The 66,771-nt window shown below is 30.2% G+C and overlaps 1 protein-coding gene and 1 non-coding gene across 6 annotated transcripts; one reads left to right on the top strand and one right to left on the bottom strand.

Moving 5' to 3' along the window:
• The first annotated feature begins 8,396 nt into the window (after positions 1-8,396).
• On the top strand, positions 8,397-44,657 carry LOC107439432 (proton-coupled zinc antiporter SLC30A2). 5 transcript variants are annotated; one of them, XM_087163960.1, is made up of 11 exons: positions 8,397-8,633; positions 8,890-9,026; positions 31,301-31,365; positions 33,033-33,186; positions 33,267-33,378; positions 35,283-35,429; positions 37,768-37,921; positions 40,995-41,184; positions 41,776-41,881; positions 41,957-42,091; positions 44,287-44,657. In XM_087163960.1, the coding sequence occupies exons 3-11, from the start codon at positions 31,337-31,339 to the stop codon at positions 44,430-44,432; spliced, it is 1,173 nt and encodes a 390-aa protein (XP_087020086.1). In that variant the 5' UTR covers positions 8,397-8,633; positions 8,890-9,026; positions 31,301-31,336; the 3' UTR covers positions 44,433-44,657. The 5 variants fall into 5 exon arrangements, with proteins under 5 accessions (XP_087020086.1, XP_087020085.1, XP_087020087.1 ...); XM_087163959.1 differs by lacking the exons at positions 8,397-8,633; positions 8,890-9,026 and adding an exon at positions 16,990-17,033; XM_087163961.1 differs by lacking the exons at positions 8,397-8,633; positions 8,890-9,026 and adding an exon at positions 18,885-19,091.
• Positions 44,658-53,615: 8,958 nt separating this feature from the next.
• On the bottom strand, positions 53,616-53,688 carry TRNAT-UGU (transfer RNA threonine (anticodon UGU)). The gene has a single exon. It is a non-coding gene; the product is annotated as a tRNA-Thr (tRNA).
• Positions 53,689-66,771: the final 13,083 nt, after the last annotated feature.

Below are 66,771 nucleotides of genomic sequence, written 5' to 3'. Positions count from 1 at the left end.
TTCAGTTTGCATTCCAGCAGTTACCAGAAAGAACCACCTTAAAGTTAAAACTTCAAGATGGATGGGGAAAGGGCAGTAAACGACATCAAGAGCCGAGATAAATTTTGATGAGGATGATGATAGCATAGAGTGATGGTGGCAAATTTATTTATTGAGCATAGTAACTAAAGATTTCCTCAACGAAATTCTAGCTTTCGTCCGAAATAATTTTCTAACGAAAATGGCAAGCGAAGTGAATGAAATTTCCTTTTCTTCGAATATTATAATGTCTAAAATAGATGTTCAAATATTTTATAAAAACAGACGACAATTTCATAAGAAATCTAATTTTTTTTAAACCTTCTAAAAAAAAGGATATTATGAATCATTGTTATTTTATGGAACCCTTTTTGTTCTTAGTGATTGTTTGGTCGTCATCAGCGATTGCCTATGCTTCTCGCGGTAAAATTATTATTAAAAAATGGGCTCCTTACGTTTGGCACTAAATGAGTTTAAAAATCAAATTACGAAATAATTTTTTAAATCTACCAGTACATAAATATTATAATTTAAATGAGGAATTTTTAATATTTATACTCATTAAGCGTTCCATACCTCTGTAGCCAGGTAAGGAATGTTGTTTGAATAAAATAGACTAATACAGGCCTGAAAGCGAGGCCGATAAGAGAAAATACTGGTAGGGCAACTATTTCATATTAGATAATATTTGGGAAGAGTTAATCTGTTCTTAACAGTAAACAATTCACTGTAATTAATCTTTTTCGGTGAAGAAACAACTCAATATAAAAACTGTATCCGTTAAAAACAATCGGTAGTTATAGATTTTTATTATTCCTGGAAAAAAAATTAAAAAATAAATTTATTTGTTACCAGTTTTTACTCTTTTCCGTCTTGATAAATATAGGCTTTCAGCCCTGGACTGATATATAAAGATATTGAAGATAAGAGGGATTGGCAAAATTACTTTTCGTTTTTCTGTCTTTGCTCCTCTAACTTCAAGGTAACAAAAGCAGTGATCGGAATAAATCGATACATGTTAGTCTATATACGTATTATTACAAATAATTCGATTAATCAATTATGATAATTGATTTTTTGTAGAAATAAAAAACTAAAATGAGTTGCATAACAGCCCATAGAGGGCTAAGGCCCACTGTGCCCATCTCGGTTTTTTTTCCTTTGGGTTCTGGGGTGCAGGAGCGATAATTCCGGTTGGGTGGTCAACCAAACGCGGAAACCTCAGTGTTTTGTTGAAATTAATGGATGATATTAACTCTTCATAAATTAATGGATATAATCAATTTATTGTTTTCACATCAATCATGTTAATGATTGCGATTAATTATGTGTGATTAATAAATTAATCAACATAACTAATCGCCACTAATTCATTGTGATAAAAAATAATCAAATATCATTTAGTTTTAACAATCAGTATTTCATCTTGAAATACTTTTAATATTTATTCTTGGAATTAAGGAAACAGAAGAAAAATTGTAATCTGAATTATAAAATTAAGTCAAACCACAGAATTTTTTGAGCTTAAAAGGGGAATCATTAGAGTTAAAAACTAAACTCTAACTTTTGGTAGAGTTATTAATATTTTAAAACGATCTCTGAAAACATTAATTTAACTTGCTGTAGTTCTTTGGATTAGATTTAAGCATAAGTAAATTTTTAGTAATGTTGCCAAACGAAAAATATAACTCTTTTAATTATAATTGTATCATAACTATTTTATATTATTTATATTACTTTAATATCATACAACTAAGTATGAAATGAATGGTTTTAAAACAAAAGTCTGTTTAATATTTTTACTGTAATTCAAGCGAAACATTGCTGAATTTCTGTATTTCCTGAATTTGACGTTTATGTTTAATCCTCGCCTGTGGCGAATATTATTTTTGTTCACCAAGGTAACAATCAACATCAATAAAGTGGAAATCAAAAGATGGCGCCACTAAATATTTCTCTTTTTCCCGTCACAAACGAGGAAAATATTTTTTATTTTTAAATTTATTGATCTTAACGGAAATGTTTCGCAAGTTTCAAAAGGTCTTTACATAAATATTATAGAAATAAATAATATAAAATATTATGAAGATGAACAATATTAAGTTACATCTCAATATTTAATTCTTTTTATTCTTAACATTAATTTATAAAATTCTCAACGTTTACCAAGGTGTAGCGTGTTTTTTTAGCTATACCAACATTATATATATATATATATAATAATGTTGGTTGGGTTGGGAATTATTGAAAGTGAGAAAGTTTCATGCTTTTATTAGGTATGCCAAAATTTTTTGAATCTATTGTATTTTTGGATACCTTTATTAAAAAAAATTTATTAATTATTTCGCTTGAGAATATATTATTTTCTTTATTAAAATACGTTTTTAATGGTGTAGCTGTTTCCTTTTATTTGTATAAGTTATACGCCAATGGTGCTTTGTAATTTACTTTATCAAATTTTTTACCCTTATGCAGTTTTCGAATACCTAATTCTTCCTTAACTATTCAAAAATTAAATGTATTTATAACAGTAACGAACGAATAAATAATCACTACATAAACCACTACTGAAAGCATTTAAAAGCAAAAATTCATAAACATTTCAGAGAAAAACTGAAAAATACGTATGCAAAATTTTTTAATGCTATGCTTTAGGAACATCGAATAAAAAATCACTACCTTGAGGCATATTTTAAATATTAAATATAGTAAAATGGCTTAAAAATCAATAATTTCGATTTTATTCTTTATGTTTTTCGGATGTAACATGCTCTCAACAGTGACGCTCCCGGGAGGAAAGTCCATGGTGTGCAAAACCTATCTTTAAACATTAAAGAAAAATAATAATAAATAAGAAGAATAGAACTTATTCTCAACAAATTTAATTATTTGTAGATTTTGCAGGTGAATTCTCCTTATTATGGTTATTCACGATTAACAAAATGGTTTAAGACGACGAATTTGCAACAATTAAGGTGTTTTTGAGGTTTATTTGAGGTTGTTTGGTGGTGTTAAGGTTGATTTGAGGTTTATTGAAGTTGACAACAAAAACACTCTCAAGAAATTAACCTCACAAGGTGTATAATCAAGGTGTATGTAGTTGTTTTCTTCAGACTTAAGGTTGTTTTGAGGTTGATTCAGCAACCTGCAACTTCGTAACATCCTACTGATGTAGATTGCTTTTAAGGTGTGAAGATTATTCTTTTTTTACACTTCAAGTTGCTTTGAGGTGTTTTTAAATGCACTTCATATCAATCTGGTGAGGGAGGCTGTCTGGAATGTGTAAAGGTCATTAAATTTTTACACCTTAAGTTTTTTTTGTGTGGTTAATTTAAATCTATTTCATAGGAACATGCTGTTTCGAAAGTATACGGGTAATTTTTGTGAACCTTAAGTTGTTTTGAAGCTGATTTAAATGCACTTCTTATCAACCTGCTGAAGGAAGTTTTTTTCAAGGAGTACAGGTTATTATTTTTTTAATCCTCAAGTTGAACCTAAGACTCTCATCAAACCAAAGCTCCACAGCTCCAAACGGTTTTACTTACTTTATTAGAATATTTTTTGGCAAATTCACTTCAAATAAACAAAATGTAGTCAAACACATTCGAATTAACAAAGTGGCCAATTTAGTAAATGATCCGGTTATGAAATGTGTCGGTAAATTGATATTTTTTTAAATAAAAATTACATAAAATAAAAATAAAAAATTGTTGAAATTTTTTTTAAAGTAATTAGTCGAGAAAGGTACTGTAGAATTTCGACTACCGAACTTAAACGCATCGTGAATGTTTCTATGTTTAAATATCTATTGAATTAACCGAATCCTTTTTCAATCTTTTAGTTTTTTTAATTTTTTTGTAATAGTAAATACATTTTATAACAACAATAATTTAAAAAATTTTAGTTCTAAAACTGTTTTAGTAGAGAAGAAATCTTTTAATAAAAATATCAGTTTTCAAGCTAAGAAGCAAGGGTTCACGTATATTAAGCGACAAAATATAAAGATTATTTCATTGATTATTATAATTATTATTTAATTCTATTTTTTTGGAAATATAAAGGATAATTTTAATTTTTTAAGATTATGCTGCAGTTAATGCGCTGTTTTATTTTTTAGTTAGAAACAAAAACAATTGATGACAATGAATTGAGCCCTAACGTCAAAAAAAAAAAAAAGAAAAAAAAAATCAGTATTCCTTTAGATTTTTTTCTTTGATTAAAATGAAATTAAAATAAGACAGAGCAATGTTTTGATTACGAACCTAAATTCCGTAGTGATGTTTTATTAAAAAAAATTGTATCTGTTTTCATAAAATTAACAAGACATAACACATTAAACTGAAGATTCCACATGACCATTTCCCCCCGTTTTTGTCTTGCATATACTCTTTAGGAATAGTGACGTTAGCCCCCTTCACCCCTTGTTTGTTGAATGGGTTCCAAAGCAACCAATTTCTGATAAGAGATCCTTCTTGGAAATTCTATTCAATTTCAATCAAGTGCTTTTTTTGCTTCACTTTTTTCTTTCCATCTTCGGTAAAGCTTTTCATAGAGAACTTCAACTATAAAGAAAATTAGTTCAATAATAATAATAATAAAAACTTAGATTCATATTCTTCAAGCAAACAATATTTTGAAATAAGAAAGCATTAAATATGGGGTCTAACGTGGAGCTTCGGGCAATCGCCCGCATGTTCCGCCGGCCCTTCTGTAGAAATAATTTTCAGGAGGAGGGTTTGTTGACAAAAATACCTGAAAACTGAAAGATCCCACAGATTTTGAAGTTGCTCTTCCTCATCGTAATCATCTTAGGAAGATAGTCCAGCGGTCTTGATATGATGGAATGCTACCAGTAACAAGAATGGGTTACCATTGATTCAGAGAAACCGAGTTTCTGAAAATCCGAAAAAAATGACAACTCCAGTAATAGCCATGAGTCTACATGTCATAGAGAATGACGAATCTACACTATGGATGGAACTTTATGCAGAATGGCGTGTTGTGAACGAATAAAATCCCCCAAAAGAATCTTATTTTTGATCAATTGGACAGGTATTAGGATACCTGCAAGCGACGTAGTCTGAGTATCTCGATCTTGATTGGTTGTTGAAACATTTACATTTGTTTACGTCAGCAACTGTTTTTTTCTTCGTGTAAGCCAAACCCACCAAGTATCAATTCTCTTAAGTGACACATTCTATATTCTTTCATTAAGATTTTTCTCAAAGATTTCAATTCTTTCACCATTTCTTACTTAACACAAAGACACAGGGACGAAGCGATGGAGAACATAAGAAAACTAGTTATGCATCGAAGTTGCCAGGTACACAAACCAAAAATATATAACGATTACAATAAATTACATAAACAGATTATATGCCTTAGTTAAGAAAAGTTGTGGACGAGAAAGAATTATATTTTAACAAATTCGATGCGCGATACGGTGTTGTACTTAATTGACATAACACGAATTAACAAACTAACTTAAATGAAAAAACTTGACATGACTTTAATATGCCATTTTGTTAATAAGCGATCAGCTGGCACTGAGGCCTTAGCTCACGTGTCTGTGTATCAGCGATTGTCTTCTTTTCAAGTTATACGTACCCAATTTATATAAAGTAATTTCATAAATGTTTTGAATGTGCTTTAGTAATCGTTTATTAACTGATTAGTATTCGTTTAATATTACAAAATAATAATTGCCGTGAAGAATAATGCATAATCTTAGTAGTCCGATGTGATGAACATAAACTGAACTGTAGGGAGTGAATTAAGATGTGATAACGTCCCTACAACTAAACTGCGCAGTAGGTGCCATTGAGAGAGATGTCACAGCAATCGAACTACTAAAAAATCGAATTTCAAGTTTGTGGTAATCAGTGCCGTGGCCTTCTCTCCTTTAGGAAGAGTTAATTGAAATCATTAATGGGAAAACATTACTGGTAGGAGCGTTTGTTGGCGAAAAATCGCCTTTTTCATCGCCAAAACAAGAAGTGAAATTTTGGAAATTTTCTCGGCTTTAAATAAGGACTTCTATAACTTTTTGCTGTGGGGACCCCATAATATTTTCGAAAACTTTGCGGGACCCAATAAGCATTGCAGAAATCCCCTTAAACTTTAATTTTTAGGCATAGAACTATGTGGAAATTTTAAGTAAGTAAAGAACTGGAAAATATGATACAGTTGTAAAAATACGTCGAAATGTTTTCGTTTTTTCTTTGTCTGTATTTTCTTATATTTATCTGTTTTTAAATACATTGAATAAAATTATTTGGTACTTATTATGAGAAGTTTAAGAAATATCAAAATTGCTAAAATTTTTGGCGATCCCTGCTGCTGGTCCTAAATGGGATCAGGATCTACAGTTTAAAATACTTTGATTTAAATGAAACTTTTTTTTAATTGGAATCGTCATTGGTATCGGAATCGTCAAAAAAAATTAAAAAAAAACTTTCGAAGTATTTTATAAAGAATAGATTTTTTTGAGAATGAAGTATTTCTTTTACTTTGAGAGATCATTCTAATGTAATTGGGGGTTGTATACAAGTATCAGAAATTCTGGTCACTCTAGGAGGAGATTTTTGAAGAATAATGATAAAGAAAGGCGAAAAAAAACTAGTTGCGAACTACTTGCTGAAAAGTACTTGTTTTCATAAAACTAATTTGAATTGATCGTTAACCTTACAATAGTGAGGTAATTATAATAAGCAGAAGCAGCAAAAACTACAGAAATACATCACACTAGGAAAAGGAATGATTATTCCTGGACTACAATAAGGAATCCAGCCCATAACACTTTTAAAAGTTTAACAGCGTAGTGAAATATAATATCTCTGAAATTTTTGCTATCTTGATGTGGTTAAATGGTAAAGTGGTTAAGGCACTTAGATGTCACTGTGAAGTATTGCGGTTCTGTATTCGGTGACGGCCTTGAATTCATCCAGCTCAGTAGATGGGATACCAGCTTCCCTGACGTGCACAATGCTGCCTCTGTGCACAATGCTGTCGGCATTGCCAACATAAATTGTTATAAATCTGTGAGCCTTGACAAAAAATAATAAAAATAATGTATAATAATAATATCGATGTAAGTAAAGAATAATTATAAAACATACTTGTATAATCCCAGTAACAAAGTCAAGCATCACTAGCTACGCTCAGAAAACGGATGGGCTGTAATTGTAGTTCATTTACGTCGCACTAGAGCTGCACAATGGGCTACTGGCGACGGTCTGGGAAACATCCCTGAGGATGATCCGAAGACATACCATCACAGTTTTGATCCTCTGCAGAGGGGGTTGCTACCCCGCTTCGGTAGCTCGACGACCTGAACGCGAAGTCGAGCACTTTACGGCAGAACAGTTTAACGAGGACCCATGCCGCACACCCTCGGTCCCTACGCAGATTGATCCAAGTGGTCGCCCACCCACACACTGACCGTAGCCAGTGAAGCTTGACTTCGGTGATCTGCTGGGAACCGTGTCCTAACGATCAATTCACTGCGGGACAGAAAACGGGTGGGAGACCAGCCTGTGATCCAGGAATAATCATTCCTTTTCCTTGTGTGATGTATTTCTGTAGTTGTTGATCAGCCTGTGTAGGGGTCAAGAGTGCGCGGTATCGGTCCTTGTTAAACTGTTGTACTGTAAAGTACTTACTTCGCTCGCAGATCATCGGGCTACCAGAGCAGAGGTGCCTTTCCCTCAGCGGAGGATAAGAATTGTGATGTATCATCTTCCTGCCTCTGGATCACCCTCAGGGATGTTTCCCAAACCGTCGCCAATAGCCCATTGTGAGAGCTGTGTAGGGTTCAGGGGATAAAGAGCTCGCCTTCTAATTCAGTGAACCGGGTTCGATTCCCAGCAATGGCTGGTCTATTCGAATTCAGCATCTGGCTCGAACCAACCACAGTGCTGACGTAAAATATCCTCAGTGGTAGGCCGATCATGGGTCAGTCGGGCTAACCGTGGGAGGTTTCCGTGGTTTTCCATATATCTCAAATGTGGGTTAGTTTCATCAAAAAGTCCTCCACGAAGGCAAATTTTCCCCAATACTTAATCTAGGAGTTCCCTTGTTTTCTGAATTGGGTTCAAAATTATAAGGCTAAGGAGTAGAACATTGGTAATCGTAAACCCAAAATTGGGTCGGCTATTCAACGACGGTTACAAAACAAACTAGCTCATTGTGCAAACCTAGTGCGACGTAAATAAAGTATCTTACTAGAACCAATGACAAAAATACCATTAACATCGTTTGGTTGTTCTCGTCGCTTTGATCTATCAGCACTAGTGGCTGTGGTTTGAAGCTCTTCCTTTATGATGATCAAATACACTCTACGCTAACACGATTTAGATCGGAGGTCAAATAGTGGTATTATACACATCTTAGCCCTTGAAATATGCATTACACCCTCTAGCCACCAAAAAGTATTTAGATAAAAACAAAAAATTGTAAATTCTCAGTCAAAAGCAAACATTAATTTTTCCTTTTTTTTAATGTATAATATCCGCTTAGTTAGTTTAGAGGAACGTTGAAGTCTGAAAAAAAAAAAAACACTATTTGCCTTTTAAAATATAACTCCTTTGTTTCACACTTAGACGTTCTATCTTTAGGTAATCAAAATACTCTAATACTTTATTTTCTCAAAATCACTAATCTCAGTCACGAATTATCTCGTAGGTAATACTCTTTTGATTTTACCGATAGTTTGTTTTCTGTCGGTATGATTTTGCATCTTTATCAGTAGTGTGACTGCTCTCGAAAATTTCTTCATCGAGTGTTAAATATTGGCAGTTTTTGGAAGAGAAGAATCTACTTCATTGTGTAGATAAGATTTTAGATATTTAGTAGATTTCTTTTGTGTTTCAGTTGGCGATTACGACCTTTGCAAATGACCGAGTGGAAAATGTGCCGTGCGCAAACTTTGGTTTTGCTATGCCTAATTTGCACTGATTTCAAATTATCGGCAACTTATCTGTTTGGAGATTGATTTATGACAGTCAGAGGTAATATATATATCTATGTTAATTAGATTTTATGATTAATAACTATAAATATTAGCTTTTGTTTCCTATGTACGAGGTTTATATTTTGTTTCATACGAGGTATATAAGAGAAATTAAGGCTTATATTTTCAATCGCACACACTATATTCTTAGAAATGTGTTTTTATGCTAGATAATATTACTGTAATTCATATTTTTGTTGTTGGTCAAAATTAAAAACTAAACAATTAACTTAGTTTAAAAATATTGGTTTTTGCGTCATATGAGGTGTATAAGAAAAATTAGGGTTAGTATTTTCAACCGCACACACTATATTCTTAGAAATGTATTTTTATGGCAGATAATATTGATGTAATTCATATTCTTGTTGTTGGTCAAAAATAATAACTATACAATTAGCTTTGTAAGATTTTTGGAATGCTATAGTAATCAAATAAAAAAAATCGGTACCTGATATACTTCTAAATCCCATGTTATCAACTTTGTTGCGTTTAAAGTGTCTGCATGTTTAGAATTCTTGCTCGAATTATTTAACTTGATTTTTAAGAAACTAAATTTTATGCTCTATTTAATTAATAATGCTTCAGTTTAATACGATATAATATATGCCGTAATAATCCCATAATAATTCAGCAATTTATGTGTTTTATTAGAAATATAACTGTAATTCAGTTACTGAAATAGTTATGAAAAATTATTTCAAACTTATTAAACAAAGTATTTAATGCGTTCTTCTATATTGGAAATATTGATGCAATTCCTCCTTCTATTGTTAATTTTATTAAATTAATAATCTTTTGATGTAGTAACATTTGATGAGGGTTACAAGAATATATTAACAATTCAGTTGCTGATAGCATTCATAAAAACATGTAAAATAACGAAAGATAATTCTGTAGCTGATATAACTTTAATCACACGTTTCATGTTTATCATTTCTGTTGTGTGTAGTAGGTCTGCATGTTTAGATGCTTTTGTTTTTAAATTATTATTTAGAATAATTTGTATTTGTCTAGATAATTTATTTTAAGTGCAAGTTTGCCTTGTTTTATTTCAAATTTTAATTTGAAAAAAAAAAGTACTGTTATGTGTAATATTGAATCGTTTACGATTGATTGATTTTTTCATAAAAAATACTAATCGTTTTGAATTATAAAACGTTTTTAAAAAACGAACAGGAAACAAAAATCAGAAAACTTGTTTTCGAATAAATTTTCTCCTAAGCTAGTCAATGCACGTTAAACACTAACATTAAAAAAAAGCAAAGCAATCCATCAAAAATCAGTTGTGGGCAAAGTGTTTATGCAGCTAAAGGCTGTATAATTTCAAAACAATTCAGTACAGATTTAGAATAAGATTTGGATTAAAGATTGGGATTAAATATTAGGATAATGGACAGGTGAAGTTTCTTCGAAAATATTGTTTTAAAATGATAGAAACTCTGGGATTTATTGTTTACCTGTTCTTAATCCTTAAACAGAACTGCTGCTATTGATGCAGCAACAGGTGGAAATAGACTGATATGAAAATAATGCTGTTTCTAGATTTTCAAAACAGACAAAAAACATTGGAGTAGTTTTTTTTCTGTAACAAGACTTGTAGTTTAAAGTTTAAAAAAAAGTTCTGACGCAAAGTAACATTGTGAAACCTAATATTTATACGCAAGAAAAGTTGAGAACTTAGAAATTCGTTAGAAGAAAAAAAAAATATACTTTGCTGATTTTTGTTATATTAAAAATATAATTTCATTCATGCTATAAAAAGCGATTTACTTCCATATTAAAATTTTTTTTTAAATTTCTTGTTTGTAACTTTTAAAATCTCAAAAACAATTTTAATAGCATCTACTTAATTAGTTCATAACCACTCGTGATTTTCAGAGTAATTTTTACAATGATTACATGATTCGCAATTCCGTTGGACTGCAGGCTCATGTTTATATTTTTTAATGATTCCAAAAAGAATAGCTAGCAAAGCAATTTACGGATGCCATATGTAATTTCAAATTCTTAGATAATTTTTTATTGATTACTATTTGTGTGCTTTGGAGCTATAGAACTAATACACATGAATATGTTTCGTTCGAATCTTTATCAAGAACAAATTTGATTCTTCAATGAAACTTGGAACTGTCTATAAAAATCTCGTTTTTTCTCTTCTATTGCTGTAGAGTGGACTGATCATAATATGGATACCACATAAGAGAAAAATATGAGCAACCGTAAGCGGAACCTCCACTCTATCCACAACTATAAAGACAATTTCGCAGCTCGGAATTGCCGATAGGATTGCTTAATTGCCCAAACGGTTGCTCGTAATAGGATTACCATTTTTGTTACTTATCTTAACTTTTGGTTAATATTATTTTTTCATGTGATGCTAGTATCTCATATTTTCTCAACGATGCTTGTAAACGAAGGAAAATTAAATCACAGACGTTCTAGAATCGATACAAGTTTAATTTTATGTATTAACTTAATTTTTTTTATCGTGTCCATGAACAATTAAATGGCCTTGTGTGCCTTCAAAACTGCATCCGTAAGCTCCAATACATCATTACTGTAGAGGATCTCACGAAGTTCTGAAGTCAGTGGCACCATACCCAGTTGTAAAACATGGGGTAAGAGCTAGGCACTCGAGAATGTGATCCGGGGTTAACTTAATTTAATGTAATGTATTAACTCGAAATTTCCTCCGATCATCCTCTTTACGAACGAATTCAAATAATCTTCTGTCGGCCCGAAGTCATTGGTTCGGGATTTCTCATAGTCATCCACTGAACCAACAGTTATTTCACATCCCTGTCAATTATGGTAATTACACCTAATAACTACAAAACATTAATATGAAACATTGTTTAAGTTTTCCTCTATATATCTGATAAAGAGCATTTGGTCGAAATTTGAGAAAAAAAAAACTTCAATTACTCCTCCGTTGTTCCCCGTTGAAATTTGACGCTTGAAATTTTAATAAGAACGTAAATTAAGCTTAAAAATTTCAATGCTGAAAATTTAAAACATGAATAATATTTTTCACCTTCAGAAAATGCGTCTTTTAAAAAATCAACATTTTTATGTTTTCCCGATCATATCAATTATTTAAATAAAAAATAATACATGCGTAAAACATTTTGACTGTTACAAATTATGAATTTAGTGTTATTTTATGCCAAATTTAAAATTCAATTTAATTAATACATGCCCCCAAAAGGGTTTACCATGAAGTAAGTAGAGGTTCCACATTTACGAGGTGTTCTTAGGATCTTTTTTTAAAATTTAACGTGATTTATTACACACACTTTATATACGAGTGAAAGTGGTATTATTGTAATATCTCCGCGATTTGAAGAAAAAAGTGTCTGTGTATGCCTCTATAGAGGGTGCAGAGAATGCGTGCGATATCGTTTGCATCATTTTTTTAAATTTTATTTCCATTGAGCTGCACAATCGGTCTTGCCGATGAGCAGACCTAGTGCGTTCTCCAGAGGTGGTATCCACTTTTTCAGGACCACCACAATGGGTGAGATACCGTTGGTCGTGTTAATTTGGACATATAGTTTCTGCCACACTAGATGGCAGCACCGAGACTCTATTTGGATGCTAAAGTGCACTAGGAATCTAATTTTGCCGGAAATGCCAAGAGCCAATAAGGCACTCCAGGGGTCTTTTACATGCCGCATAATCGTACAACATGGCCGCTGAGGATTTTCTGCATCCCGAAAATCCGGTGTTTGGGCCGGGGATCGAACCTGCAGACTTGGGCTCAGAAGGCCAACGACAAACCAACTGCGCCCTCCAGCCACCTCGTTTGCATCATAGTTGCCTCCAAATGGTGTCAACGCGCGATCGTCTAATTTTTTTAACAGCTGAAAATGTTAGTGAAATCCATCGTCGAATATGTATGGCACGGAATGTATGTCTCGCACATCGGTATTTCGATAGTGTAGATACTTTCGTAGTGGAAACAGTATTGACGACATGTCACGACCTGTTCAAGCGCATTTGGTTATCATCGAGGAAGCAGTTGCAGATGTGGACAGTCTTGTGAGAAATAATCATCGATTCCCCACTCGAGAAATATCAGAGAAATTATCTATGATCAAAGGAAGTGTATACACAATGCTGTATGAATTGTTTGCGAGAAATGGATGCCGAAACATTTGAGAGTTGAGGGGAAGATTCATCGAATGTGTTTTTCCACGCAACATCTTATTTGGTGTCACAAAATGGGGAACCAATTCCTTTAAAGGATCATTAACGCTGATGAAACAGGATGCTATCCCTTTGATCCAGCTTCCAAAAGTATGAGCATGGAATAACGGCACTCGTAATTCTCACGGCAGAAGAAAGATCGCTCGTCAACTTAAAAGCTGATAGGCATATTAACGTGCTTCTACCACATCAATGATGGCCCACTACTCTTGGAATGGCTACCTACAGACACAACTGCTGCCACGTACAGTGCCACATTGCATGAATTGAGAAAGAATATCAAGAACACAGGGTTATCCTCTTGCATGATAATGGTCATTCTTATATGGCCAAATCCCAATTCCAAATTGTAGACAATTCCACTGAGAGGTTCTCGAACATCCCCCACTTAGTCCGAACCTTTCACCATGTGACTACCACATCTTTGATCCACTCAAGAAAGCTCTGAAAGGAGGACGATTTGCAGACGATAATGATGTCAAAACTGCCGTTGATAGTTGGTTCCACAATCAACCACGGAACTTCTTCATCCAGGTTTTTCCTCATCTCGTGGAGCGTTGAGACACTGTGACTATGTTTTGACAGATTTCGAAAGGGGATGGAATGATTTTTCATTTTATTCATCAATGAGAAAAGAAATTACTTTTTCATGTAATCTCTATTTTTTTAAGTGGTATTTTCTGCAGAAACTGAGACGATTTTCAGACTTTGCTGCCGTGTTGAAGGGTTTCTGTCACCGAGGGTCTACTGGAAAATTCTGTTTTGAGAACACGCCCTATTTTGAAGCCATGGCAAAAGCTCCTTTAGAAAAAAATAGCGATAAGTAATATGCTATTAGTGCATTCTTTCAGATGGAGCGTAAATGCAATATTTTGTAGAGAACAGCCAAAAGCAATTAAATCGAGTGTTAAGAATGCAATTTTTATACCAGAAAAGTGGTTAGACATTTGTTCCTAAATAAAGTAGATATTTTTTTATTATCTAAATCATTTGATGGCAAATATACAGCAATAGTTTCATAATTATCTTTAAAAAAACAATCCCACTGTGGGAATGTGACTTTTTGTAAAAATAAGGAAATGTTACTCAATTGGTTCTCCTTAAAGTCAAATAAATTCTATTATTAGTATAAATTTCCTTACTATAAATTTCTTAATAAATTTCTTAATAAATTTCTCAATAAATTTCTCAATTTCTTTTGCAATTTTTGTTAATCTAAATGTAATTGATAATGATAGAAATTGTCCACTTTAACCACAATTGTCAACTATTTTTATTCTCAAATTTTGCCAATACTTAAAAGCTTTTTTACCCTACTAGCAGGCTTTAAATATTTGTGCAAATTGATCATTTATAATGGTGATCAGAATCATTGTAACTCAAAATCTTTTCCACAAAAAATAAAATAGTAAAATTTTTTACAACTTTAAATAAAAAAAAATCTCCCTTTTAAACACTTTAAATTACACTTTAAATTACAAATGCAAAAATCAACACCTTGAATTTCATGTTTAAAAATAGAGATATTTCGGGGAGAACAAATAAAATTACCGTGTTTTTATTCTCTTATAAGGACTTTGGATGAATATTTTTTAAATGTCGATGGAAAGCTATTTTTTACCTATGATTCGTGCTGCCATCTGCTGATAACTTCAGAAAATACAAAATTTCTATTTTGTATTTTCTGTATGAGCTCCTTTTTATTATAAGTTCTGCGTCAGTTCATTTATTCATTTCTCATCGAATTATTAACACGTCATTTAAAAATTCGGTTATTTTTATAAGCAAAGAAGTTCAAAATTGTGGTAATTTTTTGCAATAGGTAAAATTGTGAGAACTCCGCCATCCACCTTTCCACCACTAAAAAAGTTTTTTCCTAAAAATAATTATTGGAGATTAGTGTCGTAGATTATTGTATCGTAGATCAATATTGACACAATCACAGTAAAGATTAGTATCACAGTAATCACTGATCAGTATCACAGTAAAGATCATAGTAGGATCGTAGTAAAGAATATAGTATAATTTTGGAAATCCCACCCAGATTATCGTAAAATTTTGAGATGAGATTATCGTAGGATCGCAGTAAAGATTATCGCAAAAATTTTGAAAATCCCACAATCTTCCTTTCCACAAAAAGAAAAACGATTTTAAGAATAATTATGGTAGATTAGTATATCGTTGATTATCGTATAGTAAATTACAGTAAACATCGTACCGTCAAAAAGTGAAGCCAACACTGGGGAGTTACTTTCTGTTATAAGTTATGTATTCTTTCACTTAATCTTTTCTCATAGAGCTTATTTATAGTGATAAACACAGAATTTAAAAATTTGGTTATTTATAAGCCCAGAATTTAAATTTATGGTTATTCTTCACATTGGGTAAAATTTTGAAAAACCCATCCACCTTTCTTCAAAAAAAGTCTTAAAAATAATTATCGTAGATTAATATATCGTAGATTGCAGTAAAGATTATCATGGAATCGTAAAATTTTGAAAATACAGCCCCGATTATCGTTAAACTTTGAAAATCCCGACATCTACTTTTCCATAAAATAAATTGATCTTTAAAATAATCATAGATTAGTATATCATGCATTATTGTAATGTAGATCGCTGGAAAGATTATCGCATTAAAAATGATAGTAAAAGTTTGAAAATCTATCGTAAAATTTTGAAAATCCCGCCATCCACCTTTTCAAAGTAAATAAATAAAAATTTGGTCCTAAAATAACTATCATAGACTAGTATCGTAGATTACTATCTCGTAGATTACAGTATCCTCGATCACCGTAAAGATTATCGTAAGGTCAAAAAGTGAGGCTTAATAATTATAAGCACAGAATTTAAAATTTCGGTTATTTATAAGCACAGAATTCAAATTTATGGCCATTCTTTTCATTAAGTAAAATTATTTTAAAATTCATCCACTTTTTCAAAAAATTTTTTTTTGACTAAGATTAATTTTATTTTATAACCGTCGTTGAACAGCCGATCCAATTTTTTTTTGGTTTACGACTTCCATTGTTCAACTCCGTAGCCTTGTAATTTTGAACCTTTTTCCAGAACACAATTGAACTCCTGGATCAAGTATTTGGAGAAATTTGCCTTGGAAGAGGATTTTTTGAGGAAACCAATCAGCATTTGCGTTACATGGAGAGGAAAACCACAAAAACTTCCCACGGTTCGGCAAGTTTTTTTTAACTCCAATCTATCTATTACTGAGGATACTTTACGTTAGCAGTGTGGTCTGTGCGAGCCGGGCGCGGAATTTGAATCGACCAGCCACCGATGGGATTCGAATCCGGGTCACTTCATTCGAATGCGAGTGCTCCATCCCCTGAGTCACCACAGATCGTCTAAGATTCATTTTCGATAATCAGCTTAATTAATTTTATTTTAGAATTCAATCGCAATCCTAAAAATATATGAACATGACATTAGTTAGAAAAAAATTGCCCTACAAGGGGTTTTCTGACATTTAGAATATACAAAATTGTTTCGTTTTATGCGCATTTTTTTAAGGTTTTGAAAGAAAAAATAATATTTTAGTCCACTAAGCGTAGCTGTTCCTTTTAAGCAAGCGTTACAACAGATACAAGAATTATTATACACAAAAAGATGTGAAAATTCAGCTTCTTCAAAATACGTATGATGGGCAAAAATTGCGCAAGTCAACAAATTGCAAACTGCGTTTTAGTAGGGAAATGAGATGTCAGAATTTATGAATGGTTCTTTTTTGTCATTTCCTTTCGTACGGAAGACGTCTTGGATTGTATATCTGAAACATGGAGGTGTGTAATTATTATTGTTTTATTCTTGATGAAATTATGAGATTGTTAATAAATATTATTTTCTCTATGCGTAATAAATATTATATTATATTACGCAAAACTGCAAGTAATTTTTATTTTGCTCTAAACTTCAAAATTGCAAAATTTTACTTCAAATTTTAAAATTAAACTTGAAATTATCTGATGAAAGATTTTTAAACTTTTTTTTATTAATTTTTAGAGAGTTTAAATGAATATATTATAAATATGGTATATATGCTTAAACATTTTGACTTTGTTATAATAATCACAAAATCTTCTATTTAAATTTTTTTTTAATCCTTTACGCAGATGGGTCACCGGTGTCTCTTTTATGTAAGGTTTTTTAATATATATTTATATTAAAAAAATTACATAAATATATTTAAAGATATTTAAATATATTTATATAATATATTAGTAATATATTTAAATTACATAAAAAAATTGCAAAAATATATTTAAGTAATTTTAATTATAATGAAACAGCCTAATAGTTACAATATAAATTTTTTAGATTATTGAAATTATGTTTGAACTGAAATATAAATTCCAAGAAAGTAGTTTTAATTTGTTTTTTCATTCAAATTTTAAAAAAATTATGTACAATTTATTTTTTAAATTAAAAAAATTTCAAGGTTTAATAACTGTTTCTCTTTGATATAAGCTACTGCAAATAAGTGCAAATTTGAAACAAATATTGCTTGGCAGTGAGCCGTGTTTGGAAGATTTTACTTTTAATGCTGGAAAATACACCGGTGTTTCATGCTATATTTCCTAACCATAAATATTAAAATGCTAAATATTATATTTTTCATTTATTTTGACCTAAATTATTACAAAATAATGAAGAAAATATAGATAATATATTTAATAAAACTTCTGCGTCAAAATGTAATGGTGCAAGACGTTTGTTAAAATATGTAAGAAAAATACAATGAGTTTTATCAATATTACAAAATTGTACTGTAATTTCTTTTGTTCATAATTTTGCAGACTGTTATTCGTTAATTTGCCGTTAATATTTCGTTAGTTGTTAGACCATTTTGATGTTAGCAGTGCTGGTATTTACATTATATTGTAGATTAACATTTTAAAATACTTTATCAATAGAAGTTTTAACTATTACATTAGTTTCATTTCTAAATGTTAGTTTCTAATACATTCTCAAATTTGGCCACAATTTATTTTATTGACATGTTTATGAAATATTAATCTTAGTTTAATATTTCATAAACACCGATGAGGTTAAGTGGAAAATTACTTTGCTTTGGAAAGTTACGTAAAACTATTTTTTGAAAACCCTGAAATCCTGGTACCAAACTAACATTGATATTTGTGAACCAATTATTAGTTAGAATCTTAAATACTAATTCTCCGTACTTAGTTTAAAATTACAATTTTTCAAAAATATTAATAAATATATTTAGTAGATCAAATATTTATATCTCGTAAAATTCATAAGCAGAAATTCGTGTTTATTTTTTAATTTCATCGTTTTGATACTTATATACTTTATGCTAAATTTTTTTTAGCAAACAGAAACTAGGCACAACAGGTATGAAAGATCTTATAGTTAAAGAATATTACGTATATTTTTGTATTACAATTGTTTTAAAAAGTGCTTTTTAGAAATTCACCTTACTATCTTTTTATTCCGAAGTAAGTAATATTTTAAAATTTCTGTTGGAATTAAGCATATCGTTAAGATCTTTAATCGTCAGATATATTTGAAGAAAAACATCAATATTCATGGAAATTGAACTCTTTGGTTATCAATAAGTGTGAGAAAAATACTATTCTTGACGCCTATAGATCATCTGGGTCTCAGATGTTAGAAAAGAAGATAAAGTTTGATTTTGCGTCATTAGATTTTCTCGTTTCAATTTCTTTTCTCGCTTGTGTTCGATACGAACGCATCAACCAACTCATATTTCATTTTTTTCGTCGAAAAACATTCAGGCCTAAATAAGCAACGATTATGATTCTATAGAATAAACCTTTGCTGGATTCTATAAGTTTAAAATACTACACTGCACTGTAAGTTTTACTTCATTAATTTAGTAATTTTTAAAAAAAAATTGCTTTGATTAAGGCTATTACCACTTTGTTTTCTATGTCTAATATTTATTGTCATATGTCTAATATTTATTGTCATATGTCATTGTAATATTTATGTTTCATATTTATTGTCTATTGCATTTCTCTAAGCATAAAAATGTACACACCGTAATGGATATTTGTTTAACAGAACTGAAAATTTAAAAAATAAACTAATTAGAATTTATATATTTTTCGTCTCAATGCTGCTTATAAGATTGTATCTTATTAAGGAAATACATGAAAAGTTTTGAAGTTGTTGCTTTTTACTTGATTTAAAAACCTCATTCGCTTGAAAATAATATAAACTAAAAATTACGGTCAACATGTTTCGAGCCCTCAAAAATAGGCGCCCGTTTTCAAGATTTACCAGACATGAATGAGGAGAAACAATAGTGATATGAAATATAAAACGAACGGTTGGCTACGACAAATTAAAAATATAGGTGATAAACAAAATTGGTTATTTATTGTTTCCCAATTACAAAGTAAAATATTTCCTGTTGTTGATAGTATTTTTATAGACTCAGATATTATTAGACCGTAATTAATTTCTACAGGAATAATCATTGAAGGATTTTTTAGCAAATTTTACTTTTTAAGTGGTAATAGTTATACATTTTAATTTATTCGAAATTTAATTAGCGTGAGATTTTAGTTTGTTGCTCGAATATATTCTATTCAGTCATCAAATAAACAGATCGTCATATTTAAGTGTAGAAACAAACTCAATATACGGAAAGTCAGTCGATTAATATACTGTCGTGACATAGTATTATATCTAAGTTTCCTATTGTATTTTTCTTTCCATTAAAAATCATATTCCAATCTTTTATCTTTGTTAAACTAATGCTTAAATTGTTTTGTTTAAATTTTATTATATATAAGAGCTTAAACTATTGCAAATAAAAAACTGTTTTGATTTTGGTCATCAATAATAAAGTTTAAATTTTCTGGTGTTTTAGAAGAGTATACGTGTCACGAAAAAACTTTTAAAACTTAGCTTACAAAGAAAATCGATAAAAATATTTATCATGTAATATTTTAACCTACTAGTGTGATGTGCCCCCTGCTTGCTAACGCTCGCCAACCCCCGAGAATTGCTACGCAATCTTATATGGTTTGCTTCGCAAACCAAGCTCACTTCGCTTGCTATTAACTTAGGTACATTGCAAATGCACAAAATTCTAAGAATTCAAAACAATCATTCAAATCCATATAACAACTTTTTTTTAAAAAAAAATTAACATCTTTTTAGTAAATACTAAGTCATTAAAATAAATTTGAATTCAAATAAATGACATGTAATTCGTTAAACCTATTAGAAATCTGCTATATAATTCGTAATATAAATCAAAAATCGTCAAATAAATTCGTAATATATAAATTCGTGAAAAAAAGCGCTTTAAAGCAAAATACTAAAATAGAGATCTATCGACAAAGACTACTCACTTCTGCCTAGCTTAATAGTATGAGATTGCCGCAGCTGATGCTGTCTGGTTCTTTCAGTTTCCGTTTTTAAAAGCGCCCTATGTTGAGCCACCTCAGCTAGATTTGGCATGTGATATTTTTAGCGGCAATCATTGGTCGATTCGCTGTGTAAGAGAAATAGTAACGTAAACAAAACAAAGCAAACGTTGCCACCGGCGGAAAAGAAATACAGCCAAAATTTGGGAGCCACGTAAGAGAATTATATATATTAGATTATGATAACAAATATTACTGTTATAGTATAACTGTTATTAATTATCTGAACAAATCTTGAGTAAAAACGAAACTTTTTTTCAGAAAAGCTGCTAATTAATTTTATGTTTTGATAATTTGATAAGTATGATTTTTTTTAAAAAATTGAACTATATCCCTTAAATCTCACCGAATAGGATTCATTCAACAAAATAATATGGCCTGCACGATCAAATGTTTAATTAACACTTTAATTTAACACGCCAACACGATCAATTATTTTTTTAATTGATATAATGTCTCGGTGATAGTTGAAAATCCGTTTTGCATTAAAAGAAATAAAAACCAATGTAAAATGAATTATGAAAATTGCCTTTAATATTTTCTCAAAAGTATTTGACTTTAAAGAGAAAAAAATAATTAACTCATTTTTGAAATAATAAATTATAGATAGCAGGTAAAACATTTATCTTTCACTTTCTCTTTTCAAATCTGGACGTGATAAGTATTTGATAATTAGAGTATTTAATTGATTAGAAAAAAAACTAACCCTCAGTAAGTTTTGGAACAAAGTTGTTACAAAGTCGTAGATGATATCGATATTTCTAAAATTATAGAATATATTTCATCGGTCACGTTGTCGTTTCTATATTTTTGATACATCAAAAACCCTTGGCTGTCTGAGTTTCGAACGATGAAATGAGTTAATTGTGGAATATATTTATGATAAGTTGTAAATCAAGAACGTTTATTTACCTTCATATGAATGCAATTTTCACAACCCTGAGATAATCATTCACCACCTATTTTCTTAAATCCTTTAGAATGACTGCATTGTTTGTATATAGATGCGAGATTATTCCTGTTGCACCCGTTTTAGTTCAGAACACCGTTTGACAAACTTACCCAAATTACCCATAATTTAGCAGATTTTGATTGTGTCCATTGAACTCCATATTCAACTAAAATTTTGTTTAGTAAACAGTTTTTTTAGGTTATTAGATAAGGAAAACGTGGCACATGCAAGAGAAATATTTAAAAAAAAATTTCAATTTTCGAAACCATCAATGGGTTAATATTTCATTATTGCTTAAAATTCAAAGTCATGTTTTATATTATGAAGCAAGAATAAATAACAAGGTACCCCAAAATTCAAGGAAGAAGCAATTTTTCTAGAAAAACCTTACGATTATTATTGCATTACTACTTAAAACACAAAGACAAGCTTTTTTTTATAATGATCATGCAAGAAGGAAATACAAGAGGCTCCAAAATTCACGCATGAGGTAATTTTCCTAGAATTTTTCTTTTAATTTTTTAAATTTAATCATAAAGTAAAGAGTTAAGCATGGGAGTGTATATCGGATTATAAGGGAATGCTATGCATTCTTCATTCGAAATTTTCAATGACCGCATCGCATAAACTTGGCTAAATTTTGTTAGTATGGCAATCAATTTATCCTTTAAAGCCTGGATGATCATGCAAATTCTGATCATGGATGATCGGACTAACTTCAAATAAATCCAACAAGGGTTGCGATAGCCTGGTTGGTAGGACACTGGAACCATGTCCAAGAGGTCGTGGGTTCGATTCCCTCCTGCCGAAGACTCTCCGTGTAGTGAATGGCGTCTGATACACATTAAATCTGCCGATTCACGAAGTCCTCCATGTTTTCATAACAAATCATACATCTGGGGGTACTGATCCAGAAGTTTCCTTGTCTTCTAGGTTGGTTCAAAATTACAAGGCTACGGAGCTGAACATTAGTAGTCGTAAACCCAAAATTGAGTCGGCTGCTCAACGACGGTTATAAAATAAAAAGTAAGTCCAACAGCGTTAAATCCATACTCAGAGAGCAACCGATATTCCGAATCGACCAAAGCGAAAAATTGAAAAAGAACCAAGAAATTATACAACAATGCTCAAAATATTGTTCAATAATAAAAAAATACGTCGTTCGTTCGAGCGTTCCTCTTTAACGACCCTGAATTATCAGGTGTCACTTTTTGCTAGCATAATTTCGTGAAGCATCGCAAAATTTAAGTCACGTGTTAATTTTGGAAGACCCTTTAACACGTTGAATGCCATGGGGATCACCGGTGACCGGCGAAGCTAACACATTATTCGAGTAAATTCTTTATTTTTTTATATTACTGTCGTTACTAAAATGGTTTGAAGAAATTAATGCAATATAGAACACACAAAAATAGTTTTATTTATATACACAGAGATGCCAACTTGATCCGGACAGCGAATATATATTTTCAAGTGGTAGTTTATTAATTGTGATTCTCGGTTTAATAAATTCAATTTAGTAGATTTTTATGCACTACTATTTATAAACAAATCGTAGGCTTATATAATTCACCACTTTTTACGAAGAAGTCATGCTAAACCTTTTAAAAAATTAGCAAAATCTGTCTAATATCTGCAAATTTAGTTTGTAGCTATTTACCGTTGTGGGCAGACAGGGCAAGCCATGTAAAATTAGCGTGGCATTCAACGTGTTAATAGTGAAATGGTTAAACAAACAACGTCAATTTTTTAGGAGGTAAAATACATTTAAAATTTGTATGTTTCATAATTTTGGTCATCTGTAACAGTTCATAAAAAATTTCACATGATACGATACGTATCTAGCAATCGTGTTCTTGCATCATAATTTATGTACGTGTATATTATGTATTTTGATTCATCTAATAAGCGATAAGATGACAGTAACAATGAAATTAACATCCTTAAATAATCAAGCTTGAAAAATGTGCAAAAAAAAACATATTCCGGTCACAACTTTGACCTTCTCTCATTAAAAATGACATTTACAGGTGCGGCCCGCTTTTATTTGTACGTTCCATATTACATCTCGACTTCTATTATTTCTCAATAAGTATTTAAACATTACTTAAGTTACGAAATAAAGTGATTTTTTGACCAAGTAAAAATGATAACGCGAAGAGATAATATCACTGTCAAATAAAAACTTAAGTGTTTGAGCTAGGGTAAATAGCAAACTTATCTCTCAAAACAATGATTAGAGACATTTTGATGAATTGTTTAAGAGTGAACATCGAAATAAAAATATAAATAAATATTATTTTGTTTACTTAAGAAGGTGGGGGAGTTTTCGAAGGTAAGTTATGCTCTTTTAGGATATTATATACTATGATGTGCTTCGCATTCAAAACTTTTACTGACGCTTAGGTTTTAACTATTCGATAGACTAACAATGCTTACGTTATTAGTATTTTCAGTATGTGCTTTGTATGCAAAGATTTTATTGGAGTTTAAGCTATCTAACTATCTTTACTAGTTTAAACTGTCTTTAGTGCTACATGAGAAAAGAATTGTGCTATCTCAAGGTATTAGTAATTTCAGTATAATACTTTACCGTCAAAACTTTTACCGATGCTTAGGTTATTTAACTACTCGAGAGAATAGCAATGTTTTTTCAAGGTATTACTAATTTTAATATATGCTTTGTATGCAAAGATTTTATTGGTACTTAGGGGAAGGTAGGGCAAGATGGGACCGCCAAGCAAGACGGGACATCGCCTTTTTTTTCCATGCGCATCACGATAGCAAGATCTAAAGTGCGTTTTCGGAAAGAAAAAATTGTTGTTCTCAATATGCACAAGTTTTTTCGTCAGTTCACAAGGTGTTGTCATTGTTTTGTTTTTCTTATATCGTGTTAAAATATTTTTCCAGGTTTGTATGCTGATATTATTTGTTTAATACATTGCAACAAATTTTTCAAATTTGTGACCATGTAGTGTTATTACTGTATAAACATAATGAGTAGTGTAAATTAAAATTTATTTATTTAAACAAATTTGCAGATGTCTTTTTTAAAAAAATGTACTATCCGGGCAAGATGGGACAGCCAAAGTAGAATAAAAGTGTAACATGAAAATTAAACTCTCAGGATTTGGCAAAAAGCATAAAAAATAAGGTAATATTATCAAAAAGAAATATGAACAAGCAAATATTACTTAACAAATTATTTAAAAAAAATTATAAAAATAATTTATAATTAATTATTTGACAGACAATATTCAGATTGCTTAGAATGGGCTCATGAAGCTTGCAGTGCTTATTCCGGTTTTGGCCGCTTCTTATGCAGTAACTGTGATGTTTAAGAACGTTTTTTTTTGTCGATTATTCTTTTATTCTGACATTAATTTCAGTGATTTTTGAAATATAATTATGTGTCCCATATTGCCCGGGTAGCCCGGGCAAGATGGGACAATCTTCTATTTTTGTTTAGGTTAAGTTATTATTATTGAACTTTATTATTTATTTATTTTCTGTATGAGATATGTAAGAGCAATGTTCCCACTATATGTTTACAATATAAAAGATATAAAATTGTTCTAGTTTACTATTTTTTGAGCCTAGTTTCCTTAAGCGGTCCATCTTGCCCTACCTTCCCCTAAGCTATTTTAGTACTACAGTACAAATAATTGTATTATTGCAAGGTAATAGCATTTTTAGCATATTTTAAATTTAAAACTTATACAGATGTTTATGCCAAACTGCATGAGGAAATGTCATGAGAATCATGAACCTGTGAAAATAATTATTTCTCAAGGAATAAATGTTTACTGGTACAATGATATGTATTCAAAACTTTTACAAACGCTTAGGTAACTATTTACAACTATATTACACAAGAAAGTATTAGTGCCTTTTCTCTATTTTCTAATTAATGTAAAACGTACAGATGAAAGTTTTTTTTCTATTTTATTTTTGAACGATCAAAAAATAATGATTTTGTTTGAGTACAATTTGCTTCAAAATAATAAATCTCTATTAAGCTGGTGGTTGATTTACGATGTCAACTTTTTCCTTAGTAATTGGGCGTTATGAACAATTAATTTTTTTGTGTTTAGTCGAGACTGAAATAATATTTGAAAGCTCAAATTTACTAGTCGAATTTGCATTTCCAGCTTTATAAAAAATTAAAGAAAAAAAATGAAATTGATTAAAGCAAGTTGATCACATTCTAAAAATTTGCTTGTTTTAAATTATATAAAAAAAAAAATAACTATGATATTTTGAACATTGAGATGCTCGAACTAAAAATTATTTTTACTTTGCTTTATTTAAATTTTTTTTTTTGTAAATTATTCAACACATTTTTAATTCCGTGGTTTTCGAAAAAAGAAACACATTCTAATTTGTTAAGTAATTAAAACAAGTATAAGAAATAAAACCACTTTCATTGAGATTAAGCGATAACAAGCTCATTTACATTTTGAACTTCATATATCAGAATGTTCCAGACTGGTGATAACGAGGGGGTTAATGATAAAGAAATGATTACCCATTAAAAAAGTGCAACGATAATAAAATTACGGCAGAATTTTTATCAATATTTATTTCTTTATCATGATTATTATTTCTTGAATTTGTATAACAAACTTGTGGTGCTACTCATAAAAATTTTAATTTCGTTGCAACACTAATTTTTTATGAAAAAATGTTTTATATCTTTTATGTAAAATCTTTAATGTTTTCTTGTAGTAATGATTGATTTTAGGCACATTCCATTTGCAAAGTCCTAACTTAATAGTCAATGACTTTTTTCACCGGAAATAACAAATTGGTTCTCCTGCTCTTCGAAATGATTCGTTGATTTCTCCGATATATATTTTCTAAAACAAGACATTTTTATTTGTTATGTACATATAACTCTTTAAGTACATATTGTTACCTGTTTCACACCACCCTGTATTTAAAATTACTGGGTTTTCTCATCGGTTTCTTGTTAAACAAGAAAATTGTTTTAAGAGTAACATAAATTTTTTTTAATCAAACGAAAATTCAAAATACTTTATTTAATTACAAATGTTGCCGATCGGCCTGTGTAGGGGGCAGGGAACTGTCCTTGCATCAGAAAGGTTCTGGGTTCCAATCCCGGGCAAGGCATGGATGTTTATTTCTCTCTGTGTGTTCTATGTCCTTTCTCCTTTGTGTGCGTGAATGTGACCCGCCCTATAAACGGGTTTGTGGTTGGGTGAATGGTGTGACAGAAGTCGAATTTCTGGCCATAGATGGCGCCACTGAAAAACAAGAACAATCGCACCCCTTCTGCCTAAAACAGGCACTTGACAAAAAAAAATTACAAATTTTTAGACGAAGAATTTGATATTAATTTTTAGACCACGTGGATGATTATTGGGTTATATCCTACTCCGAAAAAAAAAACACTTAATGCAGCTTAAAGCTTGTTCGTTTTGCATTATTGCATCATTATTGATCAAAGGACCTTTAGTTTTATTACAACAGGTGTGCTATTTATCCGGCGTATAAAATGATGGGAGTAAGAATATTTCATTTCTTTTCATTCAGAAGTAATGAACTATTAATAACTATCTCTATTTATCAATAGTTGTGACAATTTCACTCATAAGTATCTATGTTAAAAGTCAGAAAAAAGTGGTAATCAAGGATAGTTTACTCCTTTTGAATAGAAAGAAATAAAATAATTTTTCCACCGGTATATATTATCCCCAGTATATAATACGGTATTCAAATACTTCGAATTTGCTGTAAAATAATGATTGTTCGTCATTAAGCTACTCGAAATTGACATAGTTGTAACAAATATTCAAAATGCGGTAAACGGAGAAAAAATTTTTGCAATCATAATAGACTGGGGAAAACGAAAAGGCACTTATATATTTCGTTCAGGAGATCACCGGTTCAAAACTGGTTTTTGTGAAATTTTTGTTTTTATTATTTTTAATATTCTCGATAATATAATTTTTTTGTATTATTTATAACTATTTGTTTCAAAAACATTTATAAAAGCACAACAAACCAACCAACCAAGGAAAAACAAAAATAAAAATACTATTTTCACAAATATAAATGCAAAATTACACAACTTAAAACAAAAGAAAGAATACTATTTTCACATATGTAAATACGAAAATACACAACTTAAAACAAAAGAAAGAATACTATTTTCACAAATGTATATGTAAGAGCTAAAAAACAGCTGTTATCAAACGTACAGGAATAATAGATGTTGCTTTTATTACGAATTATATCATAACAGATTATATAAAAGTTAAAAATGAAACGCCTGCGACATTAGACTTGATAAAAGATGTCCTAATTATATTGCAGCTAACCCGGAAGCATGTAAACTACCTTTACATCTACAGTTTATAAAGAGAGATTTTGAGCGCACTGATTGGATTTCTCGGCAAGGCCTTCTGTTACGTTTTTTTATAGCTCCTCCCCACTATCATTTCTCCGTAATTTGATTACAAAATGTAAATCAATCATATATCTGTTTTAGTATATTTCTCATAATAATTTTAAGCGAAATGTTAAAGTTTTGTATAGAAAATAAAATAGCGTCATCTATGGTTTTTTGATGATAGCACATTTATTGAAATCAAGTTTATTCTTAAATTTTTCTTTATTTGTTTAAAATATTTTTTTTTACATTTCAATATAATATTTTTTTAATATAAATGTTACAGATTTTATGTAAATGCAAGGTAAGCAACAATATTTTGGTAAAACATCGAATTAATACAATAATAAGTATTAAACATAAATTGTGAGCATATATTTTAAAAGTATTTTTAGCCAGCATTTATATAATAAGTATAAGAATTGATTAGTATTCAAATTGAATAGTTTTATGAATCTCTTTATGATCTTAAAAATTAAAATCTGTAACTTAAATTTATCAAGTATGATTGCAGAATAAGACAAATAAAAGCAATGCAGGTTGAGTTTAAATTTATTATCTGAGATTTTAATAGATATTATTGTAAGATATATAATGAGATATATATGTGAGATATATAAATATTATTGTAAAATTATTTTTGATTATTTGAAAAAGATTTTATAATATCTTAGAGGAAAATATTCTAAAATGTTATAATTCAGCAAAAAAATTACGGAACATTAGTAATTAATAAAAATTGTTGTATGCAACTCGCTATATAATAAGTTTTACAAGGAAATAAGAGTATATACTAAAGTCGGAGAATATTATTATTATTATTATTTTATAGATTTTCTACATTCATTCAACGCATTTCTGTCTTCAGTCACAAAATCGAAATCAGATATTTGAATATTTTGGAAGTTTAGCGTTTAGTAAAGTAAATAAATACATAAAATGAAATGATAGAATAGATTTTAAGAGATAAAGCATAGTTTAATTTCTATTGTTTCATAAAATAGTTTTTGAAATGAATGAATATTTAAGTAACACGAAACACAAAATTTGCATATTTTATTTATGCAAACTCTTTTATTTAATTCTAAAATAAAAGAGGGTGCCACGTGCTGAATAAATCTGCGTAAAATTAAGAAAACCGATAAAAAAAAAGTTATACAGACGCATTTTTTGCATAAAGAAATAAAACTTATATAGCTATTAATTATATTTATATACTAATAATAACAATTTCAAGACAAACCAAACAAAAACGTAAGAATTAAGCAAAGAGTTTTTTAAGGAACAGTAATATTACCTTGCAACAAAGATGTATCAATTTTTGGAGCATATCATGCTTTTTAAATTTCAAAATTAAATTTTCTATACGTGCAATCTGAACAAACATTTCTATATAAAAACCATGCAATTTAGATCCATTATGTGTGGATCTTTGTCCGTGAGGTTTCGCTGGAATTCCATTTCGTATTTGTCCGTCCTAATTCCTTTACCCACTAGTTGCAATCTTCTAAATTTAGAACATTGCTAATAAAGGTAATAATGTTAGATGAAACATAGTTTCTATTTCCTTTTTAGATAAAGAAGGCAGTTTCTTAGGCGAAAAAACTGGCATTTCAAGTTTGAAAAAGAAATGCTTTTGTACAGAGATTGCTCTATGCTTAAAATAACAAGCATAGCAGAATGAAATTGTCATACGTCACAGAAGGCGTTGCCGAGAAGTCCAATAAGCGCGTTCAAAATCTTTCGCTACAAATTATCTATGTAAAGATAGTTTACATGCAAACTGGAAGTTTTAGCTCTATACAACATTCACGCAATGTTCTTAGACTATTATAGTTGCTGAAACTAAACTAAACTAAACTCAGTGGCACGGCAGCTCATAGAGGGCCAAGGCCTACTGTACCCATCTCAGTTTTCTTGACCTTGGGCACTGGGGTGCAGGAGCAGATGTTCCGGTTAGGTGGTCAGACGAACGCGGAATCTCCAGTGTTTAGTTCCCAAGCATGTTTGGTACTCCTTTATCGACCCACTGAAGTTATGAAAGGCTGAATCAACCTTGCCCGGCCCGAGGATCGAACCCAGGACCTGTGCCACGGGAGCGCGAAGCTCTACCACCCAGTCACTGGGCGTCTATTATAGTTGATATAGGGCGTAAAAATAGAAACGAAAACAAAATATTTACAAGTTTTATTCAACAACATATTTTGTATTAAAACATACTGGCCAAAATTTGACATCTGGAAGATCATAGAAATTTTTTAAATGATAGTGAAATTAAGCAATTTTTTTTTTAAAGAAATAGAATATTTTTGCTTTTTTATAAGGGTATGAGTATTATTAGGATTTGATTTTTTATGTATCCATTTAAAATTATAAGTGGTGGATAAAATTCGTTTACCTCTGATTCATAAAAATAATGCATTTATTGCCTTTGCTACTACTAAGAAATTTTTTTTCTAAAACTACGGAAATATCGTAGTAGTCGGTGAGTACGTAAAAAGTGAAGGTTAGTTAGAAAAATTCAGAATCATTCGTATGGTTCATAACGAAAAAAATTCAGTCTAGTACTGTGGTTCCTATTTTAGGCAGATAGTACTGTTTTTAATGAGTCACAAATTTATTTGAGTTCATTAGCGAAACAATTTGGGACTCGGTTGAGTTAATTTGAGTTCATCAGCGACATGCTGCTGAAAACGTGACATTTCGTATACATATAACCATAATACATTTCTTATACTTTTAACTATAATGCATTTCTTACGCATATAACCTTAACACATTTCGTTTTCATATAACCATAATTCATTTCGTATGCTTATAAGCGTAATGCATTTCTTCTATTTATAATTATAATACATTTTGTATGCACATAACCATAACACATTTCGTTTGCATATAACCATTCCACATTTTGCATACCTATAACCATAATTCATTTTGTATGCTTATAACCATAATACATTTCTTATACTTATAACTATATTTGTATGCATATATCCATAACACATTTCGTTTACATATATATAACTATATATAGTATAACTTGAAGAAAGAAATTTGTATGCTTTACTGAATATGTCAATCCTTAGTGACTTTCAATTTTATTTTACGTCGCCAATAGCCCATTGTGCAGCTCTAGTGCGACGTAAATTAACAACAACAACAACAATTTTATTTTAAATAAAAATAATCTAAAATTATTAATATCAAAAATTGCCTTTTTGAATTGTTTTTATCTTTTTTACTTTCGTTTAGGTAACTGCACCAGAATCTAAACCCCCTGAAGAAAAGATGGGTGAAAAAAATGAAAAAATACCATTGTAAGTAAAAAATTTTATCAAAGTCTGGAAAATTTATTTTGATATAAATAAAAAAGTCATAGCTCATCAATTATGAGACCAACGGTGAGATGATGGCATCTCTGGCTTTGCGACCCAACCACCTTTACTTCATACACAAGCTAGATATTATCCATATTTATTATGTTGTTTCTTAGATATAAACAGGGCTGCCAACTGCTTCGCTTTTTTTCAAAATATTTTATAGAGTGGTAGTCAATTAAAAACTGAAACTTCCAAAACTTTTGATAATTTTTTTTAACATTTCAAAAGTCTCAATACGAGTGGGCTCTTGAATCATTTGTATGAAGTGGCGTGGAAAATAACTTTAAATGAAATTGACAGAATAAAGAATTATACATTAAAATTTAAACTTAGCTACCACGGGAAGAAATTCCCAACTAATGTAGGGATGCCAACTGCTCCGCTCTCTGGAAAAGTTTTAATAAAGTGGTAGCGAACTAAATAATATAACTTGTAAAATAAACATAGTTACGCCTACTTTAAGAAACAGTAACCAAATAATTAATGCTTTTAGGTTGCATGTTATTATGATTTTTGATATTTAGTGGTGGAAAAATTAATTAAAATTATAAATACTAAACTAAAAATAATTTAAATTTCGTTACCGTTAGAAAGTACAATTTTTCAAAGCGGATCAAGTTTGCATCTCTGCTAATGTCGAAAGATTGGCAATCCAATATATAAGATTGATTTTTGTTAACTATTTAAAGTGATAGTATATTATACCACTCTATTTATAATTTATAAGTTTGCTTTCAATAATAATATTGACCACCAGTTTATATACAGAAATAATTTAAATACTTATATAAAATCCTTTAATCATTTAGTGAATTTTGACACATAATTTATAAACGTAAATTAAATTTAGTATACAACTTTAAATATTGTGGGAAACTACTACTTACGAACTGGTATTGGTTTCGAGTAAAACCCTTGTACACCACGATAATGCTTACTTAATTTCTTAAGTTAAATTTTTCTGATACTGAAACTAACTACGCACATTTCCTTTTTACTTTCCCTGCACTCTAACGATATATCATATTAATAATTTTCTTTTGTCGGTATTTAAGCAGGTAATACAGTTTATTTAAAATAATATCTTGATATTATAATTAATACACGTCTCAGTAATTTCGTCAAAATAATTTATGGTTTTGATACTAAAAGTTTAGTTTGTAATGCTCCTTTACTAGAATACTTGTAAATTGATATCAATAATATATTGTATTATGTAAAAAAATTGGTAAATTTTATAATTTAATTTTTTATACTGAAAATGCCATTGTTGCAAGCTTATTTCGTTTAAAATTTCGTCCGGTATTTAAGCAGATATTACAGTTGCTTTATTTAAAATATTATCCTGATATTATAATTAATACACATGTTATAGTCATATCGTCAAAAGAGTAATTTGTCGTTTTGATACTAAAAGTTTAGTTTGTAGAACTCCTTAACTAGTATACACGTAAATTGATATTAATAATATATTTTATTATATAAAAAAACTGGTAAATTTTATAATTTAATTTTTTTAAATTGAAAATGCCATTTTAAAACTGTTTCATTGTTACAAGCTTATTTCGTTTAAAATTTCTCACAAATTATGGGTTTCTCCATAGAACAATTAGTGATCACCATGGAGGGACCTATGAATCTTTAGTATCAAGAGATAATTCAATTATTTATTGTTGCCACGGTAATGCAGCAGATGAATGTTGCCAAAATGGAATATCTAAATCAACCGAAAAAATACCAAAAAAAGAAAGCATATTAGTAAGTAATGAGAGTTTTATTGATAAGTCTCTCTCTGTCACTCTTCATTTTTGTTATTCAAATAATGTAACCATTTGCAGGTAGATTCTCATTGCCACGAAGATAAAGAATTTGGCATTGATAAGATTGCGAGACGAAAATTAGTATTCGCCAGTATTCTTTGCTTATTCTTTATGATTGGTGAAGCTGTAGGTATGTGGTACAGTTTATTATACATGATATTTGCGGAATAATATGTTTAAAATCTGGCATTTTATGGAATATCTAGGCATTTTATAGAATGTCGAAAACTAGCCGGCAAAGTATTAAATTATTAAAAATTATTATATTGATTAAGCATTTTACAGAATGCCAAATGGGCGAATTGCATCATCACCTAAGTATTTACAGTACTGATGGATCCTAAATTCTATAGAATGTAGGCGTTTCATACTATGCATACGATTATTGGTATTTTGATTATTAAGATAACTGTATGATTGGTATTATTATATTGATACCTAATGATGATAACTTTCATTAGAATAGTAACTTAACGATTGGCGAAACTGTTGGTATGTGGTACATTACAATATAAATGACAGGTTCATAAAAATAAGCTGAAAATTGGACATTTCATGGAAAACCCAGGCATCTTACAGAATATTGAAAACTTATCGACTGATTATAAAACAATTAAAAATTATTACATTGATTAAGCTCTTTATAGAATAGCTGATGTTTGTACTTTGATGAAGACACACTTTGCTCCTTTTGCATAGTTTTTAATAGTTTTATACTTTTTCGATCAGTTTATAGATTTCCAAACTGACAATGTGCATGATCATTAAAATGCATGCCGCAGACATTCTGTAAATTGCTAGGTATTTTATGAAACTCATTACCTGTAAAATTAAAGCTTTTTCATGGCAATATTTCCTTTAGACCGGGATAGCCTGGTTGGTTGGGAGTTCGGTTCATGTTCAAGAGGTCTTGTGTTCGATCCCCACAGACTGAAGACTCCCCGTGTAGTTAATGTGGGCTGGTGCGTGTAATATAAGCCGGGTCTTAAAGTCCTCCATGATCCATGTTACCTCTGTGGGTACTAAATTGAAGTTTGATCGTTCTCTGATTTAGGTCAAAATTACAATCTATGGATGAATAAATGGATGTATGATTGGGTCCGTTCCATAAATGTACTGAGACGTGTGCGTAGCTGAGGTCACTTTTTCGGTCATAGGTGGCGCCCCTTAAACTCGCTTGGTTTTACCAAGCAGTCTTGCTGTTTGGCAAGTAGCATTAGAAACAACATCATATTTCATTAATGTTTAAAAATAATGTTTGTATTTCCGAAGAATGAACGTCTCTTATATAATAACCTTATTATGATATTATTTCATACTTGCTGGAGATGATTTTTCTTAATGGTAGCAAAGGTGATAATATAAGAGATTTTGCATAGATTTTTTCTTACGTTAACCGTAGCGCTAACTTTATTTTCTGTCACTGAATAACACTGCTATTTGTGAAAAAATGTTGGTGCCATTGTGAAGCTCAAATAACGTTAGCGGGAACCGTAACGCTATGCAAAAACTCTTTGATAAAATAACTATTCTATATTCTTTTACATTTATATATATATATATATATATATATATATATATATATATATATATATATATATATACATACACACACACAACCGCAATCGTTCAATTATGCTGTTATTATAGATCTATTTATTTACAATAAATATATTAAATTTAATATACAAATCTATGGACTAAAATAAAACTCATACATTTTGATACCACTTTAAGTACAAAAAAATCTTCAGTCACATCCTAAACATTAACTATAATAGAGAATAGCATATTTAAGGTCACATGCTTTAAGCATTACGATTGAGTCCTACAATCATAAGTTATTCTGGGTGGTTAATTGTTTTTGCTCACTGTGCAATGGACTCTATATAAATGCTAAATAAAATTTCCACTAGTTATTTGAAAGAAATGTGACAAAATTCAGTTGAAAACTTTTGTTTTATTTAATCGACGAGTTCCATTAAAAAAATATTTTTTTTCCATCTTGACTTGAGAAAAAGCTTTCTTTTCCAGGTGGTGTTTTAGCAAACAGTTTAGCCATAGCCACAGATGCTGCTCATCTACTTACTGATTTTGCTAGTTTCATGATAAGTTTGATGGCCATATGGGTTGCTTCGAGACCTGCAACTAAACGAATGAGCTTTGGCTGGTACAGAGCAGGTAATCTAAATCAGACTTGTTCCGGCTCAATTTTTTTTTTCAAAATTGAATTATTTTTGAGATGCCAACTGCTCCGGACACGCCAAAATAATTCAAGAAACGGTAAACAACTACAAAGTTAATTTTGCGAATATTTGACTATTTTTGCTTGCTTTTTGAAAGGCATAGTACGTTTTAAGTACTTCAAAGTGGTGAATAATATAAGCCTACGAATTGTTTAAATATAACGGTGGAAAAAAAATCTACTAAATTGAATTTATTAAACCAAGAATCACAATTGATAATCTACCACTTTAAATATACATATTTGCTGTCCGGAGCAAGTTGGCATCAAGATGCACTGCAACAAATTAGAAAAATTAAATCCTTGAGATATGAAGCATTTTTTACAGATTTAAAAAATTCCTAATATAAGTTGGAAAAGATGCAGAGGAAGCATCTGTAAAATCCTTTCATCTTTGCGAACATCCAATCAAGCACAAGTGGAACAAGAAAAGTGTTGTGTATTTAGCTAAAATGTTAAAATTCTTTGTTATGAGATCTTTCCACGTATAATGATACCGTTTCGAAAACAAGTCGGATAGAAAAATATTTTGTGTGTTTTATTTATAATGTTAAAATTCTCAGTTAAACTTTTCTTCCACGAGAACATTCTAAATGTGTATTTAGGTGGTTCACAGGAAGAACAATGTTAAATTACTTTTTAAATACATTTATAGAAAATTTATTAAAAAAAACAACATTGTCCAGGCCGAAACGTTGACTAGTTTATCCTCCATTATGGAAGACCATGTTGTAGAGGAGACTAACTTTTCATTGGAAGAACGCGAAGTTGTGAAGAGGGAGCCTAAACTAACTTATATATTGAAATTACTGAAAATTTTGGATAGTTCTGAAAGTAGCTATTTTTATTAATGAAATCCTCATAACCAAGTATAAAAATTCGCTAGGTTTCAGATTTAATGCAAGGCAATAACTAAACTGCAAATATAGTTACAGATTGTAGTTCAATTGTTTAAAATCAATGCAGTAGCTTAAAAAGAAATATAATGAATGACTCTATGGATACCTGTAAATAATAAATCAAAATTTAACTGGGACTCTGATTGGAAAAGGTTCGCCGCTTCATATCTGCCCGTTGCGCTACTAAAGTTCTTCATTCAAAGAAATATTTTTTAATGTAATTTTTTAATGTAAGACTTTCGAAGAATAATTTAGACTTTAATCAAATGACCTCACTTCATTTTGTTTCACATCAAAATTTCACGCTGCACTTGATTTTATTTTTAGAACTTCAACTAATGTTTTATGGTAAAGAAATTAAGTTTTCACAAATTGTGGAGTTCAATTTTGTTCTCCTGCCTTTAAATACAAAATAAAACAATCATGTAAAATGTACATTGCGCAAAATAAAAAAAAGGCGTACACCAAATTAGCTTTCGATCTTGTGATTATTTTTTTACGCGCTAGTACTGAATATTAATTGTTCAAGGATCTAATATTAAATATACTAATTTAATGCAGACGTTATTTTAAGTTAGGAAATCAGACACAACTTATTTTCTCTGAATTAACGTATATTTGTTTTGAAAGATTTGGGATTCTTATCATTCAAAATATGAGGAGGAGCCGAATTAAAAAAATATGGTTCCAATTATTTAGTATTCAAATTTCGGTCCCCTTAAAGTTATTTATAGTTTTTTAGGTATTTTACAGCTCTTAAACTCTTAAGCTATTTAAAAAAATATGCCCACAATTATATATATCGTTTGTTCGTATAATATTTTTGTGTGCATTTTTTTAATCTCCGAAGTTTTAAATGATAAAATCCAAAATTTATACGGAATCGGTCCACAAATTTTGGCGAAACAAAAATGTAAAAATATACCTCTCAGAGATGGTGAATCACACACGTGGAATTGATGTTAAGGGCAGGACATATTTAATATCTTTCAACTGTTTTCCTGACCAAACTATTGAGAACATATTTTCGAGATTGCGTCTACTCCTTTGTATTTAGGAATCGTAATCTGTTACAAAAAAGTGCATGATTATTTAAATAAAGTACGTTTTTGCGTCTTATTTTGTAACTCAATACCGTCATCACAAACTGATTACCATATCTAACGTTCGCTTTTCAAACGATTAAGGTTGAATCTTTAAACATTTGATTAAAAAAAAATTATTATGGAGTTCTCTTATTCATTTTGAGTACTGTTAGTACATACTTTGCGTGTACAAACATGTTTTGAAAAGATCACAATTCTTCAAATTGAATGACTGTTTTAAAAAATATCTAACTATACTTATACTTATAAAGGTGATTTATTATTTACAGAGGTTATTGGAGCTTTAACATCTGTATTACTCATTTGGGTTGTCACTGGTATTCTTGTATATATGGCAGCTCAGAGAATTATTTATGAAGAATATGAAATCGATGCCAAAGTTATGCTGATTACAGCTGCTGTAGGGGTTGCTGTGAACATAGTGTAAGTCAATTTTATGTTGGGTACAATTTATAATTGAACATCGTGTTGTGTAGCTGACTTAAAGGAAACTTGCTTTAGTTTTTATTACACTAGATTCTTTTTGGTTAGTTTATAGATCACATTATTGCTTTTTTTTATAAATAATACTGTTGTATGGTTTCTTGAAGTTATTTACGAAACTTAATAATGAAGTTTTTAAACCTTCTTAATGTAATTTTTTTTGTAATATTCCCTTCACGACAACATATTTTTGTAACTTAAAGCTTTCATTCGATGCCAGTACCTATGTTTGACATTGCAAGTTTTGGCAATGGGTTAATTTATTTTATTAAACAGCATATTATTTGGTGTTGCTTTCTTTTAATAGTAGGGGAGAGTGGGGTCAATTGTAAAATTTTTTTACTTAACTATTTTTAACTAACAAAAAATCCAATATATTATTAGTATTAATTGACAGACGAGTAAAGTAGACTATCCTCTACTAGAAAAAAAACCTTATTTTAAATGTTATTATAGTAGTTATTAACAATTTTTCACAGTCGTACACTTGTTACAATTATCCCCACTTACGAGGTCAATTGTAACAGTTCACAATACATATTATCATAGTTGTGATATATTTTTTTATTGATCAAAATAGTAGTGATATTTTAGGAGTAAAAATAATAATGAGCAGAGACCTAAGGGGTTAAACTTTTAACTTTAAGGGGTTAAAAATTTTAATTTATGCTGTGAAAGGTAACAAGTAAAATAATGCACATGCAACATAATATAAATGATATAGGAAACTATTGGTGGTTCTTAAAGAGTTAAGTAATGGTTTGTAAACATAAGATTATTTATTTTCAGCTGTTACAATCGTCCCTTTACTTATTGTTACAATCGTCCCCAAGACGCCATTTCAGCTTCATTTGTTAAAAACAATGCTAGTTAATTAACAAAACTAATATTTTTTTTAAAAATGTTAATTAAGGCGTCCACTTACATATTCGGTTAATAATTTTTATTTGTTTAAGCAAAATTACTTTGTTAATGGTGTTAATTAAGCAAAATTACTTTGTTAATATTCTATTACCAAAAAAAGTACTTACGTAGCGTAAAAATATCTTTTGTGGTGTAACTCTTCCAAAAGTACATAAAAATGGTTGCCAGCAGGGGTGTTCATGTAGATTTATTAAAAACACCTTGTGCGCCACCTAGGAACCAAATCTAGAACCCGACATTCGAAATTTTTGCTCTGTTACAATCGTACCCTGTTACAATTGACCCCACTCTCTCCTAGTATGATTTCAACTGACATATTGTTTGATTTACATTATTTATTGCTAGCATGCGTTGAAAACAGGCAACGCTATGTCTGATAAAAAATTTCATAAAAATATTGATAACTCTATTTCTTTTGATTCATATTATTATTAATAGAAGAAAAACTTTGAAAATTATTTTTGATATGAGTCATATCTATTCTTAATTAATGTTCGAAATCTAGATAAATCTTAAAATGTGGCGTACAGGTATTTGGTAAATAAATAAAAAAAATTATAAGTCTCTTATAAATCGTTTATAAATTTTGAAAAATAGATGATGCTAAGAATCTGTTGTATATTGATCAGTTGTTATATAGCTCTTTAATATTTGTAGTATTTTCCACATAACACATAGCATGGGTAACCTCTGCAATGACGTCCTAAAAACATAATTTGGATGCCATAGATTAAAACTTAAAGAAGTAGTTGTCAAAATTTTATCAAAGCTAGCACAAAATTCACACTATTGCTACAACTTCGATTTAAGTTGTTTTTTTTCACTACGTTTTTTTTAGAACTCAATAAATATTCGAATTATTTATATCAGTGGAATAAGGAATGCGTCATTTCTTCTAAAAACAAATGGGAAAATGAAATAATTGAACTTTTAGAAATTTTTCGAACCATTACAAAAAACTAGTAAATTTTTGAAAACTATAACAGCGCAAAATATTATATCAGTGTCAAATATTTCTACATTTTTGCTATTATTTATTAACAGTGAGAGTTTAAGAGGCCTTTACCTCGTCATCTTGGAATTAAGGTTAAATTTTTAATGAAGACCTTTTGATGATATAGTATTATTTAACTGCACGATATCTTTTTAAAAATGTAGAAAATAAAGGTGTATAGCTATAGTAGAGTAGGAGAAATAGCACTTGATAAGTTTTAGAATTTCTATAGATTTTTCTTCAAACCTTTAAAGCAATAAGGTTACTTAATTTGAGATTTTGAGTAAGTCATTTAAAATAATATATTTGACAGCTTTTAGATTTTTAAAATTTAATTTTATTACAGTTTCAACAGATCAAAGCCGATTTGGTTAAAGTTAAGAAAATTCTTTTGACGGTAATTGCACAATATGCTTACCAAAAGCCAAAAAACACTTAACCCTTTGCAAACAGTGTATTATTTGTAGCATTGCATGTAATTCACATGTTGTACCAGCGGTAAGCAAAATATTAACTACACTTCGAAAACCTCTTTATTTCTAAAATTCTGTTTTAGTGACGGCCGTGGTGCTTTACATGCAGGGAAAGATACTGCCAAATAGATTAAATATCAGTCATCAGTTTATTTGTGAAAACTGAATGAAGAGGTCCAGATTCAGATCGATGGTTACCAGATTGTAGGGAAAGATTGTATTGCGAGCAGTGCTGGCCATATTGCCACAATCATGACATGGGTTAGGAAATTGTAGAGCCTTATGCTCCATATCCCCGCTCTCTGTTATGGGAATGCTTTACTTTTTAAAGCAAGATTTTTAAAAGCATATTTAGAACTAAGCCATTCAGTTTCAAGCCCTTCGAAGTTTGAGTTAGGCCGAGAGAAAAAGAGGCCTGATCTTCAGGGTAAAAACGAGTTAAACATGCATTACATGGTTTATTATGACTTCGAATGCGTTTCAAGAAGATTAAATAAAATAATTTTTATTAAGCATTTATTATAGTTCACATCAGTTCTCAAAAAAAGTATTGCAGTGCTTTGAAAGTATCTCAATGAAACCTTTATTCTACCCATGATTTCTCATTATTTTTATTTTATAGAATGGCTATTTCTTTGCAAGTGGGAGGCGTTTCCCATGGCCATAGCCATGGAGATTCACCGAAGCATGGTCATTCTCATGAAGGATCAGGGAAAGAGAACATAAATGTTAGAGCAGCCTTCATCCATGTTATTGGAGATTTCATTCAAAGTCTTGGCGTTTTAGTAGCAGCCTTTGTTATTTTTTATAAGGTAAATAGTCTATCTTTGCAGTATTTTTTGTGTGAATATTTTAGACAAGGAATTTCTTACAGTTTGTGTTTTATTTTTTATTCTTTTTATTACCGTCGTTGAACAGTCGACGCAAACGTCTACCGATGTTTAACCCTGTAGCCTTGTAATTTTGAACCCAATCCAGAAGAAAAGGGAACTTTGAGATCAAATATTGGGAGAAATTTGTCTTTGGGGTGGACTTTTTTTAATGGGTGTAACCCGCACTTGAGTTACATGGGGAGAGAAACCACCACAAAAACATCCCATGGTTAGTCTGGTGGCAAAGGGACTTAACCCGTTAATTACTGAAGAAACTCTATGGTCGGTACGAGGAGCGGAATCCGCATTAACAGAGCTATCTCTGGAATTCGAAGCTTATTCACCTCATTTGGAGGCGACCACTCTACGCCTTGTGACTCATGTGTATTTTATCTATCATGCCTAAGTTTATATCAAATGAATTTAAATCTTTATTGATCTAAAACATATATTAAATTAATTTAAACATGATTGTGTTCAGTAATTACAATACCATGATTTGATGACTTTTTAATTGTTTTCCCTTTCCAGCCAGAATATGCTATCGTCGATCCTATCTGCACGTTCTTCTTCTCTGTTCTGGTACTTATCACTACTTTTGCAATTCTGAAAGATACGCTTAATGTTTTGATGGAAGGTACAGTCCACGATATTCTTCTGAATATTAATTGGCCTTTCAATGCATGACATTAAACTATTTTAAATGTTTCAGGAATACCCCGTGGAATGAATTTTCAGGAAGTGATGAAACTCATCTACACAATACCAGGAGTAGTTAAAGTCCACAATTTGAGGATATGGTCATTGAGTATGGACAAAACCGCTCTTTCAGCACACATTGTCATCGGTAGGACTTTTAATTTGTTTTAACTGCTATGCCGTTTATCAAAACTATGTATTTATCCCGTTCAGATCACATATATATGACGACGTTTTTTAAATATCACGAACATTTTATTGCAGTATATTCACATATTATCAATAATAATAATCTGCTAATTTTCCTTTAATTGCAGTAATGATTTCATATGAATTTTTAAATAATAGTAGGCTTAACGGAAACAATTGCGCTGTCCCGCTCGTTCATATACTCTCAGAGTGTGCGGGCCTGTGTTAGCGTTTCTTTCTTCCTTCAGGGGTCCGGAATCAGTTAAACTAATATTTGAAAACTACATAACAGATTAGATAAGAGACGCCAATTGGTAGAAAAAAACTAACTGGTAGAAATGTAACTTTTATGACGCCTTGAAGAGCTTATGGTTTAACGATTAGATTTTTACCTACTAAGTGTCAATATTAATTATTCTAGAGTCTAACCTTAAATCTGCTAATTAATCAATGTAAGTGATGTTTTAAATTACTAAAATTTCACGTTGGATTGAGATTCTTGAATTTCAAAATGAGGGGTTAGTCCAAATCTGCAAAATATGGCCAATTAGAGTTTAAGGCCAAAAATTAGAGTAGTTGTAGCTATTCGAAAAGTTATAATGAGTAGCATATTTGCATTTAAATTATGGGTATTGTTCTTAATGTTCTCTACCAATAGGTCTTGAGATGACATTGCGCTTTGACTTTAGATCCAAATCTGAATAATTATGTCGTATTGAAAAAATTATGACATGCGTAATTATTTTCCTTTTTTCCAAGTTTTTAACATCTGCATATTAACCTGCTCTTAAACGTCCACCGTTTTATAGCAATTAACGGTGGGTGGAATATTATTGTTCTTCAAGCAACATAGAGCTCTTTCTAACTCTTCATTTAGACTCCACGACCTACCGTTGCAGCTGCTAACATACTGCCTGCTCAGAATTTTTAATCAAAACATAACTGCAACTTCTAGGATTAAATAAATCTATACTGAAATTAATGCTTTTTTACTAATTCCACTAATCAACACCCTAAAGATAATTTCTTACAAGAAGTATTTGTTGAGAACAACTTTTATCATTCAAGGAAATTAATTTAATAGGTATTTAAAATAAGGGCAGCATTTTCATTTGACTTCAGATGAGAAAAAAGAAACACATGGAAAATAAAACATAGGAGAATCCCTTGAGATTTTTTTGCTTAGATTATACTCTACCCTGTTAGAAGTTTTGGAGCGTGATGAATCATTCTATCATTCAAATTTGCAGCATCCTTAATAAGATACTTAGTTATATTAATAATGTACAACTATATTAATGTACAACTTCTTGAACTTGACTACACGATACCGTCGTTCAACTTAATGGAAACATGATTCAGTTTCACACCTCATTCGAATGGAGCAAGTTTAAATTGCATTAAGATTCAAAGAACTGATATTAAGGTAAAACAGTGAACCGTTTTTTTTCTAAGAAAATCAAAGTAAAGGAAGATATAAAGTGAAAATACAGTGGATAACTTATTGGTTTTAAACTAAAAATTTCTGAAACAAAAGGCAATAGAGGAATGAAACAAGCGATATGTCTATTGTGAAAGCTGCAAAAATTTAGGAATCTAAAAAAAAAAGTTACAAGTTGCCAAGAAAGTTTAAGCAGGTAAAAGTTACCAACAGATGACGCTTTACTATATGCAAAGATACTGAAAAGACCTCTGAAATCAGTGTCTTAAAGGTCGGGGAAAATCAATTGGAGTTTGTAAACTAACCTATGATATTCCATAACCGGAAACTCACGTTTTTTAATAGAATATCTGGCTCAAACCACTTAATTCCTTACAACTTCCTGCCAAGTTTTAACGCTAGAACTAATCGTGCGGGTCATCACTTGCTTTCAGTGCCATCTGTTTGTAATTTTTGTAACTATATCCCCAAATTTCTGTATGAAATTTTAACAGTTTTCACAATAAACATACCGATTGTTTCATTCCCTTATCGCCCTTTGTTTCCGATATTTTCAACCGTAAAATTAGTAAGTAATCCACTGGACACCCTGTATACTGTCAATAAGGAAACGTCTGAGCTACTATAAGACTTTTTTTTTTAAAAAAAGATAAATGAGTAAACGATCCATCCCGATCAAAATTTCTTTACATTCGATGTATTTTTCATTTTAGCTAAAGATGAGGATCCCATATCTGTCTTAAAGAAAACATCAAGTATTATAAGAAAAGAGTTAGGAGTGTTCGATTTGACTTTGCAGGTGGAAGAATATCGAGATGACATGGTAAACTGCAATCAGTGTCAAGAACCGAAAGATTGAAAATGAGACCAGTTTTATTGTACAGTTTTCAGTTCGAGGAGTGAGCTATGTTTTGTTTGGTTTGGTTTAAGTTTTGAAGATTAATATTGTTCGTAACATTGTTAATATTTTTTAAAAGGTACCATTCTGCCAAACTTTGTTTTAAAGTGTACCATATTGAGTTTATATGGAGATGCGTATTTTTAGCATAAAGTTATTTATATAATAAAATAGTTTTCTAGTTTTCTTATTTTCTTTATTTAATTTGGGTTATAATAGTATTTTTTAAAAAAAAATACTACAACTCTTTTTTAATATCTCGCTCGATATAACGATCCTTCTGAGCCGAAATGTATGTATTAACTTGAGTTCGTTATAATGAAAGTGCACAAAATACAGTAAATATTAACTCCTAACCTTTACGGTGCAGTTTAGCCAGTCTGTCAACACTAATTCAACAAATGTTACAAGCCATTAGAAAAGTAACAATTACATTTTAACTTTTAGCAACCACTATACTTCAAACAGCAAAGAGCTAAAATATGTCGTACGTAATTTAAAAAGCACTGTCTATTATCTCACTTGCTAATGTGATATCTGACAAAAATTTTCAATCGAAATTTTCTATATCGGTAAAGGTTAAAAATTACTTGACTAATTTAAAGCAATGCTCAAAACACTCACAGAAATGCTTTATTTTTATAAAAAGAAAATTGACAAGTAGCAGAAAAATTAGTAACAATGCAGCTTTTTTTTCAATATTAATAAATACGTAGAAGAGCCTTTTAAAATAATACTTCGCAAGTGAAAAATTCATTAAAAACAATATCCTGGTTCGATAAATAATATACTTTAAGGCAACTACATTAACCACTTTCAATTCTCAAATTTATGTTAGGAAAATTTCTAAAGCTTAGAAATTTAATATCTTAATCTATAAAATCACTGTGATCATGCACGCGGGTTTTTAACTTCTTACAAAATTAAAAATAAATCTGCTTACTTTAACACTAAATTTATTCTAAAATTTGCCTGCAGGGTTTAGCAAAGTTGACAATTTTGTCTCAGCTTCATTTTTTCAATTCTTAGTTTCGATTTTTAGTTAGTTTCGCTTTCGAAAAGTAGTATTAACATATAATTCCTTTTGTCAGAGATATGTAAGCGATTAAAAATATCTAACTTTATAACAGTATATTTATCATTCTATATTTAAAAAATAAATAAAATCCAGGTGTTTCTGATGTTCTAATTAACATTGCATTTAGTTTTGTTATAAAAAAAATCACGAGACCTTAAAACTTGAAATTACGAATGTGCATCGAAAATTGTACAGGGACTACGATGAAATGTAGAAATTTAATATTCAATAATTAGGTCAAAATTGTATATGTATTCACAGCAATTCCCAGCAGTTGTAGCAATAAGGGTAAAAAAGATTTCCTTAGTTTATTCATTGGCGGGAAAATAATAGTTTGATTTAATTGACTACTTTTTAATTCAAAATAAAAATATAGGCTTACACTTTGAATTAACCTAATCAGAAAATGAATCCAATTTACAAAAGCAAAAAAGAGACAAAGAAGTAAATTAACTATTAAAACATTAAATCAAAATGGAAAAACGCCTAAAGCAGGGGCACTGTCAGTTTTGGTTTTTCCACTGACAACAGAAAGGTTCCTGTGTGTTTGTAGACAGTGTGTCCCCTGAAGAAGTTCTGTCTTGCAAACACACATATATTCTATTTTATTACTTTAATGTTTGTTTGAATATCTAAACCTAACCTAACCTAAGGTGATAAAATTACCAATGAGTAAATTATTAAAAACAGCATCAAATATTATTTCGACCATGAAAAGGCAAATATTTTTGCTGATACTATAGAGCAGCCATTCACACCAAACTTGTGACCGAACTTGGATGCATTCATCAAACAAATTGTCAAAGAATATAATAATCTAAAAAAAAAGAATTCAACAAAGTTTTTAGCATCATATCAACCAATGCCGATAAAGTAAAGTTGATTATAAAGAAGCATAAAAACAAAAAGCCCCATGGGTAGACAATATCAGCAATTCTAAAAAATTTACAGCCTTGTTATATTAACCTGTTTACAAAATTTTTCTATTAATTTATTGATCACATTTATTTTCCTTGAACTTGGAAACGAGCAGCTGTGATACTAGTACCGAAATCAGGCAAGAACCTTTCGGAGCCAATAAACTTCAGGCCCATCAGTCAACTTCCCTCCATAAGCAATATACAAATATGAGAAAACCATTCTCAGCAGAATAAAGCCACACCTGGATATTTCCAAGCAAACAACATGGGTATAGAGAAAACCTATCGATGGTGAATCAACGTGTTAGACTTTTGTTTTTTGTCTGTAGTGATTTTTTTTAATCATAAACAAACTTCAGCTGTTCTCATGCTCGACGCCTCAGGGGCTTGTTTGGCATTAAGGCCTCATTTTCAAATTAACTCAAACTAATTAATTATTCAACCAAACTATAGATACTTGGCAGTTTCTAAACGTGTACCTTACTGACAGAACTTTCCATAGTAAATTAAATTCTGCCAAGTCATCGAAAAAAAATAATATTTACTCACGGATGCCTCAAGATCGTGTCCAGGGACCCATTCTTTACATTTTTCAGCTTCGGATTTTTCGAAGAAAAAAGACTATATCAACCACCTCACTGCATTCTACCTCAGATGATACTACAGTAGTCCAAAAATCTCTGAATTTTGATATGACTCTTGCAAAACTCAAGAATTTGCATTCGAAATTGAAGAAAGGTGCATTAATTGGCGTGTTGCTATAAACGCAGAAAAGAGCAATCGTTTTTTATTAAAAACTATAGGACAAGAGCAAAGTTCACTAAATACATTACCATCTTTAACACTGTCAGGGACTAAGTACCTGGGACTAACCAACAATAGTAGTCTTACAAGGGATGACCATGTTAATGATTTTATTTCAAAAACATGGGGAGCAGTCAGACCTCTGAATGATAAATATTCAAAAACTCGAAATTTCAAGAAATTGCTTAATATTCAAGTAATGCGTCCAATTTTTTCTTATGCTTCTTCTTGTTGGAACACTGCACTAAGGACCATCCTCAACAAAATTGATGTCATTCAAAATAGAGTCCTCAGATTTATTACAGACCTGATTGTGATTATCTTATTGTGTGAGAAATCAAACAATTGGAGACGATCTCAAACAAACTACTCTTTTAGTTAATAGACTAAAAGAATATTACTTTAGTTTTTAGACTATTGTTAATTTCAATACAAATTTCAACAGTAAGACATAAAAATGTGGCAAAGCTAAATTTAAACATTAACACAAGAAAGACTGAAACTTAGTATATACCTATATTGCCCAAAAGCAGTCAAAATGACAGGTTGTAAAAGAATAAATAATGTGTAAAGAAATTTGTTTAAAATTAATTTTCAATATTTTTTGCGTTATTTACAGTTATATAACAAGTTAATAGTAAATATTAACAATAAAAAATTATATATTGTACAAAATTTTGAAAAATTGTGTCATTATATACATCATTGTTTTTCTAATTGAAATTAAAAGCAGTCAAAATGACTTCCTTAGGCAGTCTAGTGTTAAAAACGTTAAAATCAAAACATGAAAAAAAAATTCATTAATCATCAGCATCCAATAGCCCAGTTAATTACACGTCACAGTGTCATTATAATATTTACAATCTCACTTGTCTAATCTCATGATCATAACACACATTTTTATCATGAATTCATACAATATTTTCAATTTTTCGAAGGTAAACTGATGATATTTTTTTCCTTGGTGCGAATTTATTGCTACAAATACAATATATTGGCGAATTATTTTCTTTATGTTTTATTACAGTTTTGTCACTTATTCTAGTATTTCGTCTGCAACATCCTTTATGTTGAATTGATTTCTCATAGTTAAATATTAGAAATGCAAGAAAATAACCAGAGACTAGAATAGCAAAAGCTCCACACAAATCATACAAAGTCAATTTTTTTATTTCATCATGCTCAATTTCAATCTTTGTCGAAGATCTGCGTAAAATGGACTGCCTATAGTAATAGTCATTTACCAACTTATGGTAAATACCACCTGCTGTAATACGGAGAACAAACTTTTCCAGCATTTTCCGACAACAGAAGTTTTTATTAGAATATATTGCTATATAAGAAGAAAAAAGCGGCTCATCAGATACTAATACTTGACCTAATAGGTGATGTTTGAATATAAAACTTGGAACAACAACTACATCTCTATTTGTTAGAATAGCTTTTTTCAAACTTGATAATGTATAGTCTATCTCCCAGTTATGGGATTGGATTTGTTCACCAATAACTTTAATTTTCCGATCACCACTAGATGACAATATTTTTCCGTGTCCTGATCCCTTAAATACCATGCACTTGCACGCTTTTTTCGTAACAGCTTTATATAGTCTGGGAATGGAATTGATTGGTTGTTCTTGAACTGGCACCATCAAAAAAGAAAGCAGCAATGATGTATAGTATAATGCCACCCAAAATGCACAGATGCGCCAGGAGGCGTCTATTACTCTCTCTTTGAATCTAGCACTAACAGGTATGCTGCCAGGCTGCTGCAATAATTGGGACACAACGTTAAAAAGTAGTTCAGCGTATGTATATTTTTTCCTATATAAGTAGTACAAACACATAGGATAAACAAGCAGGAATAGCAGTAAAAGTAGCCAAGTTGTAATTTCAAAAGGTTTGGAGAGAACTTGAAATTTGGGAACTTCCGCTGGTAGTTTAGTGAGAAAATGTAAACTCCCAAAATCATACGGAAACGCAAAGCCGGAGTTAAAATAAGATTCAATCATTGCTAATCTTCCGATGGCAATATCGGCGTTGGAATTGAAAAGATTGACGGGTATTTCCGAGAAATTTATTTCAACGAACTCCGGTTTAAAATTCAGTTTTTCAATAAGCAGTTCGAGAAATCCGGCTTCCGATCCACCACTAATAGAAATGCCATTTGTGCGGTTGACTTCGAGAACTTCCGAAAAGACAGCTATGGAGATTCTTACAGAACTTGGGGACACCATGGTTGCTTCTAGATTATTTGTTTAACCCCAAAAAGAAATCCTCTAAGTACCATCACATAAATTATAGTAGCATCATTATAAATACTTGCGTTGACAGTGACAATCTACAAGAAACGAAGAAGGAAAATAGAACAGGGGAGAAAATAGGTTAACACACAAGATTAATGTATATTTTTTCTCATCAAATCGCTAACTCAGTTGCTTAATTTTATGTCAGCTGAATGCAAATCGATATTTGCACCGGACAGCTACTACAAGAATGCAAATAGAAGAAAAAGAAAACATTTTGAATGGCGTACCATAAATTCAGGTCATCATTACTCTAAATTCATCATTATTTTCAGTAAAAGCAAGTTTCTTTAGTTTAATATCGAGTAATTGATTACTAATAAGAGACATGTTCCATATGCCGAACATCTGTTGCGTGCATTTAATGATAGGTGAAAAATTACGTGCGTGGGTGGAATATGGAATGTATTAATACCATTCAGCATCATTAATGTATTTATTTATAAATGATTTTATGTATCAAATATATATTTTTTTCTTTTCAAACAATTCTGTATGGCTTAACATATTCTTAATTACTAATGCAACATATACTTTGTCAACTTCCAAAATATAAATATGTATAAAATATTTAAAACAGCAAACCAACTAATTCCTCATTTATATACTAATTTATTGTATAATTTCAAATTCAAGAATTATTTTCACATTTAATATTTTCTCACGTTAAGTTTTGAATTCTTATTTATTCAATAAAGTTTCACATTCAGATTTCAACTATTTAAAGCGCAGGACGCAATATGTGTAAATGGATAGGGAAATTGGGTAGAGATGACTTCTCCCAGTTGAACATCGAAGTCAAGCATCACTGACTGCAGTCAGTAAGCGAATGGGTGACCACTTCATTCAGGCTGTGTAAGGACCGAGGGTGCGCCGTACAAGTCCCTGTTAAACTGTACTACCATAAAGTGCTCGACTCGCTTGAAACATCCTTAGGGATGTTTCAAGCTCAGACAGTAGCCTACAGCCCATTGTGCTGCTCTAATGCGACGCAAATAAGGCACCTATCTTAATATTGTAGGAAAAAAAATAAAATTCGTTTTAACTGATCTTAAAAATTGAATTTAATTTTAAAATTTGGTGCGTGTGTTTACTAACAGTTCAATAAATGAAATCGTACAGTGAACTTAGATAACTGACGTGAATGACATGTAAATAATAATCTCTGCTTTCCTTTATTGTAATAAGACATAGCCAGGAGATTAAAAGGATAAAAATTAGATTAAGAATAAATAAACTAATAGGTTAAAACAGTGATAAAGAATATAATAAAGTAAATAATAAGTAAAGTAAAAAATTTAACAAAAAATAATCGCTAAAATGAAATTCTTAGTTTAGTTTAAAATACATGAAGCATCCATTTCTAATTTTAAAAACACTATTTTCAACTCTTTAAAAGCAGCGTTACTACTCAATTAACTTAGAAATTATTTTTAAGAAATTAAGTCTTTCTAGTCCTTTAAGAATTTATGCAATTTGAAAGTACTAATAGTTTAAAATGTAGAAAATGTAATAAAAATTATTTTGTTATGAATATTAATCTTAAAAACTTGAGATAATCTTTACGCATTAACATACATTATTTAATAAAAAGTCTAATTATATGCCTGTGATGAAGCTGCTAGGCTATTTTTATATTAAAATGGTTGCTTCGTGAAGAAAATTTTTATTCAGTTTAAACTTAATTTAAAATGTCATTAGAATTAATATATTGGATTCATATTTAAACTGCGCAATCGCGAAAGCTCGGTCTTGAAAGACTATAGAGGCTAAAAATAAATAAGCCTATTTCAGGAATAGTTTTAGCGAGATACAGGACTAAAGTGAAATTCTGAAAGCTGTCCTTTATAACACCTAATAAACAGTAATTTCATTTTGCAAAGGTAAGCTATACAATATAAAATGATAACTGTACAGCACACTTTTCCTCCATGAAACTTTTTTTTAATTTTTTTTTTAAAGAGTTGCCTGATCAGCAGCGCTGCAATTTGTAAGTTTGTACAAAAACAAGATTTATTTGTTCAAAGTCAATAATTTTTGATAAATGTAAATTGCTTGCAGGAAGAGCTTTTCATTTTTATTTATTTATTTGGTAAATATAAATTATACGTGAAAACCACTATTTATTAACATGATTTATTTATAACCACTATTTATTATTTATGACATTTTAGACGGAAATTTTTGTATTTTTTAACTGTTTAAAAGCAGAGGTAATAACATATAATTTACTTCTTTTGAAATATAAATAAATATTAATGAATACTAATAATAAATGAATAGTGAATATAAATGAATAAATAAAGTATTAAATTTTTTTTTTTATTATCAGTACCGTAAACCGGGGCGAGTCTACCCATTTTTTCAGTTTGTCAACTTTCAAGTGGTCAAACTTTTGTAAATATTAAAGAAAAAAGGCTTTTAATAGGTGTTTCGGAATCGCTATTTATCCCTCTTTAAAGCTGTGAAATCGATTTTAGAAAATATTAACAGTTACGCTGCTACTGTATATTTTTATAGAATTGCTGACAAATCTCTCGTATGGGGCGAGTCTACCCATTCTACTAAAATGAATGTTAACATTATAAATAATCAAATTTTACTATTAAATTGTTATTTTAGTTACTATATAGGATATTTATGAAGTAAAATTCATAACTTTATTACATATTCTTTTTTTATTATTCATAAAATAACACAAATTGAGTATTTGACCGATTATCACATTTTGATCACAGTTTTGTTTTTATAATCATTAACTTTATAAAATAAATTTTTTTTCTGATTATTGTTGATAAAAATAAATTAAAATTAATATAAATTTAAAATTAAATAATTAATAAATAATAATAATTAAGGATTATTAACAAAATCATGGCATTTTTTTTGTAACATTTAAATCCATTTGTTTTGCGAATATAATTTCAAACCATCTGTAATAATAAATAATAATTTATTTAACTTGCATTAAATAAAAAAAGTTAATTTTGTAATATAAAAATTGAAACAATAGGCAAAATAAACGTATTTTATATTTAAATTTATATTTAACCTATAAATTTTCTTATTAATGATAAATTTATCAATGCAGAATTAAAATAATATACTCAAATTGATTTAAAATGACTTAATTTTAATATAAACAAAGTTCTAAATTATATTATTATACTTTATTGAAACTAAATACGAATGGGTAGACTCGCCCCGCGAATTCTGGCTTTTTGTTTACAACAGCAAAACTTACATTCTTATTGTTTTTTTTTCATATAAAATTAATGTAATCTTAGTCTTAGATAAGTTTATCACTTAACCAAAGTGAAAATAGTAATAATAATAATATACTTACGGAGCACCAACTAAAAGTTTGCTGATTTTCAATACAAATCTCTCAAAAGACGTTTGAACAGGTCGGTTAAAAAGACACCAAATAAATAAAAACGGATCAAACTACTACAGCGCCATCTTCCTTAGAGTCTGAACTAAGTCCTCCGTCGGTAAAATTTTTTTTATTTGCAATTTAAAATAGCGAAAATTAAATAAAACTAAAATGGGTAGACTCGCCCCTGGATGGGTAGACTCGCCCCGGTTTACGGTAGTATTTTTTGAAAGGAATTTTCGGAGAATTAAAGTCTTAAAATAGCTAAAGAAATACATAGAAATTCACCTTTTTTGATTTTATTTATTTATTTATTTATTCTTTGAAATACCACGATTTGAAAGAATTTTATTTAGACCTTGAAGAACTTTTATCAGAATTTTAATTTACATAACAAATCATAACAAAACCCCATGATCTACATAACAACCCCCCCTAAATAAATTTACTTTTATTCAATGTTAGAGCGATCGAGCCTCTTAATCGTAAGTTTTTTCGCCTAATTTCTTACAACTGTTAAGCATTGATACACATTAAGGCCATTAAACAAAGGAACTCATTCATTAAAAGATTAATAAAGAAATAAATAAACCACCAGTTGTAAAAAGAAACATATATTTAAACGGAAATAAGCAAAATTGTTCGCAAAACAACTCTTAGAAAAGCCACCAGTGAGGATTGAACTCACGACCCCTGGTTTACAAGACCAGTGCTCTAACCACTGAGCTATGATGGCACGCAAGCTCATGTCTTCTATCAAATAAGTAACATTTCTTTTTTTATTTATTCAGTTACTATCAAAAGTGTAATAAAAAGATACGCAGTACAGGTTTCTTTGAGATAATAAACAATGATAGATAACGACTTACTTTAACTCTTGGTAAATAAATAAAGTTATCTTCCACGTCACTCGTTCAACTTTGTCTATCTTCAGTTAACTGAAATTTTTTTAAAAAAAAAAACATTTATCAATGATTTATTTATCTTTTTTTTCCCCATAGGGTAAGCCGTGGGGTTACGTTAAGCTCACTAACCCCGATGACTGCTTCGCAATAATTGTTGTTTTCTTAGCATTGTTTTAGTTATTGTTTTTCTACAAAAGTTGAAATTATTTACGTAAACTTTATTAACAATGTGTCAAAAAAAAAAAGTGGCCGTAATCTGGGAAATATGGTCCTCATAATTTGGTGAGGAAAGAGATCCAAAGTTCGGACCCCTTAATGTTAATTTTACCTTTTACGTATTTCGCCAAAATTTTTGCACGCAATTATAAAATTCATTTTGTAAACACAGATATAATCCTCATGCAAAGAATAAATCTTAGTAAATATTTATTATTATAATTAATAATAGTCTAAAAAATTTGTATTGTATGTTATATAATTTTTTTCACCATTTTATAGTATTTAATTTCACGTAGCAAATTTTAAATTTTGAGCGAAATCGGTCGAGCAGTTCTTGAGGAATTGAATTTTAAACATAAGTTTTTTTTAAAATTCGATTTCTCAGAAATTTTTCGGTCTATTCTGCTCAAATTTTGTATTTTACCATGCTAATTTACTTACTTTAAAATGACGTAATAAATTGCATACCTCACCATTCGAAATGTTCGACTGTTTTTAAATAAAATAATAAAAAAAATTTACGAACATTTAATTTTTTTGAATGGAATTATCTCTAGGCATATAAATTTTATAATTTTTCAAAGTTCTCGAGTCATAGAGAAATATTCAAAAAGTAAAATTAACATTAAGGGATTCAAACTTTAGAGCGCTCGTGACCAAATTGTTGTGACCATATTTCCCAGATTGATAGAGCGATTTGTTGAAAACCTCAGACAATTATGTATCCGAGTGTCAGGTTGTCGCAGTCGAACTTTATACCCAGACCCAGCGGAACTTGTCAAATGTGCACTAAACGTATCTTTAAGGATTAGTGTCATAGAAAAGTTTAATAATCTGATTATTATTTTATTTTTTTTTGAGAATTATATTTAATTGCGAGTGCAATAGCTGGTTATTATTATTATTGATGAGTTTAATAATCTGATTATTATTATTTTTTTTGAGAATTATATTTAATTGCGAGTGTAATAGCATAAAAATATAGCTATATTTTTCAAAGTTTTCAATTTGTATAAATGGTTAATAAATGATAAGAGAAACGAAAACAATTATAAATCTCTAATACTCTTAGTCTAAACACTCTCTATGCAAAACACAAGCAGATAAAATGAATAAATAAAATAAAAAATTATAGCATGTGGTATAGTGAACAAAATAAAAAAAAAGCAGAACACTTAAATAACTTTTCTACTAATAGTGGAATTTTCACTTGCAAACTAACTTGCATTACTAATGGTTCAATGAGCTAAGCCTCACTGTGTTATTTAATCTTTGTTCATGATACTTCAAATTTTACGAAATCAAACACAAAAAATTTACTTCGTCTAAAAAAGGTAAAATTTTGAAGTGAAACTTCTAATGCGACTTCCAACAAGGTTGCATTAAACGTTTAACGCTACCATGTTTTACAGTCAGAGCTTGGTTGCCTAGCAACCTAGTAAAATTAAGCATTCCTCTTTTGAATTAGTTAATGGGTTATCTTAAAATATTCATTTCCGCAGGCAACTTTTTTTGGCGGTTTTCTGGACTATCGCCAAATATATAAACCTTATTGCAACCCAACATGCGCGTGTTATTCTTGCTATGCAGTGAAGTAAACAGTGTTAGCGTCGTGAAATTAGCAGAAATACGTACTTGTTGTCCTATTTTATTGTTCTATTTTAATTTATAATATTCATTATTTCATTTACTTGTTTTTTTTAGTATGATTTGATACACATTTAATAGGGTAGTATTTTTTGAAGTGAAACTTCTAATGCGACTTAATCCCATTTTAAATGTTAAAGATTTGGATATTTCTCCACTCGAAAATGATAATTAAAAGATGCCATCAATTGTGAATTGTAAGCAATGTTAATAAAGTTTGTCTTAAAGAAACAATATGATTTCACTAAAAATCAATTTCTACCCCTTCCTATTTTCATTTCCACATTACGAAGTTTCACTTCTTCCGCGCGGAGGGACTCCACGCACTATTTATTTTTTTTTTTGTCGGATTCAGATCTCAAAATGAAGAAGTAGTAACAATCTCTAAAACACAATAATTTAGATTGTAGAGTAGTCGGAAGTTTGGATTCTTTAATGTTTCATTTTTTGATCACTTTCGCAGATTTCTAAAAAACTATTTAAGCGAATCCAAAAACTATCAGCTCCCAATTTTATTTTATTTTATAACCGGCGTTGAACAGCCGATCCAATTCTGAGTTAACGACTTTCAATGTTCAACTCCGAGGTCGTGTAATATAGAATCCAACCCAGAAGACAACTCCTGGATCAAACATTGGGACAAACTAGTCTTCGCGGAGGATTTTTTGATGGAGTTAAGCCGCATTCGAGTTACAAGGAGCGAAAAACCACGAAAATCTCCAACGGTTCAGCCTGACAGCAAAAACTAGATTTCCATGCAGAAAAAAGATATTTAATTTTTAAATATTTAATTTCTAAATTTAATTCATTTTTTAATATTTAATTTCTAAATAGTATATATCTATATTATATATCGTATATATCCATATCGTATATATCTATTTTATTTTTCTTATTTTTTATTCAATTTGCGTTTATTACAGGGTGTTGTAAATATGTATATATTTTATATTTAATCCAGACCTTCCTTAATATTATCAATCATCATAATCTTCATGATTATTTTATTTTATATTGCTTATGATTATATTGCCGTTTAATTATACCCCATGCCACTCTACATTTCATGATTGTCCATGTCACACAAACCCCCTTTAGATTTTTTTGGTGCTGAGCACCCCCTCTTCCTCCCATCCTCCTCACTACTCCTCATCATCGATTTATTACTACCGACGATTCGGTTAATGCCGCCTCGCGACAGTGTACCGAGATTTATGTGATTTCTACCGTTCTACCACTTGCCGTTGGCAGCTTTGCGAATGTATAATTGTTAGTTTTTTAAAGAGCAACTATATCATATTTATTCTGAACTAAGTAGTAGCGAATAAATAAATCAAATTTTTATCACCCCGCCCTCAAAAAAAAAAAAAAAAAAAAAAAAACTGCATAAGAAATAGTTTAGCAACCAGTTTTTATCTTTTTTACCCAAATTGTGAGAGTTTCGCGCAGTAGACGTGACGCTATATTTTTTTATTTTTGTAATTGTCCTGTACATATTGTATTTAGTCTCATTTTCAAGTTATTTTTTCCTCTTCTCATTTTTTCTGTTCTCATGTTCATTTTTGTATCTCGCGATTCTAATATATCTCGTTTTTTCTGTTCTCATGTTCATTTTTGTATCTCGTGATTCTAATATATCTCGTTTTTTCTGTTCTCATGTTCATTTCTGTATCTCGTGATTCTTATTGATCTCGTTTCTTTACGAACTCTTTCTTTTTCCATGACATTGTTATCAATCCTCAACCTTCTCTTCTCCTATTTCTTAATTTTTTAGATGAAGGAGCAGATAGCTCCATCCCAGATTTAGGCACTCTTAGTTAATTTTACAGTCTGTTAAGTCACGTGACAGTTGACAAGTAAAGTTTTTTAAAAAAGAAAAAACGCTTTAATAATTAGTAAACTTTTAATTAAAAGTTATTGAGTTTAATCCAATGATACAACACAAAATTTATACGAAATCGGTTGAACAGTTCACGAGAAATCAAATTAGAGACATAAGACTTTTAAACATTTGATAACTCATAAACTATTCGATTGATATCGTGCAAGTTTTGTCATTTAAAGCTACATACTTTAAAATGATGTAAAATTCTTAGACCTTACAATCTAAATTTTTTTTTGTTCATTATTAAATAAAATAACAAAATAATAATAATTTGTTATTATTTTAAAAACAATTTTTATTATCATTTGATCAAAAATTTTTTTTCGTTCATTATTAAATAAAATAACAAAATAATAATAATTATTTTTTATATTTTAAAAATTATTTTTTACATCATTTGATGTAAAATTTGTATACCTTACAATCCAAATTTTTTTCGTTCGTTATTAAATAAAATAACAAAATAATTATAATTATTTTTTTATAAATTATTTTTTTATAAATTATTTTTTACATCATTTAATTTTTACATCATTTAATTTTTACATCATTTATTTTTTACATCATTTATGCTTTGGTTAAACGAATATTATAATTGCGATTAAAGTTGTCGTAAAAAGTTGTAGGAAAATTTGCGAAATACTCGGAACGGGGAATTAACATGAAGAAATTCAAATTTAAGACTTCTCTTTTGCCTAAACAATTGAAACCATATTTTCTTGAAGAAGTTCAGTAACCGAATCCTTCTGAAAAAAAGTATGTATATTTAAAGTATATTTTTGTGTCTGATTTCGTAACTTTAAAGTATCGTATACATTAATTAATTAACATATATAAGGCTAGTCAATCGCAACATTAATAAGATTCGTAATGCGGGTGATTTAATGATTATCCAATCATTAAATCAAATATTATACAGGGTATTAAATTTTAAATTTACGCACTGCATATCGCCGAAACCTCTGCATCATTGAATTTAGAAGTGCCATCTGAATTTTTTCCAACAAGGATCATTTTCTTTCACTTATTTGTGAAAATTTTGAGGTGCCCAAAGCCTATTCCATGTTTTTGGTGACTCTATTCATTGGAATGGATGTCCTGACGTAGTCTGCATGCATAACTTAACGTAACGCCCACTTTTACTCACATCCTACTCTGAAATCAATAGAGAAACGCCTACTCTCTAATCGCGACGAAATATAAAGTAAAACGGCGTGCGAAATGAAAAAAATTTTCTATCCCAAAAACTTTACAAAATTTATAAGGTGTAAGTAGCAAGTAACTTAGAAACAGGCGTAATTTAAAAAATGTAGCTTTTTTATCATTTTGGATTCTAAGGTTTATAGTTTTATGAAAACTCCTAAAATTATGATGATCTAAATACAGTCAATTCTGTAAGTTTTTCCTGCAGTTTGATCTATACTGAAATAGGGTCCAGTAAGGTATCGTATACCAGCTTTAACAAAAAAATACTAATTAGCTAAATAATACTTGTTTGCAATCAAAAGACCGTTCTCATTTTCTCTTTATATTAAACATAGTTACTGACGGAATATTTCCTCCACTAGTTTCTATCTGTCATCAACCCCTTAACTTGTGCTCTCGAGTTAATTCGAGCTCGCTGAACAGACTAAACTGTGCACATTCGAGATAATTCCATCGGCGTTGTATTTTATGCTGCTATAATTTTTCACACTCGAATATAATCGAGAATTGAAAATAACAATGTGAAAGCTAAGAAGGAAAAAAATCGTTTTTTTTTATATTTATCATTTACATAGGTCATTGCTATAACACTTATTTATTCAAGAATAAATTATACAGAGATGCTAACATGCTAACTTGCTCCGGACAGCAAATATATATTTTAAAGTGGTAGTTTATCAAATGTGATTCTTGGTATAATAAATTCAATTCAGTAGACTTTTATCCACCACTATTTTATAAATAGTTCATAGGCTTATATAATTCACCACTTTATATTATATAATAAATATATTGCATAACCGTCATTGAACTGCCGAACCAATTTTTGGGTTTACGACTGTTAACGTTCAACTCAGTAGCTTTGTAATTTTGAACCAATCCAGAAGACAAGGACACTCCTGGATCAGTACCCCCAGATTTATTGATTTGTTATGGGAACAGGGGAGGGGTTTGCGACTCGACAGATTTAACGTGCATCAGTCACCATTTACTACACGGGGAGTCTTCGGCTGGCAGGGATCGAACCCACGAACTCTTGAACATGGCCCTGCCTCCTACCAACCAGGCTATCCCGGCCTTCACCACTTTATAGAAATGGAAATGAGAGACATTCGAAAAGATTTAAATATTGACTCTTTCGAGGAACACACAGTTAAATTCTGTGTTTCCTTCTTTAGTGACGCCCGTAAATGTATTACGTGCAGTGGAAAAATAACCAAATTTTCGATTTCGAGCTTATTAGAGAAAATAGTCTATACGACCCGGCAACGGTTTTTTACTTATCAGGCACAGTTCTATCTAAAAGATTTAACTAGTTATTGTACATATGATTTCTCTAAATTCCTTTAATCAAGGTTCCTGCCTGTACACCTGCAAAGCTCGCAAGGGGGGAAGCGAGGCAGGCAAGGGGAGACACCCTGCAGTTTCCTATACTTTCTTTTGTTTCTGAAAGCTATTTACTGATGACATTCAGTCATCCATCCACACTTTTTGTGTCAGTTAATGTAAAATATCAAATTTAAGCAACGCAAATAAGTTAAGCGAAAACTCTTTGTGTCAACCTTACCAGATTTCGAAGTATACAGAATTTCAGCCTCCGAAGGCATTGATAACTGATTCATCGGAATTAAAGAGTCATAAAAAATTTTGATGGTGTTTTTTTAAATTTTTTTAGCAATAATTTGGCAAGGGAGGGAACAGTGTTGCCAGAACTTACGATTAAAAAGTAGCGAATGGGAGGTCCAAAAGTAGCGGATTCGAACGTTTTGTAGCCCAAAAATTTTATATATATATATATATATATATATATATATATATATATATATATATATATATATATATATATATATATATATATATATATATATATATATATATATCATACCTGCGAACTTTTAATCCTTTCGAGGATGATTTTCCCCAGTGCTAGTAAAATAGAATTTAAATTACAATTTTAAGCAGAAACATACACTGTATTTTGAAAACGCTTATGAGGACTACCACGATATATAATATAAAATTATTGTTTTGATGTTCCTAGCCCGAAGGACTATCTACACCTCCATCGAAGTTAATAGGAGAAGTATATATGCTTTATTATTTTAAAAATAGTGGTGTCCAAAAAGATTATAAATTAAGTTTATAAATGCAAGGAATATATACAAAGCATGCATTTTACTACCACATTAAAGATAGAAATAAAATTTTACTCCAAATGCGTAAAAGTTGGCAGGTATATATATATATATATATATATATATATATATATATATATATATATATATATATATATATATATATATATATATATATATATATATATATATATATATATATATATATATATATATATATATACACTGCTGTTAGCATTTTTAAATGACTTTGCACAAGTATTGACAGTTTTGTATAGTTAAAATAATTAATTGAATATCAAAATGTCATTTTCCTGGTTTGTCTTAAACAATATTTCCAATAGTAACTACACTGGTGTGCAAAACTTAAGCAACAAGTGGTTTTTCGGCCACAGCTCCCAAACAAAGTATAAGATAGCCATGAAATTGCAGTATAATATGCACGTAATTCAGTAGAAAGATTATTTGTATGCAAATTTTAGAAATAAAACGTCGTAGGTGATGTAAGTGTACGTAAGCCTTGTTGCAGCTCGAGAAGTTGGAGCTCGATTTCTTCCCAATAACATCGCGGAAAGAGATCGTTACGGTGGTCCTGGAGTTGTCGTCTGGGGTGGCATTATGTTGAACGGGCGGACTGAGCTTCAGATCTTCGACCGAGGCTCTGTAACTGGAGACCGCTACTGCAATGAGGTAATCCTACCCTATGTGCGTCTGTTCCGAGGGGCCATTGAACCAGACTTCATTTTATGAATGACAATACCCGGCCACATCGTTCTGCTAATGTTCAAGAGCTACTGGAAAGTGAAGATATCACACGAATGGATTGGCCAGCTTACTCTCCAGATTTAAATCCCATAGAGCATATGTGGGATGCATTAGGGAGACGTCTTGCGACACGACAGTAACCTCCTGGTAACACCCATCTGCTGAAAGATGCGCTAGGGGAAGAATGGAGACGTTTACCCCGAGAACTCCTGGATAATTTGGTGCTTAGCATGGAGAGACGATGCCAAGCAACAATTACAGTAAGGGGAGAGCATATCCCATACTAGGGAACATCTGCCAGTTGTACTTACGATTCTTCAGGCAATCATGTGTAACGCCGCTATATGTTAAATAAAGCCTTTTTTTGTTCCATACCCTACTTTAAGCTTTATATTCATTTCTGCGCCATTATTCCTTTACCATCGTTTAAGTACAAAATAATGTACATCATATTCAAATTTCATGTCAATCGGATGATTTCTTGTAGAGTTATGACAAAAAACGCACTTGTTGCTTAAGTTTTGCACACCAGTGTAGCTTCAAAACTTCCCATACATTTTTCAATATCTTATTTTTTTTTTATCTCAACAGTTGTAAGCATTTCTAGAATATATGCAGAGGGTATTATTTTCAAAAACTTAGCTGAAAAAAAAATTCGGTCAATAATTTGTCTGTCACATGAAAGTCAGTCATTTTCCTGGCAGTTTTTTTAGTAATTTATAACCAAAATAGATAGCGCCAGCAATCAATATCTTAGGTTAAGAGATTGATTAGAATACTATCAGAACATGTCTAATTGCAGGAATAAAGAACCAATGTTCTGGTTCAAAATCTATTTCAAAAAATTTTACAAGGTGAGAAGGTTCTTAAATTGTCATTTTTCTATCCTCCTGAAATCATTAATAATAAACTATTTACATTTACATTAGTTATTTCAAGAAATCCTGATGTTTTCTGCCGAAAGTAAACGTCTAAGGCCAAAATCTTAAAGTAATGTTAAATGCTGAAAAATGACTAAATTGTCATTATCCTGACTTATAAGTTCCTGGACATTAACACAGTTATAAGTAAATTTTTTAAACACTATAATGTAAGGAGAGGGAAAACATATATTAACCTAATATCCAGTTTATGAAAGATTGTAATATGCTCGTATGTAATTAAAGTTATTTATTTATTTAATGATTGATTATTATACACAATTTTATTCTGTACATAACAAAAACATTTTTGATTCTTTCTACAGTGGATAAAGTAATTAATTTAAACAATTCATGATCCTTCTAGCGCAAAGGCTTTAGGTTATTTTTTTTTTCAAAACACGGATAGTTAAAAATATAAAGGATAAACTAAGAACATCACTGTACAATTTAATTCTGTCAGTCTTTAAACACTTCTTGGGTGTATAATTAAGGAATGGAATAAAGTGGTAAAATAAAATGATTTAAAATATTTTAAATTTAAATAATATTATAAAAAAATTTCCGATGCAAATTATTATAAAATTAATTTTAATGTAAATTTTATAAAATCAATTAAAAAATTCCTAAGATTATCATTTTTAATGTAGGAGCTTTGAGGTCGTTCATAAAGGTATTAAAGTTAGCTTTATTATTCGTGCTGGCAAACATACTGGTAATCACTTTAAGTGGCCCGGGAAAAAAGTCTATGTGAAAAATTCTTAGAATATCACAAATTCAAAAATGTCTGTTCCTTACCCAATATCTTCCAGGCATTTTGCTTCCTCTAAAAGCTTCAAGATTAATGAAATTTCACAATTTTTTTTTGTTTTCTTTGTTTTAACTGTTTTTTGCAAATTAAAGTGCAGTAAAATTAAAAACTAACTCATTGTGTAGTCAAAATTAACTAATCACTCTCACTTTCATTATATTTAAAACATTTATAAAAAATTTTCACAATAATTATTTTTGGATTTTATTTACATAAAAAAGTTACAATTAACTTCTCAAATTTGTCTTTTTTGAGTTTTTTTAAGTTTTGTTACTTACTATTAGCTTAAAACGAATGTTTTCTTAATTTCTAAGCTAATATGTCATTTTCCTGGCCTCAACATTCCCGGCCATTCAAAATTTGGTGAATTTCTATTTTATTTTTTTCTTGAGAACATGCCAATAAACTACACTGCTGTCTGTAAGATATTAATAAATGTATCCAAATAAATATACAAAAAAATGATTTTGAAGACTTTAAATTTGAAGAAATTTTTTTTTCCGAATTGTCATGTTTCCAAAGAATTTTCGATTTCACGAGTTTACGATTTGAAACTTAGATATGGAAAGATAATAGACTTCCAGCAGAAAAACAAATAATGAATCCACAACTGAAGCAGATGAGTTTCAAACAATAAAAAGTTTTATTTTTAAAAAGGTAAAGAAACTGCACACTTTTCGGAATAATTTTATAATAGGAAGGGAAAAAAATGTAAGAAAAATATTTCTTTGAGAAAAAAAAGTAGCGCATTTTTAAGATTTGTAGCGTTTGAAAAATAATAAGTAGCCCAAAAAGTAGCGGGTAGCCCAAATTCGATTTTCAGTAGCGGAGACTTTTAAAAGTAGCCCAATCTGGCAACACTGGGAGGGAAAGGAGATTCGAAGGGACATGACAGTCCGACACGGCAGTTTGTGTCGGACACTCACAGTTGTCATAAATTTAATTAGCTTCGAAGAGGATTTATCATATGCATTGGCGAAAAGAAATATACGAGATTAGCAATAAAATAATTAAAGAAAAATAAGATAATATACTACCGAAAATGTAATAAGCAGAAACTAAGCTAATTATAAGGCTGAATACTATGTAGATAAGCAAAACGTGATAAAAAAAACATATACAAAAGGAAAACACATGGCAAGAAAAGACTAAGCTATGGTACGTGATAGAAAGAAGATTATGTGTGGAAAAAGTACTAACAGTTATGGCACTGAGGTGGCCCAATTATCTTCTCACCATTGAGCTCAACTTTTACTTCATAAGTTAGCAAAGTAGTAACATTGTACATTTGGTTTCCTTTACTCATTAGCGTATTAAGCTAATGTAGCTAACTTTCCTTTAGCGTAAGGGGCCATAAATAGGGGAAGTAGTTTTTTAAATCCATTTACTAGTTTTGCGAGTTTGATTACATTAGTATGAGAAAAAATACTAATGACTTAGTGCTTCATTTTCAGAGGTCTAAGCAGGAATTCCTCTAACAATGACTGTGTTCAGTTCTTCTTGTAATTTGTAAGAGTGATAATTCATTTTTGGTTCGGTTTGAAATAAGTTCGGTATCTTTCGGTAAGTATCAATACTTTTCACTTTGACACTCGTGCCATTATATACAAGTTTCTTGGTATAATCAGTGACATTTAATTCATTCATTTTTTCATCAAATAATTTCCACTTTTATTCTTTTTCAAAGACAATAATTGGGAGAATTTTTCCATGTTTTTTGGGCTCTTGAAAGCCTTGTAAGTCATTTGTAGAGTCTTCGTTCTCAGCTTATTCCGATTTCATATAATTTCTCCAATCATCAAAATAAGAGATCTCTCCTTTTGACAAATTTGATGAGTTGGTCTCAATTTTTTTGCCTTATTTTGAGGGGGTGGGGATGTCTTCCTTTTGAATTTTTTCGTATTATGCACAGAATTATTTACAATTGCATCATCATCATCATCATAGTTGGCCAGACAGCCCAGTGTGGGCTAATGCCTTCCTCTGAAGATTTCTCCATAACGACTTCCAATTTATCTTTCATCTCCAATTATTTTCATTAACTGCAAGAAAATCAGATTACTCCACCGAGTCAGCCCATCTCAACCGCGGCCTTTCCCTCTTTCTTGTTCCTGTGGGTCTAAAAAGCAGCATCTTTTTAATTGTATTGTCATCAGTCATCACTCATTCGAATCATTTGCGCTATCCAATTCATTCTATCTATTTTATGCATTTAATAATATCGGGTTGTTTATAAATCTTGTGCAGTTCAAAGTTAAATCTCCTTCTCCAGTTATTATTTTTTTTATTTACGCCACTAAGTATACTCCGCAAAATCTTTCTCTCAAATATTATGATACAATTTTCTTCCAGTTTTGTCATTGTCCAAGCTTCAAAAGCTTATGTCAAGACCGGCCTGACAAGAGTTTTGTAGATTAAGAACTTTGTTTTTTCTAGAAAGAAACCTAGATTTAATAAATCTTCTCAGCCCATAGATTTGCATTGCACTAAATTTACAATTGCAGTAATATGATAAACATATACCTAAATTTATGATTATGACTTCATACTGATTCGTAAAAGTAACTTTACTGATTCTTATGTGCATCATGTCTTACTTTAATTATAAATTCTAGTGTTACTGAATAACAGACATGGCGGCTGCTTCTTTACACCAAGTAGTATTAAAGAACATTCTATGTGTTTCACTACATCAGGATTCTCAGTTTTGGTGTGTAACACTTAGTGAAATATCACTTTGAAGTAAAGTGGTTGCCTTCATTTGTGGTGTTTAGATACGCGAGAAATTTTTACAGGGTAACCCATAAGCAAAATATCTAGGTAGTTAGCAAAATACCTAGGAAAATTGAGAAATGGAATTTTTTTTCTTCGGTATTTTAATGGATCACCCTAGTTAATTTGCACATTAGCTAGACAATCTGTATATTATCTACTTCGCACTCAGTGAAAATAAGATTCTAAAATAAGATTCTGAAATAAGATTTTTAAACTTTAACAGCAACTTATAAATAGAACAATCTGATTAAAGTGCATTTTTATCACACGAACCGAAAACCTTTATTATAAGTAGTCACCGCCTTCAATTAATAATAAACAGGTAAAACGGAATAATAATCTTGAAAGGAAGCGTTAGTCATTTTCCTGAAAAACTTAATTTATGATTACATATAGACATTATTTAATCCAAGTAAAGGGTAGACTTATTTTAACGTGAGGAGGACAAAAAATCACAGTCACAAATTACAATTGAGAAGGAAAAAAACTTTTTAAGTTTATTTAGGTTATATTTTAAAGAATGCTGCTGTTATAAAATTATGATGTATGAA

The sequence above is a fragment of the Parasteatoda tepidariorum genome, chromosome 5 (assembly GCF_982258835.1).
Source record: "Parasteatoda tepidariorum strain Cologne lab strain chromosome 5, Ptep-v5.0, whole genome shotgun sequence".
Lineage (NCBI taxonomy): Eukaryota > Metazoa > Arthropoda > Arachnida > Araneae > Theridiidae > Parasteatoda > Parasteatoda tepidariorum.
The sequence above is the reverse complement of the archived record's forward strand: the minus strand, read 5'-3'. Positions and strand labels throughout refer to the sequence as shown.

What these genes read in the sequence shown, in the direction of transcription:
- LOC107439432 (XM_087163958.1), top strand. Translation starts at nt 24,168, where the DNA reads ATGAGAAAAGAATTGTGCTATCTCAAG. An exon ending in AAAAATGAAAAAATACCATT is followed by an intron (nt 31,366 to 33,032) that starts GTAAGTAAAAAA and finishes GTTTCTCCATAG; the next exon opens with AACAATTAGTGATCACCATG. An exon ending in TTCAGCACACATTGTCATCG is followed by an intron (nt 42,092 to 44,286) that starts GTAGGACTTTTA and finishes TTTTCATTTTAG; the next exon opens with CTAAAGATGAGGATCCCATA.